At 35.6% G+C, this 72,089-nt stretch overlaps 2 pseudogenes; both read left to right on the top strand.

Moving 5' to 3' along the window:
* The first annotated feature begins 24,034 nt into the window (after window positions 1–24,034).
* On the top strand, window positions 24,035–24,950 carry LOC119520802 (annotated as a pseudogene).
* A 24,481-nt stretch (window positions 24,951–49,431) lies between these two features.
* LOC119520801 lies at window positions 49,432–50,389 on the top strand (annotated as a pseudogene).
* Window positions 50,390–72,089: the final 21,700 nt, after the last annotated feature.

Below are 72,089 nucleotides of genomic sequence, written 5' to 3'. Positions count from 1 at the left end.
GAAAAAGTAAATATAATGTTTAGATATACAGATTTAATAGACTTAAGGTCTATCTTGTGGAACACAGCTAAAGCCTTTTGACTAATAGTCCTCATCATCTATAACAACATTCAAATGAATGCTTGCCAATTGAAAAGAAAATTTTTCAGTTTCTCACATAGAAAAGGTTCTATGTATTCATTAACAATACTTGTACAGCATATTATGATAGACTAGGGATTTTCAGGGTATCAATATGTATCATAAAAAAGGTTTACTTTATATATATATATATGATGAATTTGTATAAAACTTCAAACTAAATCTTTTCAAACATGATATATGAAAATCTGAGCTTTGCTCTGTGAACATAACTATTAATGTCACTTTTTATATTTGATATGGTACTGTGGTGGCTTGGAGCTCTGTACCCCAGGAAAACATGTTCTCAAAATTATCCATTCCTATGGGTATGAATCCTTGTAAATAGGACATATTACTTCAGTTAAGGTGTGGCTCAATTCAATCATGATGGGACTCAATCCTATTACTGAAGGCCTTACAGGAAGTTCACAAAGACAGAAAGTGAAAGGGAACAGTAAGAAGTTGGAAGTCAAAGGAAACAGGAAGTGAATGAAGCCAGGACAGGCTGCCATGTGCATTGCCATGTGACAGAAAAGCAAAGGACCAAGGATCCCAGCAGCCAGGCCTAGAATGCCAGAGTCTTCAGGGAAAAAGTATCACCTTGATGATGCCTTGATTGTGGACTTCTCCTGGCTTCAAAAGTGTGAACCAATAAATTCCTGTTATTTAAGCCAACCCATTGCATGGTATTTGACTTAGCAACCAGGAAACTAAAACGATTACCCTCATTTTTCATCTCTCTATGTTGACATGATTTCAACCTTACATAAATATTGCAAGGATAGTCCAAGAAACTCCCATACCATGTTTCATTCAGATTCACCAACTGTCTATACTTTGTTCCACTTTAGTCTTTCTCTTCCTTCCTCCAACTTTTCTTTCTTTCCTTCCTTCCTTCCTTCCTTCCTTCCTGCCTGCCTTCCTGCCTTCCTTCCTTTCCTTCTTTCTTTTTCTTTCTCTCTTTCTTTCTCTCTCTTTCTTTTCTTTCTTTTTTTCTTTTCCTTTCTCTCTTTCTTTCCTTCTTTACTTGCTTTCTTTCCATTCAGAAATATAGATGTACATTTTTTTCTGAATGATTTGAAGATAAATTTGGACATCACCCTTCATACCTCTGAATTTTCCCATATGTAATTTTTAAGAATAAAATATTCTCTTGTATGGCCACTTGTAAAATTACAATTTAAAAATCCAATGGAATGTTGCATTGATAAAATATTATCTAACCCAGTAAAAATTCAAATTTCAAGGGCAGTCAAAATGATGTTCTTTTTAGCTAATTTATTTTAATGATTTCAGGCTTTAACCTAAGATTACATATTGCAATTAGTTATCATTTCTCTTCTGCCTCTTTTAATTAAAACCAACTGGGGTTTTAATTAACAAACATGGACTGCTCAATACAAGGTACAAATCCCCAACAAACAGAAGAGACTTTTAGTGATGACTGATGTTAAAGAGCTGGAGGACTTCTCTATACCAGGAGGGGGAACTGAGAGGATCAGGTGCTATGTCTGGCTGGTGGGTGAAGCTGGGAGGGCTGAGGATTGGCCCGGAAAGGGGGCTTTCTTCCCCTTTTATTCTCTCTTAACCTGGGAGTCTCATTGGAAAAAGCCTCAGCCATTTTCAATTCAAAGCTCTCTGACCCAGACAAGGGTGGAGATAGCAGAGTCAGAGAGACAAATAGCCTATTTAACTGCTGATGATCACTCCCTAGGGGATGTGTCTTCCCTAAGAGGAAGGAAGTGGTGCCCAGCCCTACTACTGGCCTCCCATTCAGAACCAGACCCCAGAGTCTTGGGGAAAACCGCCAAAACAGAAACTAAGCAGGCCATACCTCCTTACACCAGTCAGGAGTGACAGGCTCACAGGCACCACCTGCTGGGCAGGTAAGGAAAAGCACAGTGGCTGGAGGCCTCACAGGGTATGTCAATATTCTAAGACACACACCCTCAGGGAAACCTGATACTAAATATTGTCCCCTTCTGAGACCTGAGCTTGTTCTGCTGATTTGGGTAACAAAGGAAACCAGATGCTAGACAAAAGAAAACTACAACCTACATTAAGAGAAATGAAGTTATGGCCAAGTCAAAGGAACAAACTTACACTTCAACTGAAATACTGGAATTGAAACAACTAATGCTAAAATCAATTCAAAAAGTTTAGGGAAGATATGGTAAAAGAGATATAGCACATAATGAAAACACTGGGCATACATAAAGTAGAAATCAAAAGTTAGAAAAACAACTGACAGAATCTATGGAAATGAAAGGCACAACACAAGAGATAAAAAACACAATGGAGACACACAACAACAGCTCTCAAGAGGCAGAAGAAAACACTCAGGAATTGGAGAACAACACACCTGAAATCCTACACACGAAAGAACAGTCAGGGGAAAAGAATGAAAAAATATGAGCAACATCACAGGGATATTAATGACACATGAAATGTATGAATGCACATGTTCTGGGTGTCCCAGAAGGTGAAGAGAAGGGAAAAGAGGCTGAAGCAATAATAAAAGAAATAATCAATGAAAATTTCCCATCTCTTATGAAAGACATAAAAATACAGATCCAAGAAACACAGCATACCCCAAACAGAATAGATCTGAATAGACCTATGCCAAGAGACTTGATAATCAGATTATCAAATATCAAAGACAAAGAGAGAATCCTGAAAGCAGAAGAGAAAACTGATCCATCACATACAAAGGAAGTGTGATAAGACTATGTGTGGATTTCTCAGTAGAAACCATGGAGGCAAGAAGGAAGTGGTGTGATATTTTTAAGACACTGAAAGAGAAAAACCACCAACCAAAAATCCTATATCCAGCAAAACTGTCCTTCAAATATGGGGGTGAGTTTAAAATATTCTCTGACAAACAGACAATGAGAGAGTTTGTGAAGAAGATACCTGCTCTACAGGAAATACTAAAGGGAGAACTACAGACAGATAGGAAAAGACAGGAGTGAGAGTTTTGAACACAATTTTGGGTGATGGTAGCATGGCAATGTAAGTACACTGAACAAAGATGACTGTGAGTATGGTTGAAAGAGGAAGGCATGTGGGACACCAGAAGGAAAGAGGAAATATTAATACTGGGACTGCATAACTCAGGAAAACCTATTGCAAACTTTATACTACAGTTAGTATTTTAACATTCTTTCATCAACAGTAACAACAGTACTATACCAATACTATGAGTCAATAACATGGGGGGGGGGAGTTAGGTGTATGGAGGATTTGAGTTTCCCTTTTTATCTTTTTTTCTTTTCAGGCATAATGAAAATGTTCTCAAAATTCAAAAAATATTAATTGAGGTGATGGACATAGAGTGCTCAACAATTGTGATGAAGTGTACAAATATGTTTTTATGTGAGGGAGAACAAATGAATGCCAACCTTGCAAGGCATTAAAAATAGAGTGGGATTGGGGGAAAATAAAATCAATGCAAACTAGAGACTATCATTAACAGAAACATTGCATTAGGCTTCCTTTAATATAATAAAGGCAATATACCAAAGCTATATAGATATAACATGGGGACATAAGGGAGGTGTATGGGACTCTTGGCATTGGTGATGTTGTCTGACTCTTCATTCTACTTTAGTTTAATGCTATCTTTCCTTTGGTTGCTTCCTAGCTGCCATTTTTTTCTCTTTCTTTTTTCTTTTTCTTTTGTCTCTCTACCTTCCTTGACTCTTCCTCTTACTTCATGGAAGAAATGTCAAGAGGTCCTTGTATAGATAGGGTGATGGTGGTGAATACATAAATACATGACTATACAGGGAACCATCAATTGTTTACTTAGGATGGAATGTATGGCGTGTGAACAAAACCATCTTAAAGAAATGGGTTGATGAAGAAACCTTGAGGGCACTATATTGAGTGAAATAAGTCAGACACATAAGGACAGATATTTCATGGTCTCACTAGTATGAACTAATTATAATATGTAAAGTCATAGACATGAAATATAAGCTACCAGGATATAGAATGAGGCTAAAAAATGGGGAGCAGTTGCTTATCATGAGCAGAATGTTCAACTAGGTTGAACCTAAATGTTTGGAAATGGACACAGGTGATGACAGTATGTTGCTAGAATAACTAACAGTGCTGAATGGTGTATGAATGTGGTGGAAAGGGGAATCTTAGAGTCATGAATGTCACCAGAAGGAAAGTTGGAGGGTAAAAGATGGGAATGTATAAAACAGTGAATCCTGTGGTGTGCAATGTCCATGATTAACTGTACAAATATTAGAAATCTCTTTCATGAACTAGAACAAATGTGTGACATCTAACTAGAAGTTAATAATAGAGGGGCATATAGGGAAAAATATACCTACTGCAAACTATGTACTACTGTTAGTAGTATTTTAACATTCTTTCACCAACAGTAACAAATGTACCATAGCAATACTATCAGTCAATAATGGAGGGGGTGGGTGGTTAGGGGTATGGGAGTATTTAAGTTTCCTTTTTCATCTTTATTTCTTTTCTGGAGTAATGAAAATGTTCTAAAAACTGAAAAAAAAATTAACTGTGGTGATGGATGCACATCTGTAAAATGGTACCATGGGCAATTGACTGTGCACTTTGGATCTTTGGATGATTGTATGGTAAGTGAACAATCTCAATAAAAAAAGTTGGTAGGAAAAGAGATTATCTGTCATTAGAAAATTTCCTTAAGTTGTTCTAACACTCTCAAAATGTGATGTTTCAGATATGTAAAAAGAAAGAAACCCCAGGCTTTATGCTATCCAGTAATTGGCAACTACAAACTTCATCAAACTCTTTCCTAAATGATGAATGAATCCTACTTAGTGAATTATAATTATGAGTAAGTGGAACAAAAAAAAGGTTACAATTTTATTCAGAATAATCAATTTTCTCCCTTGGTTAGTCACATGAATTTTTAAAAGCTAGGAATAAGGGACCTTTCTCAAGAAGAAAATGTCATGTTTCAGGGGAAAACAACAAATAATCAAATGGCAGGGGCTTTGTAGAGTAGAAAGAGCTCCAACTGGGACACTGAAGGTATGAATTCTAGCACCTGCTTGGTATATACTTGTGTAAGTCACTTAAGCTACATGAGCCTCATTTTTTTTGCCTGTAAAGTGAGTAAAATTAGATACTATCTAAAATTGCATACAGACTTTAATTTCTGTAATTCATTGAAATTAAGACCCCAGAAGTAATAAGAAGGTAAACAGTTTCAATTTTTAATCAGGGAAATGTTATAATGTTTACATATTCACAAAACACAGCAAACAAAAAAAAAAAAAACACTATGTACTTACCAGAATAGCTAAAATAAAAAGACTAACAATACCAAATGTTGACAAGAATATCAAGCAACTGGAACTCTCATACATGGTTGGTGGGGATTTAAAATGTTTTAACTATTGCAAAAAAGATCTGGCAGTTTCTTATAACACTGTCTCAGCAATTCCAGTCCTAAGTAAATACCCAGAGAAATGAAAATACATGTCCATAAAAAGACATGTAGTGTGACAACTGTAACTCAGAGCTAGAGCTCAGCAGATATGAATGTCAGTATTAGCGCATACAGCAATTGTTTAAAAAGTTGAAAAAGAGTCCAGACTTCAATTAGAGATATAAATGAAGCAGATCTGGGTAGGACTAGGGTGAATCAGGCCAAAGGGTAAAGGATGATACTGACTGTGTTTTAAAACTTCCACTTCCATGTGAGACCAAGGGAAGAAATGTTTATTTGGTGCAGGATCTATATTTCCTAAACAATGTAACTCATACAGTGTGCTCAAATACCATAATTACATGGAACTTTGAATAGGATGTGAGACCTTGTAGGTTTGTATAGGTTAGTGTGAAATAGTGACACATCCCAAAATAATTTTGGGAGAGAGTAAACATATCTATATATGTAGCAGCTCAAAGTACCACAAACTAGGTGGCTTTAAACAACAGAAATTTGTTACCTGACACTTTTGGAGGTAGAAGCGCAAAATCAATTAGTCAGCACAGTCATTCTTCTAGGGCTGGCTATCAGGTCACTAGCTGACAAAATACCAGTAATTTGTAAAATTACTACAAAATGGACTGGCATGAGACTATATTCTGACTTTCCAGAATATAGTCACTAGTGTGCACTAACTGGCACTCAGAACTGTGAATTTGTGAATGACAGTCAAAAGGAAGTTTACCAAGAGATAGTGGCAGCAGAAGCCAATACTAGAGAAGGAGCCAAATTGGATTACACACCTCCAGAATCTGATTGGTCTGATTCTCTTTTTGGGTAGCTTTTAGTGTCATGAGGATCTTGGCTCAGAGATGCCATAATAGGGGCACTTTTTATCCTCTTAATCACAATATTGCTAATATCCCTCATTCATTGTCTGATCTCTTGACTCTTAAATGCTACTATGCAGCTACTAACATTTAACAAATTATATAATTTAGAATACAAAACCAGCACAACTGGGATGGCAAAAATCTCAAACTTAAGGTAATCTGTGAAATCAGCAATGAAAATGATAGACTTTTAGTGGTGAATGAGAGGCTTGACAAAATTATATAGAGAAAACCTCAGGGAACCCTCCAAGTGAAAAAATCTATGCCCTACTTCTTCTTTGAACTCTTTGTTGAGTTTCTTCTTCATATCTTCTGAAATTGAAATCACCCAAGGTGGCTAACCCAAATAGCCAATCAAGGCCCTAATTCTTTACCTTTGACCCCAATACAAAATAAAGCCAACCTGCCCTAAACCATCCTTTAAAATCGACAACCCCTTTGTCCATTCAAAAGGAGTTAAGCTAACTGCCTATGTCTATATGTCTATAAAAATCATTTTCTATCCCTAGAGGTTCAAAGTTGCAAATGATCTGCCTTTCTTGCTGCAGCCAAACTTTGGTGTCCTGAATAAAATGCTGTAATCTACAAACTTGATTCCAACTTGTCTTTTGACATATCCTTATTGGACAGTAAATTCTTTTTTTTTTTTCCTCTTTTCATCCTTATCTCAGATTTTCTTAGCAGCTAGCCTAATACCATTCCAGGCTATGTTATCTTTTTTTCCTTTCTTTTGGGTAGCTAGATGAGCACAGTGCTGACTGTTTCCTGAACTGCTCAGGATCCAACTACAGCATTTTGGGGCATCCAGAGAAACACTGCCTAAGCCAGCCTAATGCAAAGGCTGAAAGTAAATGCCCAAAGGTATGGGGGATAATACCATGTTTAGTGGCTTAGTATCCTTTGGTGAGGATCAATTTAGATATGACTCAGGAAAAATAATTTCTAAGGGCTTTCAAAGACATATTAATTTTTGCATCATCACATAAATTAATTGTCTCTTCTTCCAGACCTATTTTCCTTTAAACATAGGCATAAAACATGTCTGCTAGGATTTAACTACTTGTGTTAGATTTTGTGAGAAAGTCCATTTTGATTATTTCTAGTCTTGACTGGTGTGAATATATTAAATCTGCACCCAAAAGTCCTAGGTGATATCTATGGAGTAAATATCTACTACTTGCATCCCTGATTGGCTTAGTGGATATTTAAAATCCACTTCCCTTGCAAACCTGTAAAAGGTTCTAAGGCATTTTGAGATTTCCAAAACATTTTTTGGAATTAGTCCAGCTGTGTTTAAATCACTGGTTTGTATTTCTCTGCATTTGCTTCAGATTTAGATAGTGGAGAAGAATTAGCAGAATGAGTCTCTCAGGGGGAATTCTTCCTGATACAGCCTAAATCTGACCTGCAGACAACACAGTCTTGATGGTCAGTGAATTCCCAATTCCACTAAGGTTTGGAGAGGATTCCATTAAGCATGTTTTTGGATGGTTATATGCTATTTACATGTTTAACCATCTAATTTCATTCATAAGACTGTAGTTTCTCTTGCAGCATAATATAATTTGATTACTCTAAAAATGCTTTACATTCCTTAGATTTAAATGTGTGTTATTTCAAGGCAAAATCTGAGTGGAAAGAATAGAGTTAAAGTTAATGAAGTTTTCATTGTTGGCAATGAATTTCATTGAGTCCCATTCTGGCATTTCTGTGACTTCCTCCATATACCTATTAAGAAGTACCCCCATTTATATTTGCATATCAACAATAAAGAAGATTTTTCTACTTTTCAAATAATCTGCCATCTTAAAATTTAAAATAAACAATCTTTGTCATCTAAGGTAAATTTATAACATGGTACATTTGATAGCCTGGGAGAAAATTTGAATGTATTGTAACAATTGTACTTCAACCATAACAGCATGAATTCATATTATGCTAAAGAACACATAAAAAGGTGTGCAGAATATTTATTCAATCTACCAAAGAAACAAAGTAATTGTTTTCCTATATGTTTATGGTCCAAGAAAAAAAAGTCAGGTAGTGATTATTGTTAAGTCTTGTCTTAGGAAAGTCAATCTACCATCAGAATAACTTTTTTTCGCTAATGCATTGTGTAAATTAAAATTTATATGATCACCCTTTTAAATCTATATTGTGATGTTCTTGATTTATTTCATTTGACTTGAATGTATATGTGTTCCTGAGGAAGAAAACATAAAAATTCAAAATAATAATGACTGGTTTAATTCTCCTTGGTGAATATAAGGAATGACACTTTCTCTGCCATCCTCTCTCTTTTCATTTACTTTAGAAAACTTGTAAGTTGTTTTTCTTTGTCCTTTTAAAATGTACATAAATGAGCCTCTTGCAAAGTTTACCATATAAAAGGGTCTCTATTTCTTTGTAGTAATCAAGGAGCTATTTCCCCTATCTTCCAGTTTCTTGGAAAAGATTAGCATAACTTCTTGGAGCAGGGGAGGTGTTCTGATCCCAAAGTGTAAATCTACCTCTGAAATATCTTGGGAATGTGTATGTAATGGGTTGTATCCCCTTAACCATATAAAAATGGAAAGGGATCTTTCTGTCTCTGCAATATTTAGGGGATAACCCATAATACATCACATTCTGGTTTATGCTTAATCTACAATAGAATTATTTTCTTTCTCTTTTTCCTTTGTGGAAACATTTTCTGGGTTGAGAGAAAATTTCCTTTTTATTTGTGCTAAAACAAAATATTAGACAATAAATTATTTTGGTGAGTATATTTTGAGCACCTAATGATTCATGAATTGGTGTAGCTTTCAAACCACATGGCAGGGAGCTCCCCCAAGACAAAGAGGAGAGCAAGTTTATATTAGGTGAATGTAAAAATGTAAAGTAAAGATATTTGATTATTGAACAAGGACAATTGAGGGAATAAAATATTTGATTGGTTATTATAAATTCCTTTTCTCCCCCTTTACTTTTAGAAATTGGTAATTTTAGGGTTAGGTATGACATCTAGTGGACATAGGGCTTTCCTGCATATGATTTATTCTTCAAAGAATTTGTTAGGCTCTGTTTGCTATATTTATCAATTTGCACATTTTGATTGTACTCTAGATAGCTTGACCAACTGTTAGCCAATCTTGGTCACCACTGAATCTTCAATCTTTAGATTCTTTGTAGAGATCAGTAATAAGGGAGGTTGTCCTCATAGCCCTCATATCAATCTTCCCATTTCCAGCTTCACTTCCTTGTGTTATTTCAACTGCAGAGACATTTCCTGGGTTAAGGACTCCAATACTGATACTTCATTTAAGACCTCTGTGGTGACACAACAAAGCAGGGAGATCAAAGTAAAAGTTACCAGGAGAACAATGCAAATAGTTTGCAGAATGCCTTGAAGTCATGGTCCCAACTAAACAAGTCCCAAGCTCTGGGAGTTCCCAATTCATCCAATAGCTTATATTCTTTCAAAAGTTGTCACCAGTGTATCTGTAAATGTCATCTATAAATCTGTATCTAGGGCCTGTCATTTCTGGAACACTAAGTCTGCTAGGTTATTTACTTCAAATTGTAAGGCTCCACTGGCTCTGATGATATTGTTAGAGGTTCTGATACTGAACAAGTGGGCTGGTTGCCCGATGCATGTAGAAGTTAATGCTATAACACCAGAATTTTGAGATAAGAGTTTATTACAAGGCAGACCAGCAAGTAGAAAAGAGGCAAGGCTCAACTCTGTTTCCCTGAGCTGAAACGGTATGAGATTTGTATATGATTTGGAAGAGGTTGGTTTAGAGAGGTAGAATTAGGTGATGGAGGATGGGGTAAGATGACCTAGGTCTGCAGGCAGGGCTTAAATGGAGCATGCACAGCAGAAGATCATGGCTGCTCATATATTGCATGATCAAAAATGGCAGCCTTAACATGATGACGACTGAATATTTTAGTAGTATAATTAGGTATAGTTCAGAACTTTGTTGTTTTGTGCATGTGCAGGTACAGGTAGCCAGAATTTTTTAATTTTGTCCAGTTTGAACTGGCTAATAAGGCAGAAGTAAAGAAACAGGAACTAGGTGGGATAGGACATTACTAAGGTCTGGGGTTACTGTTTTGACAAAGGTGTGGCTGGGATAATTAAGGGGAGCAGTCTGGGAGGTAAGACAAGTGGGCATTTAGGAAGTTTTAGTCCCACTTCCTATTGTTAAATTCCTCAATCTTGAGGGATACGGAATGATGACCACTGTAGCTGCTTCCTGTGATTTTGGGGTATAGGTCTGGGCTTGAGGAATGAAAACTGCTCTGACTTCCTTTTTCTCAAAAAGAAAGAAGAAGCCTGTAAGGCCCAGTAGACTGGATCCAGTCTCTGAATATCTCAAAGTCTGTCAGGAGTACCATTCTTTCTGATATCTGTTACTTCAAAATTGGATCCCTAATTTTTTTTAGCATTATATTCCCCAAATATTTTAAGTCTATTGTGTTGCTTTCCTTACTTTTATTTACTTCCACTTCCATAATATTGAAAATTTTATGAAAAATTTATGAGATGACACATGTAAAATGATTTCACAGTATCATAATTACATCCAAAAAGGACAGGACAAATTATATTTTACTTAAGCCCATTTCCTTTCTTCCAATGCTGAAACTTTTTTACTAGGTCAAGGTTTTCTTGACAGCTCCTTCTTTTCTTGGAATAAGCATTATTAAAACCTCCTCCTTATTCCTTGATGCAGTTATGGCTTTCTCAGGCTCTTCTGCCATTCACTCAAATTTATAGCTATAATTGGCTTCATCCCTGGTCCCAATTTGAGAGATTTATATCCAAGAATCTTTAGGCCCATTTAAACAGATTTCTAAAATATTATACTCTCCAGAATTCCTAACCTGTCCAGTTTGGTGAGGTTCTTGTCCCATGTGCCTCATCTAATTGGAAAACACTCTGGCCTTAGTGTTTTGGGTGTCTGAGTCTGAAATGGATATGTATTCCTGCTTTAATCCCAAGGATAATTCATTGTCCTTCTTTGAACTTAATTTCCTCATCTGTTCTTTGAAATTGATTATAAGCAAGATCAGGTATCCAGAAATATGAGCCACATATGCATGTACCTTATTATTCCTGATAAGACCAAGTATACTTACATTCCTACCACTATAATTGATGATGCTTTGGTGCTGATTAAACAAAATTATGGTATTGTATATCAATATCTAGGGGCAATAGTGTTGGGTCAAAGTGTACAGTACCTTTAGTGGATATTGGCCCACAGTATTTCAAAGTTTGTTTGCAGTTTTTTTCTACAGCCAGCAATATAACAGATTTCCATTCTTTCTAATGATAACATGTTTTTTGCTCAATTGTCTTGATTGATCACACTAAATATTTCTGAATTTTGATAATCCTTTCAAGAACTAACTTTGGCCTTGTGGATATTCACTTTTTAGGACTGTAATTTAAGTCATTTTTTTTATTTCTTTATTTTTATACCCTTATCTCAGTCTTGTTTGGGTTTAATTTGCTTTTATTTTCCTAGATATTGATACCTAGGACTCATAGATCATTAATTGCCAAACTTCCTTGTATCTGGATCATAATTGCAATATCACTATACATTTATAGGTTTTAAATAACTAAGGGGAAGCTATGAACTTATTAAGGCAAATAAATTCAACTACTTATACAGAATGAAAAATATCCTTAAATAATGATCAATCTTTTAAAGATGTATCTTCTATAGTGAGTGAATTTGTTATGTGAAATCTTCCCCATGTCAAGATAGTTCCACCAGTTCATTCTCCCAACTATTAAGTAAGAAAAAAATACCAATTGTATGTAAACTCTTCCAAATCTCTTTCTATTAGACCAGTATTTCTCTGATAATTATAAGGTATAGTGAGATTTTCTACAATGATGAACATATTGTCTCTAAATACAGTTTTACTTCTTCCTATCCAGTCTGGGTGTCTTTTTTTAATTAGTAAGTTTAGCAGGGTTTATGATAAGATAACCATAAAAAGATCATTTGTAGCTTTCATATTAGAAACAAAATCTCAGAAATTGAATTTTTAAAAATTCACTCTCATAAATCCCTAGGACTACCATAGAAAAGTAACACAACTAGGTTGTTTCAAACAACAGAAAGTTATTGCCTAACACTTTTGGAAGTAGAAGTCCAAAATCAACTAGTCAGTAGGGCCACCTGTAGGGGATAACCTTTCCTTGCCTCCCATAACTTCTGATGTGTGCTGGAAATCCTTGGTGTTCATGGTGTGCTGGTTATGATATATTATATACCCCAGAAAAGCCTACGTTCTTTAATCCAATTTTGTGGGGGCAGACTGATAGTTGGTGGGAACTTTTGATTAGGTTGTTTCAATTGAGATGTGACCCCATACATTGTAGGTGGGTTTTAATCCCTTGCTGAAGTCCTCTCTGAAAGGATAAGAGGCAGAGACATTTTGGAGAGAGCTCAGAGAAGCTAAGAAAGAAAATGTCTAGGGAGAAAGCCATTTTGAAACCAGAGCCCAGCAGAGAAGGAGAAAAAGATATTTTCATGTACTTTCCCATGTGTCAGAGGTAACCCAGATGACAGCAGCCTTTCTTCCAAGAAGGTATCCTCTTGTTGATTCCTTAATTTGGTCATTTTCATGCCTTAGAGTGGTAAATTGTAACTTAATAAATCCACATTATTAAAAGCCAACCCTACTCTATTATTCCAACAGCCTCAGCAAACTGAAACACTTGGTTTGTATATGCATCAGTCTGGTCTCTGCCTCCATGTTCACATGGACTTCCCTTTTTCTGTCTCTGTGTTTGAATTTCTCTCTACTTTTAAGGAAGTCATATTATATTATGGACCTACCAAATTTAGTCTCAATTAATTACATCTTCAAAGACTATTCCCAAATAAGATTACATTCTCAAGATCAGGTGTTAGGATATGAAATTACATTTTGGGTGGCATTATTCAACACACAATGACCAGTTATAATAGGTCAAAAATATGAAATACTTAAGGATAAATGTGATAACATGGTGAAAGGCATACATTGAAAACTGTAAAATATGCTGAGAGAATAGAAGAACTTAATAATTAGAAATACAAATATGATGGATTGAATGTCTCAACTTTATTGAGATTTCAAATCTTCTCCTATTAATCTCTAGGTCAAAGCAAACATATCTAATCAGGTATTATTTTCATAAATTAACAAACTTATTTTAACATTTGTACAGAAATATAATAGATCTAAATTATCCCCCAGACTTTAAAGAGGAAACCTTGAAGAAATTACAATACCTGTTATAAAGGTTTTTTATAAAGCTAAGATGATCAAAACAGTATGGTGTTTTCATAAATAAAGACAAGTTGTCAATGGAACAGACTAGAAAGTAAAGTCATAGACATGCACATACTTCTCAGATCAATCTCAACAAAGTTAATTTGGCAATCAGTGGAAAAGGAATATTCTTTTCAACTAATGGAGATGGAACAATTGGACATCAATGTCTATATCTTACTCATTGTACAAAATTAATCCAAAGTGGATTTAGACCTATACTTAAAATATAAAAGTTCAAAATGTTTGGAAAAAGATGGGGTAGAAAAAAGCTTCTGATCTTGGATAAGGAGAAAAGTCCTTAAATATAATAATAAAAGCATGACTGTTCTAGTTTGCTAATGCTGCAGAATGCAAAACACCAGAGATGGATAGGCTTTTATAAAATGGGGGTTTATTTTGCTACACAGTTACAGTCTTAAAGCCACAAAGCACCCAAGGTAACACATCAGCAATCGGGTACCTTCACCGGAGGATGGTCAATGGTGTCCAGAAAACCTCTGCTAACTAGGAAGGCAGCCAGCATCCACTCCAAAGCTCTGGCTTCAAAATGGCTTTCTCCCAGGAAGTTCCTCTCTAGCAAGCTTGCTCCTCTTCAAAACATCACTCACAGCTGCACTGAGTTCCCTCTCTCTGAGTCAGCTCATTTATATGGCTCCACTGATCAAGGCCCACCCTGAATGGGCGGGGTCATGCCTCCATGGGAACATCTCATCAAAATCATCACCCACAGCTGGGTTGGGCACATTCCAAGCAAATCTAACCAGCATCCAAACGTCTGCCCCACAAGATTACAAAGATAATGGCATTTGGGGGACACAATACATTCAAACTGGCACAATGACTTATTAAAAACAAAACAGTGAGAGATGTATTTGACCTTAACAAAATTATTTTTTTTAAGCAACATAAGTTGATAAGACCAGAGATGACTTGAGGACTGAGTTTGCAATTTACCACATTACACATGAGGAACCTGCATACATTTCTAGGGAGTATCCAGGTATGTATCATTGTTTATAAAATATTGTTAGAGGTATGAGCAACTATCTTCTTCTGCATGTTAATACTGTTGAGCTTGACAGAAGTGTGTTGAGCATTAGGCATCATGTTGAAGTGGCAACCAAAAACTGGGTTCCAATATACTTCATTCTGAAGTGCAAGAATCCTTCATTTAATCAGGGTTCTTAAATTTTGAATCCTGGAAGCAAAAATTAGAACTAAGAAATGCCAATTTATTCCACTGAAAGAAGGCCAAGACTGATTTTTAGTAATTTGAGGTACTTTATAAACTCCAGATGTTTCAGTGTCCTTATCTGAATAATAGAACTAATATTACTTACTTCAAAATATGCATTATGGGAAGAGGACACAATGACTGACCCCACAGAAATAAAGGAGGTAATGGGAGGATGCTATGAGCTGCTATATGCTAATAAGCTAGACAACTTAGACAAAATGAACAACTTCCCAGAAAGAAATGAACAATGAATATTGACTTGAGAAGAGTAGATGACCTCAACAAACAAATCACAGGTAAAGAAACTGAATCAGTCATCACAAAGCTCCCAAAACAGAAAAGTACAGGACCATATGGCTTCACATGTGAATTCAACAAAGAATTAGGACCAATTCTGCTCAAACTCATCTAAAAATTGAAGAGGAGGGAAAGCTACCTAACTCATTCTATGAAGCCATCATCACCCTAATACCAAAGTCAGATAAAGATACTTCAAGAAAAGAAAATTATAGACCAATCTCTTTAATTAACATAGATTGAAAAATCCTCAACAAAATACTCACAAATCAAATCCAGCAGCACATTAAAAGACTTTTACACCATGACCAAGTGAGATTTATTCCAGGTATGCAAGGCTGGTTCAACACAAGAAATTCAATTAATGTAATACACCACATCAATAAATCAAAATAGAAAAAATCACATGATCATCTCAATTGATGCAGAAAAGTCATTTGACAAAACTCAGCATCCTTTCTTGATGAAATCACTGGAAAGGATAGGAATAGAAGGGAGCTTTTTCAATATGATAAAGTCAATATATGAAAAAGCCACAGCTAACATCATACTCAATGAGAAAAGACTGAAAGCTTTTGCTCTGAGATCAGAAACAAGACAAGGATGCCCACTGTAACCATTGTTATTCAACATTGTGCTGGAAGTTCTAGCTGGAGCAATTAGGCAAGAAAAGTAAATAAAAATCATCCAAATAGGAGAGGAAGAAGTAGAACTTTCACTGTTGACAGTTGCCATGATCCTATACATAGAAAACCCTGAAAAATCTCCAGCAAAGCTACTGGAGCTAATTAATGAATACAGCAAAGTGACAGGGAAAAGATGAACATGCAAAAATCAGAAGTGTTCATATACACTAGCAAGCAACATGAGGAGAATATCAAGAAAAAATTCAATTTACAATAGCAAATAAATATTAAACAAATATTTAGGAATAAATTTAACAAAACCAAAAAAGGCCTATACACAGAAAACTAAAAGAAATTGCTCAAAGAAATCACAGAGGACATAAATAAATGGAAGGATATATCATGTTGATGGATTGGAAGACTAAATATAGTTAAGATGTCAATTCCACCTAAATTGATTTATAGATTCAATGCAATACCAACTAAAATCCCAAGAACTTAATTTGCAGAAATAACCAAATTTATTTGGAAAGGAAGCATGCCATAAATAGTGAAAAATAGCTTGAGAAAGAGGCAAGGAGTGAGAGATCTCACACAAATTGACTTTAAAGCATATTACAAAGCTTCAGTGGTCAAAACATCATGGTACTGGCATAAAGAAAGATATACTGCCCAATGTGATCAAATTCAGTGCTGAGAAACAGACCCTCTCATACAGATAATAGATCTTTGATAAAGTTGTCAAGCAAATGCAACCAGGAGAGAGCAGCCTTTTCAATAAATGGTGTTTGGAGAACTGGTTAGCCATATCCAAAAGAATGAAATAGGACCACTATCTCACAACTTGTACAAAAATTAACTCAAAATGGATCAAAGACCTAAATATTAGAGCTAAGAGCATAAAATTTTTAGAATAAAATGTACAAAAATATCTTAAAGATTTTGTGATAGTAGGTGGTTTCCTAGACCTTATATCAAAAGTGTGAGCAATGAAAGAAGAAATAGATAAATGGGAGCTCCTCAAAATTGAATACTTTTGTGCATGAAAGGATTTTGTCAGAAAAACTCAAGTAAAAAAATGGGCAAAAAACATGGATAGACATTTTTCTGAAAAGTAAATACAAATGGCTCAAAACATATGAAAAGATGCTCAATTTCACTGGCTATTAGGAAAATGCAAATCAAAACCACATTGAGATGTCATCTTACACCTACTAGAATGGTCACTTTTAGAAAAAACTAACAAACAAAATTGCAAATGCTGGAGAGGATTTAGAGAAAGAGGCACACTTATTCACTGTTGGTAGGCATATAGAATGGTGCAGCCACTCTGGAAGGGAGTTTGGCTGTTCTTCAGGAAGCTAAGTATAGAATTGCTGTATGATCCAGCAATCCCATAACAACATATGTACTTGGAGGAACTGAAGGCTAGGACATGAATGGACATTTGTAAACTGATATTAATATCAGCTTTCTTCAAGGTTATGAAGAGACGGAAACAGCCCAAATGTCCATAAATGGATGAGTGGATAAACAAACTGTGGTATATACACACAATGGAATATTATACAGCTGTAAGACAGAATAAAGTCATGGAGCACATAACAATGTGGATGAAATTTGAAGATGCTATTTTGAGCAAAATTAGCCAGAAACAAAAGGACAAATACTGTATGCTGTCATTAATAAGAACTAACATTAATGAGCAAACTTTGAGAGTCAAAGCTGAGAACACAGGTTATAAGGAGAGAGAAAGAGGGTACAGATTCAGCATTTGATGCTAAAGGAATATAGACTATTCAACAGGATTGATTTTATAGATCCAGAAATGGATAACACAACACTGTGTGAAGATAGCACAACATTGTAAGTATACTGAACAAAGATGACTGTAAGTATGTTTGAAAGAGGAAAGCTAACAGCATGTATGACATGAGAAGGAAAGATAGAGGATAAAGACTGGGACTGTATAACTTAGTGAAACCTAGAGCAGTCAATGCTGGTTATTAAATGTACATAATAAAGAATGTTTTTACATGAGGAAGACCAAATGAATGTCCACTTTGCATGATGTTCAAAATGGGTTAGTATGGGGAAAAATTTAATCAATGAAAACTGAAGTGTGTAGTTTACAGTAACATTGTAATATGCTTCCATTAATTGTAATAAATGCAATATATCAAAGCTAAATGTCTGTAAGAGGGGGATATAAGGGAGGTGTATTTGATTATTGGTGGTTGTGGTGTTGTCTTACTTTTTTATTTTATTTTATTTTCTGTTTTTATTCATCATTCTTTTTCCTTTATCTTTTTCTTCTCTTCCTCTTTCTTTCAAGAAGAAATGAAAATGTCCTCATATAGATTGTGAAGGTGAACACATAACTATGTGATTATACTGAGAGCCATTGATTGTTTTCTTAGGATGGAATGTATATAGTATAAATAAAACTTTTTAAGATAAACAGATAGATGCAAGTGCTGGAGAAAATGTGGAGAGAGGGATGAACCTATTCAGTGTTGGTAGGGAAGTAGAATGGTGCAGCCCATATAGAGGGCAATGTGGTGGTTCCACAAAGAGTTAAGAATAGGGTTGCCATATGAACCTGCAATCATTAAACCATTACTGGGTATATACTTGGAAGAACTGAGAACAGGAACATGAGTGAATATTTTCACACTGGGCTTTATGGTGGCAGTATTCACAATTCACAATGGATGGAAGTGGCCTAAGGGTATGCTGATGAATGGAATGGTGAGCTGTGGTATATACATACAATAGAATATTGAGTGGCTACAAGAAGGAATGAAGTAAGGTATGCAACTAGGTGAATGGACCTGGAGGACTGTATGTTGAGTGAAGTAAACCAGAAATGAAAGACAAATATTATAATGCTTCATTAATAGGGACTAACTATAATGCGTAAACTCTTGAGAGTTGAATCGGAGAGCATAGGTTATCAGCAGAAGGTTTATGGTAAAGGATCCTAGATTGTAAGTTTTTACAGCAGTTACATCTATTCCTGAGTTATAATGGTTATTTCTAAATTCTGAGATACTGAGCTCTTTGTGTTTAACCTGGTCAAACACTGAAACTTTGGGTATCTATGTGGCACATGAGACTCAGAACCAGAGTTCAACAGCTGTGAATGTCAGCATTACCCCTACAATGAGTATTAAGGAAGCTGAAGAAGAGATCTGACTGCACTTAGAAATATGAACAAAATGGACTCTGTTAGGACTCAGGTAAATTGGACTAAATGGTAAAGGATGATATTGATGGTTTTTTTAAACTTCAACCTCTGTGTGAGATCAAAGGAAGAGATGTTTATTTGGTGCAAAATCTATATTTTCGATAGCAAGCTATGTAATTTAACTTTTATGGTCAGTTTATTCAACCACCATAACTACATGGAACCTTGAAAATGGAATGAGATCTGGTTGGTTTGTACAGGTTACTGTGAAGCCCTGATATATACCTGAGTAATTTGGGCAGAGCATAAAAAAGCATTTGCAAAGCCCCCTTGAGGGACTGGGGGAAAATATGGAAATATTAAACTTCCCCAGCTGGCAAATTCCTGATACTCTTACAAGCTTCAGGGACTACCAGTTTAGTAGGCTGAGCCCCTGATCTTTGGTTTTGTCCTAATGAAGCTTGTTGCTGCAAAGGAGAGCCTAAGACTACTTATAAATCTGCCTGTCACCCCCTGAGAACCTCTTTGTTGCTTAGATGTGGCCTCTCTCTCTAAGTCACCTCAGCAGTTGGACTCTCTGCTCTTCCCCCTACATGGGATATGACTTGCAGAGGTTTAAGTCTCCCTGGCAATGTGGGACATGATTCCTGGGGATAAGCCTGGTCCCAGCATCAAGGGATTGATAAAGACTTCTTTACCAAAAGGGGAAAGAGAAATGAAACAAAATTAAGTTTCTGTCACTGGGAGAATCCAAATGGAGTTGAGAGGTCATTCAGGAGGTTGTTCTTCTACATTATGTAGATATCCCATTTTAGTTTTTAGTTTATTAGAATAGCTAGAAGGAAATATCTGAAACTGTTAAACTGCAACCCAGCAGCTTTGACTCTGAAGAAGAGTGTATAACTATATAGTTTATACAGTGTGATTATATGACTGTGAAAACTTTGTGGCTCACAGTCCCTTTATTCATTGTATGGACAAAAAGTAAATGAATAATATTGGGGGTATGGGATGCTTTGGGTGTTCTTTTTAATTTATTTTCATTCTTATTTTTATTTTATTTTGGAGTAATGAATGTGTTCAAGGGCTGATTGTGGTGATGAATGCACAACTATATGATGATACAGTGAACAATTCATTGTACAGTTTGGATCATATTATATGTGAATTTATCTCAAAATTGAAGAGGGAAAGTAGATGTATTTTTTATATCATAATACATATGCAGTAGAGGATTAATATACTGAACTTATTGTGCTCCATAATTTCTCAATAAATTACCATCTTTCTAAGATTGTTGTTCTGAACCAGATAAGTTACACAAACTACTGATTTCCTGAAGTTTTAACTTTATGCAAAATCCTTTAATGTATGGATTTGTATATAGCAGAGAGGGAAGGCTGACAGAAATGCAGTGTGTGAATTTAGGGCTGAGAGTGTATAATCTGCATCAATGCAGTGACATAGGAGAATGAACCACATGGTAAACAGAATAAAAACGTTGATGTATTTGAGTGCTGATTTCTTTTGACATTTTCATTATTTTCTCACTTAATAACTCTTTCTATCATAATATGCATATGAAGGAAAAATTTTATTCTTTTTTTTCAATTTTCTTTACTCTTCTATTCCCCAACCATCTATGCCAGCCATGTTAGTCCCTGGTCCAACAAATAACCTGGTCCCGTCCATGATCATGTAGGTCACTGGTTTTAATGATCTTTTGACTTATGCACATCCAGGCTATTCTTGATAATGATCCATGTTTGGACTGTGACACCTGTCTTTAATACTCTTCATCCTTCCTTATGTCAGAAATTCCTGGTGGCTAATCTAATACCAATCCAGGCTACATTATCTTTTCTTCCTTTCTTTGGTAAGTGAGCTTAGCACAGAGGTTGTGGAGTTCACTGAACTGCTCTGGGCCCTGCTGTAGCATCTTGGGGCCTCCAGAGAATCAGTGCCTGAGCCAGGTCAAGCCAAAGTTGTAGAGAAAATGCCCAGGTGCACAAGGGACATTCCATGGACAAGGGGTGAGGGATATTTTGTGAGTACTGGTAGACATGCCTCTGGGAATATAATTTCTAAGGGCTTTAATTTTTACATTGCCGCAGAGGTTAATATTCTGCTCTTTCAGACTAAATTTCATGCTTAAAATAGATGACCACTAGGACTTAAATACCTGTGTTAGCTTTTGCAGATCTTTCAAATTCTTCCAGTTTATCTTAGTTTGAACTAATGTGAAGATGTTAAATCTGCATTCAAAAGTTCCAGCTTGCTTCGCCAAGGTATAAAGATCCATTTTCCTTGCAACCCTGATCAGTTACTTAAAGCCCACTCATGCCATAAAAGCTTGCAGAAGGTTCTAAGGCATTTTGAGATTTTGAAAATATTTTTGAAAATTAATATAGTTCTCTTTCAATTGCTGGTTTATAATTCTCTGCCTTTATTTCTGATTCTGACAAAGGAAAAGAACAATCAGGGTGAGTATCTAAGGGGGAATTCTTCTTAATGCATCCCAAATCTAACCTGAAGGCCACTCAGACCTCTTGGTCAGTGAATTACCCATGCCACTTTGATTTGGAGAAAATCCCACTAACCATGTTTTAGAATGGTTATGTGCTATTCACATTTATTCCATCTAATTTCATTCTTAGGACCATGACTTCTCTTAGAGTATAAGATAATTTTGTTACTCTAAAAATGCTTCAGTTATTTGCAAACAAGCCTAATTCCAGGTGAGAAGAATAGAGTTAAAGTTAAAATTTTCAGGTTTGCAGTGAATTTCACTGAGTCTTACTCTGGTGTTCATATATCTTCCTCTGTATTCCTATCAAGGAATAACTCCATTTATGTTTACTATCAAAAATAAGAAAACTGTTCTATGTTTGAACAAACTGCTTTCCTAAAAGAGACTAGATTCAACTAAGGTAAGTTTATAGATTGGTGCATTCTGATACCACTAGGAGAAAATTTGAACTTATGATGGAAATTCTATCTTAATATTAAGAACATTGGATGTATTATGCTATATCACATACAAAAGGGCTTCTATAATATTTATTCATCCTATCAAAGAAGTAAAGTAATAATTTCCTTTATTTTTATTGTGATAGGATAAAAATCAGATAGTTTTAGGGACTGTCCTAAGATAGTCAATCTACCATCAAAATAACTTTTTATTCACTCATGAATTATAGAAATTGAAGTTTACTTGGTCACACATTAATTCTAGGTTGTGCTTTACTTTTTTTCCCTACTTATTTCTTCATTTGAATTAGTTGTATATATTTGCAGGATAATTTAAGTAGTTGTTAAACTGCTCAATCAAAGGAGAAAAAAGTAAAAACAAAAAAGAAAAAAAAGGTGTGTAGCATGAACCACACTATGACACTGAGGTAAATTTCACTTTAGTTCATTTATTCCTTATACTTCTGAATTATGCAAAAATTTATTAATTGTAAAATTGAGGAGAATGAGGTTTAAGGAGATTAAGCAATGAGTTCACTGTTCACAACTGCTCAAATTATTTTACACTCCTCTACATTTCTACCTCTATCTTTGTTTCCAGTATTTTAACCACTTATATAGTGGTTTAATTTACTGCTCCTTTCAACACTGATGCCTTCAATTCTTTTATAGACAATTTGTTCTCTAACTACATGATCAAAAGTGTTTTATGTTTTAATTACAAATGTTCTTCTCACCTGAATATACTCACATTTCCTTTTAACATCTGCAAAAAGCAGTGATCATAATAGCATGTTCCTTCAGATGGCAGGATGGGATTTTAGGAGTTATTGTGGATTAAATATTTATCATGATCCTTGAGCAAGCAAGAATCTTGACCTAAGGAATCTACATTTTGGAAAAACTGAAGTACAATTATTTTTAAATGATTTAGAACCTGAGAATTCTAATTTATATTAGCTGTAAGTTATAGCTTTACATAAATATTCAGAAAAACTGACTGGGTGATCTGGTAACTTCTGGAATTCCATAATCTTTTCTAATGAAATGAGGATTCACAGCAGTTCCTTCCACTGCTGTACCCCATGATAATCTTCCCCCATCCTGCTCTGCTCTCATTCATGAGATGCAGCACCAAACTAAGTGAGAATCCAGGTATTTATCTGTTAGCGTCAACAGCATATAACATACAGATTCTGAAACATTACTGAGATTCCTGTGATCTGACTCACTTTTATTGGAAATCATGCAATTTAGGATTAATAGAGTGATGTTATTTAAATAGTTCACCAACCTACTTGTATAACAATTATCTTTAAATCAATTTGTTTAAGTAAATAAGTATATTTGACAATTAATATACCATTTCATTAACAAGCAGTTGAGGTCAGTTATAATAAATAAAAGATAGGACAATGAGCCATTCCTTAATTATTCAATATTATTTATTTATAGTTAACTGCTAACTACTCTGTGACTGATAATAATTTTCTCAGTAGCTTTACCAAATTAAAGTTTACCAATGTAAACTGGGTGCTTTAAACATTTGTATTTTCCAGTTCATGTTGGAAGAAGGAAAGTTCGCTCTATGGTTAAGGCAATACATTTAAAATATGCAAAACAGTTTTATTCTTGAAGACCAAACTAACACTTAAACTTTAACCTCTACTGGTAAAATTGTAGAAAACACATTTTTATTCCCATTATAAAATTTTTCCAGAATATTTTTTTGTAAAATGAGACATGATAAAAAAGAAAAAGTAGCATAATTCCATAAGTAAAGAATACTTAATATTCTGTGAGTCAACCCATTATTGTGGTAAATTGTATGCTATTGTGATCATACTATAAATTTTTTATCCCGATTAATTTTTTTTTATTTTCAGATTTTCAACTCATTTGTGCACAAAACATACTGAACTGAAATATATGGAAAGCCAAAGTAACATCTCAGAATTCATTCTTTTGGGACTTTCTTATGACCTGGACATACAGATATTTTGCTTTGTGCTCTTTTTATTCTGTTATGTTTCCATCTTGGTAGGAAACCTCCTGATCCTCATCTCCATTCTATGCAGCTCCCCTTTTCACCAACCCATGTACTATTTCCTCTGCCATTTATCCTCAATGGATATATGCTATAACTCTACTGTTATACCCAAATTGATTGATGACTTGTTAGGGGGGACAAAAATCATCTCATATTGTAATTGCATGTTACAAGTCTTTACCATGCACTTCTTTGGAAGTATTGAGATTTTCATTCTTACTGTCATGGCCTTTGATCTCTATGCTGCCATCTGCAAACCTCTGCACTACATGATTATCATGAACAGGACAATATGCCATCTTCTAGTCCTAGCTTCTTGGGCTGGAGGGACTGCCCATTCCTTTCCTCAATTGTCTATGAAAATCCAGTTGCCCTTTTGTGGTCTAAATGTAATTGATCACTTTTTCTGTGATATTTTCTCACTGCTAAAAGTTGCCTATACTGATACCTACATCACAGGTGTCCTTGTTGTTGTCAATTCAGGTATGGTTGCCTTAGTAACATTTGTTATCTTATTGCTTTCTTATATCATTATATTATTCAGTTTAAGAAATCATTAGCTGAGGGAATTCACAAAGCTCTCTCTATCTGTGGGTCTCATATCAGAGTGGCTGTCTTATTCTTGGGCCTTTAATCTTTGGTTACCTCAGACCAGCTAACACTTACCCTGAGGATAAAATATTTGTGCTGTTTTACACAATCATTGCCCCCATGTTCAATCCCTTAATCTATACTCTGAGAAATACAGAGATGAAAAATGCCATCAGAAAGATTTGGTGTCAAATGCTATTTTAAATGGAAGCACACAATAAATGTGTAATCAAAGGCTGGAATCTACCACAGAGATAGTTTTTATTCTTTTAGTACAATTAGATATGAATTATTCTCTTGCTATTATGAGTGCAATGGATGATGTTACTAGGCTTAGAGATTTCCTGTAATTACAAATCAAATATTAATTTTAACACACAAAAATGATTTGGAAACATAATTGATTTTGTGGGGTAGTGAGATGGTGTTGTAAAAAAGGCATCTGGGTCAAAATAATTTAAGGCAATAATATACTGAGGAGGGAATTTTAATGAAAACATTTTACTGATAATTTTATTTAAAAGTTCAGGCTTCCAAGAAGACCACATGGTGACACTTTGACACACTCTTTTTAATGGAGAAATTAAATCTATAATTTAAGAAATTTATATTTTAATAATTTTTAATTTATATTTGGTTTTCATCCTCTAGTGGAATTCCAAATTGAGTAATAAGGAAACCAGTAAACACTTTATCTGACATAAAGTGTTTTCATGGAGTAAACTGTACTAAATTCCCACTAAAAATAATAAATAAGATTGAAAATCAACAATTCAGAATGCTGATTTCAAAATTACTTGTGTCTCCCCTATTGACAAGAATTGAAAATTATGTCTCACATAGCTTAGGGAACTGAATTATATAATGTGTTTACACACCCCTACCTACCAAAAATTGGCAAGTAATTGTCAGTCATTGGTTCCAGAAACAAAGACATTTCATATTAACTTGAAAAACGTCAGCTTTTTTTTTAAAAAATAAAAGTTGTGATCTAAAAACAGAAACCTGTGGGCAGAATGCATTATGATACAATAAATAAAGCAAATAGATGTCTACCCTGTAGATGAGACTTCAGGGAAAGATTTCCTGAAGAAACCAAAAGAAAATTTGACAGCATACCATTCCTAAAAATAATATCTCTTAGGTCACAGAACATGTAGTCATAAGAGAGAAGGGCATCATCGTAGCTTGAAACTGTTATGTACCCCAGAAAAGACCAAGTTCTTTTAATCCATTCCTGTGGGTGCAAATCTATTGTAGGTGGGACATTTTGATTAGGTTATTTCAATTGAGATGTGACCCAATTAATTCAAAATGGGTCTTAAACTCCTTACTTGATTCTTTTGTAAGTGGATAAAGGACCAACAGTAAAAGCCCAAAGAGCTAAGAGAAGCTCCAGAGAATTTGTGGGGCAAGGACATGCCCACAGAAGCTGAGAGAGGAAACCACTGAAGCCAGAAGCTGAAAGCTATGCAACTGGGAGAGAAGGATCATCCATGTGCTTTCCCATGTGACAGAGTTGTCCCAGATGCCAGCACCCTTTCTTCAGAGAAGATATAGTCCTTCTAACCTATTCCTAGTGTATTGTGATCTGGAAGCTTTAGCAAACCAAAACTGGCATAGATAAAAGGATGAAATGAAAAGGAAATTAATTAAATACAGAAAGTGTTTCAGAATATGTACATGCAGTACAAGAGTTGCACTCATTCTTGAGGTATTGCACAAAGAAGGATAAATGATCAGAAAAAATAATGATGGGGATAAAATTAAATAGAGCTCTTATACTAGAAAGGAGCTAGGCAAATTTTTATTTTGTCATGTTACTAATAAAGCAGAAAAACTATTGCCAGATTTAACTTCTCTTTGGAAAAACCATCAGAAGAAAATATGGCAGTATCTAAAGTTTTGAGGAAAGGTTTGGATCATGAGACATTTTATTACCAGACTACTTGTATTTCATTATTTAGGAAAGAGAAAAATAAAACTATTACATTTAATAAACTCTGTTGTAACAACATGTAGCTTCATTAAAAATTATTTTCTAACAAGTATTCAAATGTTCCAACTGCTCTCTTTATTTGAGTGCATAACCTTTCTCATATGTGCATATGTTTCCTCTGTGACTGACAATTAGGTATTGATGATGAAATAAGTGATGTCTTGAAGGACAACACTTAAACATATATCCCCAAGTAGAAATCAAGACAGGAATAAAATCTAGCAAACTATCATTCTCCTATAACATCCTTTTAGTTATTTATTTTCTATATCAAAGAAACACCACTTTCCAAATTAATCCTGACCTCCACATTTTATAAAGCTCACAAACCAATCTCATTCTTTGCCTTGGTTCCCATTTTTCCATAGTTTTCTCCCTGTCCAAGAACTTATCATTTATCAAAGAATGTTTGCATGACTTCCACACAGCACATTCCAGATTGAGTTTCTCCTGCCCACTGCCACTGGGGGATCCAGGAAAAGCCACATTGGCAGGAATGTTTGTCTTTAATGATGTTTTAATTCTATTCCAAAGGATATTACCTCTGACTAGTTAGTTATTCATAGTTATGTTTGATTTGGTTTAATGTATCATTTATCCAAAGAATATATGGATTATTTAAAAAAAGAAAAGAGTCTATGTGTATGCTTGGACTTTTCCTGAGTGTGTCTGAGTGTGGATGGCATGGTGGGCTAGCATTTCTTGATGAGGGGTCAGAGGGAAGATCCCTGACATCAAAGAGAATGCTGTTCAGAAGATGTTTGGTGTCTGAACCTGAAATGGATGTGAAATCTCACTTTAAGTCCCAGGGTAATTTATTTTTCCCTCTTTGAGATTAATTTGCTTATCATCTGTTTGAAATCAATTTTAAGAAAGTGTAGACATACTAGAAGTATGTCCATATGCTCATGAAACTCATTTTCCCTGCTAAGACCACATATGAACTTCTAACTACTTCTTATTGATGAGGCATTGCTGATAGTCTTGCAAATTTATAGTACTGCAAATAAATACCCAAAATAGAATAGTTGGATCATGATTTATGATAGATTTAGTAGATGTCCTTAAAGAGTACTTCAATGTATTTTTGCAATATTGAACTATTAACAGCAACATGTAAGAATTCCTTCATATTAGAAACTTGCATTTTTCTATCTTTTGACTGATCATGCTAAAGATTTCTGAATTTTATTAGCCCTTTCCTTGAAAGAATTTTAACTGTTGATATTCTATATTTAGAACTGTTAGTTATGTCATTGAATACTTTCCTTAGTTTTGTTATATTTTTGTAAGTTGTTTGAATTTAATTTGTTTTTATTTTCATACATCTTGATACACAAGACATTTAGATCACTGATTTCCAAACATTTTATTTCTTAATGACAGAAGTACTGTCATTACACATTGTACAGATTTAAAAGGAATATAAGGGTATATTATAAACACATTAAGTCCAATAAATTAAAAAAAAAACAGATTTGGAGAATTGCTTAATGATATAAACTTCAAAGCACATTAAAAATAAGTAGTAGATAATTTCAATAGTCCTATATCTCTTAAAGAAATTAACTGTGTTTTTTTGAAATATTCCCACAAGGAAGTTCCAAGTCCATGTAGCTACATTCTAAATTCTATCAAACATTAGAGCAGAAATAATACCAATTCTATACAAACAGTTCCAGCAAAAGGAACAGAAGCAAATATACCTTAACTCATTCTTTTAGGCCAACATTTCTCTGATACTCATAAAATTTAATGGCTTTTCTTTACATCAGTTAAGATTTACTTCTTAGACAATGATAACCCCAGTAAAAACAGACAGCTTTACTTCTCCCACACAATCTGGATGATACTTTTTAAAAAACAAGTGACATTAGAAGGTTTTGGAAATATGAGATCAATATACAAAAACTGATTGTAAAGGTTTTACTTTTAGCAAATTATCAGAAATTGATTTTTAAATGCTACTATAAAAGCATCACAAAACAATACTTTAATATTAATATTTAATAGAAATTATTTAAATATGGCAAAAAATGTGCAAAGCATCTATACTGAGAACTATACGACTTTGGAAAGGAAAATTAAAGAATGCCATAATAATTGGAGCAACACTGTATATTCAAAATGAGGTGATTCAACACTTTAAAAATACCTTTGCACAACCCAAAAAATAATCTGTAGATTCCATGCTATTCTCTCAAAGAAATCCAAACTGGCTTTCCTTTTAGAATGTTAAAATCTAATTCCAAATTTTTATGGAAATATAATGCATCTAGATTAGCCTATACAAATTTATGAAATAATAAATTTGGAGAAATTACACTTACACTTCCTGATTTCAAGGCATATTATAAAGCTATGGTAATCAAAACAGTGTGTAATTTGATATAGACAGTCAGAACAATTGAACAGTTTAGAAAATCCAGAATTAGATCCATGCATACATGGTCAACAAAATCTGAAAAAGGACTGTAGGCAATTCTTTGGAAAAAGGAATGTTTTCAGCAAATGTTGATGGAACAATTGGACATGCATACACAGAAAATAAACCTTGACCTGTATCTCACACATTATAAATACATTAATTAAAAATGCATCATAGATGTCTACACAAAATAAAAATATACAAAATACTTAGAATGAGACATAGAAGAAAATCTTTGCATCCTTGGATTGGGCAAAGAGTTGTTAGATAACACAACTTTTTCTTTTTTTTAAATGTAATTTTATTGAGATATAATCAGATAACGTGCAATCATTCAAAGTTTACAATCAGTTGTTAACAGTATTATAGTATAGTTGTGCTTTCATCACCACAATCAAACTCTGAACATTTTCAATATTCAGAAAAATAAAATTAAAATTAAAATAAAAAAGAACATCCAAAACATCCCATTCCCCACTTCCCCCATTGTTCATTTACTTTTTAGTTCAGTTTAATAGAGATATATTGACACACCATACAGTCATCCACAGTGTACAATCAATTATTCACAGCATCATCATACAGTTTTTGTTCATCACCAGAATCAAGTTTTGAAACTTTTCCTTACTCAAAACAAAAATAAAATAAAAAAAGAACACCTAAATCTTCCTATCCCCTCCATCCCATGCTATTCTTCATCTAATTTTTGTCCCCATTTTTCCACACATCTGCCTATACACTGGATAAAGGGAGTGTGAGCCACAATGTTTTCACAGTCATGCAGTCACACTATGCAGTCTAGATAGTTATACAATCATTTTCAAGAATCAAGGTCACTTGGTTGCAGTTTGACAGCTTCAGGTATTTCTCTCTAGCCATTCCAACATCCTAAAGACTAAAAGGTGATATCTGTATAGCACATAGGAATACCCTCCAGAGTGACCTCTCAACTCCATTTGAAATCTCTCAACAACTGGAACCCTACTTTGCTTAATCTCTCCTTCTCCCTTTTGGTCAAGTAGATCCTCTCAATACCACAGTGTTGGTTCCAGACTCATCTCCAGGAATCATTTCTCACATTGCCAGGGGGATTCACACCCCTAGGAGTCAAGTCCCACATAGAGGGGAGGGTAGTGAGTTCACTTGCTGAGTGAACTTAGAGAGAGATTGGGCCACATCTGAGCAACAAAGAGGCTCTCTGGGAAGGGGTACCCCTAGGCACAATTGTAAGTGGGCTTAGCCTCTCCCTTGCAGCAACTAGCCTCACAGGGGAAGGCCCCCAGATCAAGGGCTCAGCCTACTACATTGGCAGTCTTCAGTGTTTGTGGGAAAATCAGCAATAGCCCAGGTAGGGAAGTCCAACACTTCTGCATTTCTCCTACAGCTTCTGGGGTGGGGGTGGCCAGGGGAGAGGCCTGAAAACACACTTATACTCTCTGCCCATATCACTCTGGAATGTGTCAGGGTTTCACGCAAGTCTATAAACTAACCAAATCCCACTTCCCATTCACCATTTCCTGCACCTATGGTATTCAAACAAACTGCTCATACAAGTTAGATTATCTAGTGTGTTACACAAAAGTTAAACCCTGCACCAGATAAACATATCCTCCCTTGGCCTCACACATAAGTTGTAGTATGAAAACCCAATCAGTATCATCCTTTACCCTTGGGCCTGATTTGCCTTAGTCCTAAACCGATCTTCTTCATTTATATCTCTAATTAAAGAGATAAGACACCTTTTGAAACCATTGCTATCCAGCTCATTTTCAGGGACACCTCCCTTGCCCACTTTCAGAGAACTCTTCCCTTAATTGCTTGCAATAATTTCCACATCTTCTTTCTTAGAAAACCCACCTCCCTATATTTAATAATGAGAGACTTGCTTCACTTACAGATAAGTTCCCATTTTCTTTTTCCCCTACAGAATCAGCTAAGACCAGTCTTAGCCACTGGGGCATGCTCAGATAGAAGAAACCCTGATCTAATATTACCTATATTTAATTATAATAGTAAAAATTATGCCCACCCATCATATTAAGCTGCCAATTTTGAACATGCAATGTATGCACTAACATGATTTGTAACAGTACATGTTCCCCTTAACCCTCTCTCCTGACCTGCATCCTCTCACCCCATCCTCTCTCATTTCCCTAAGCCTACTCCCTGAAAACTACACAAAAAATCCCAAGCCTCTTTAGCTCAGGGAGACAGATTTGGGCTTGGTCCTGTCTCCTTGCTTGGTTGCCTCACACTAAACTCTTTCTTTTCTCAAAATCCTGGTGTCACAACATAGAATTCTGTGCATACTGGGCAACAAGTCCACTTGGACAGTAACAATCTGACAACCACTTAGGGACCATAAAGGTCTTAGGACCCCATGCCTGATAACCTGTAGCTCCAGTGGGATGGAGTTTTCTAGTTGCCAACTCTGAGTGGCTGCCTAGACTGATTAGTCTAGAGGCTCACAATTGGGACTCTCCCCTATTCATACCATCATCATAGACCCCACAGTTCAGTTTCATTTTGAGAGGAAAAATGGTGTCATGAACACACACACGCACATACACACACATATATGAGAACAGATATGTATACAGATATATAGCTCTCTATATATCTTTAAAAATTTAATTTGTAGTTTCAAATCTTCCTAACCAAAAAACCCCATCTGTATAGCTTCACCCATGAATTACACTAAATATTAAAGAAGAAATAATGTCAATTCTACACAAATACTTCCAGACAAAGATCAGAAAATAATACATCTGAACTCACTGTATTAGGTCAAAATTTCTCTGATATTTATTAAATATTGTATCCTTTCCTTACAGTTTAGGATTTTCTATAGAGAATCATATCACCTATAAAAACAGACAGGGTTTTATTTCTTCCTATCCAATCAGGATTGCTTTTTTTTTTTTTTTAATATAAGGAACTGCAGCAGAGATTTGGACAGAAGACCAATATAAAAAAGTATAATTTTTACACTAGCAATTTTTACAAAATCAGAAATTGAATTTTTAAATGTCATTCATTAAGACATAAAAATATGAAACACTTAAAGATAAATGCAATAAAATACATGCACCACAAATATTCTTAAAAACTACAGAACATTGGCAAGAGAAATTAAAGAACATCTTAATATATAGAGTGAAACTGTGTTCAAAAATCAAAAGCATCAACCATTTTGAGATGGTAACCCTCCCTCCAAATTAATCCCTAGATTCAGTGCAATCACTCCAAAATCTGAGTAGATTTTTTTTCAAAAATTTAAACATAATTCAAATATTAATATGGAAATGCAGAAGGCTTCTGCCAACGCGCGGTAGTGGAGACGCTTGGAGGTTCCAGAGGCTGAGGCGGTTTCTTTCTGAGTTTCTTCCTGGCCTCAGGTCCCGGGCTGACGTTGGGCCCGACTTTAGCGGCTGGTGTTGCTGAAGAACCCTGATTCCCGGCGGGGAGCTCCCGGAATTCTCACGCTTTGGAAGAGGGTGGTGGAAGAAAAGTCGCAGCTGAGACACGCCGAAGAGACCCTGGAACTTTACTCCTCCAGGAAAGTAGGTAAAAAGCCAGGAACTGCGTGGACTGGACACCACAGAGCAATCTGTCTTTGGGCATAATTCATACAACACTCATGAAAACGTGGAACTGCTGAGATCAGCGAAATCTGTAAGTTTTTGCGGCCAGGGGACCCGCGCCCCTCCCTGCCAGGCTCAGTCCCGGGGGAGGAGGGGCTGTCAGCTCCAGGAAGGAGAAGGGAGAATTGCAGTGGCTGCTCTTATGGTAAACTCATTCTACTGATTCAAACTCCAACCATAGATAGACTGAGACCAGACACCAGAGACTCTGAGAGCAGCCAGCCCACCAGAGAGGAGACAGGCATAGAAAAAAAACAACACGAAAAACTCCAAAATAAAAGCAGAGGATTTTTGGAGTTCTGCTGAACACAGAAAGGGAAAGGGCGGAGATCAGGCCTTGAGGCGCATATGCAAATCCCGAAGCAAGGCTGATCTCTCTGCCCTGTGCACCTTTCCTTAATGGCCCTGGTTGCTTTGTCTATTAGCATTTCAATAACCCATTAGATCTCTGAGGAGGGCCGTTTTTTTTTTTTTTTTTTTTTAAATCCTTTTTGCTTTTTCTAAAACAATTACTCTAAGAAGCTCAATACAGAAAGCTTCAAAGAATTGAAATTTGGGCACGTCAAGTCAAGAGCAGAACTAAGAGAGCTCTGAGACAAAAGGCAATAATCCAGTGGCTGAGAAAATTCACTAAACAACACAACTTCCCAGAAAAGGGGGTGTCCGCTCACAGCCACCATCCTGGTGGACAGGAAACACTCCTGCCCATCGCCAGCCCCATAGCCCAGAGCTGCCCCAGACAACCCAGTGTGACGGAAGTGCTTCAAATAACAGGCACACACCACAAAACTGGGCGTGGACATTAGCCTTCCCTGCAACCTCAGCTGAATGTCCCAGAGCTGGGAAGGGGGAGCAGTGTGAATTAACAGAGCCCCATTCAGCCATCATTTGAGCAGACTGGGAGCCTCCCAACACAGCCCAGCAGCCCAGAACTGCCCTGGGGGGACGGCACTCACCTGTGACATAGCACAGTCATCCCTCAACAGAGGACCCGGGGTGCACAGCCTGGAAGAGGGGCACACTTGCAAGTCTCAGGAGCCATACGCCAATACCAAAGACTTGTGGGTCAGTGGCAGAGACAAACAGTAGCAGGACTGAACTGAAGGATTAGACTATTGCAGTAGCTTTAAAACTCTAGGATCATCAGGGAGATTTGACTGTTAGGGCCACCCCCCCTCCCTGACTGCCCAGAAACATGCCCCACATACAGGGCAGGCAACACCAACTACACACGCAAGCTTGGTACACCAATTGGGCCCCACAAGACTCACTCCCCCACTCACCAAAAAGGCTAAGCAGGGGAGATCTGGCTTGTGGAGAACAGGTGGCTCGTGGACGCCACCTGCTGGTTAGTTAGAGAAAGTGTACTCCACGAAGCTGTAGATCTGATAAATTAGAGATAAGGACTTCAACCGGTCTACAAACCCTAAAAGAACCCTATCAAGTTCAGCAAATGCCACGAGGCCAAAAACAACAGAAAATTATAAAGCATATGAAAAAACCAGACGATATGGATAACCCAAGCCCAAGCACCCAAATCAAAAGACCAGAAGAGACACAACTAGAGCAGCTACTCAAAGAACTAAAGATGAACAATGAGACCATAGTACGGGATATGAAGGAAATCAAGAAGACCCTAGAAGAGCATAAAGAAGACATTGCAAGACTAAATAAAAAAATGGATGATCTTATGGAAATTAAAGAAACTGTTGACCAAATTAAAAAGATTCTGGACACTCATAGTACAAGACTAGAGGAAGTTGAACAATGAATCAGTGACCTGGAAGATGACAGAATGGAAAATGAAAGCATAAAAGAAAGAATGGGGAAAAAAATTGAAAAACTCGAAATGGACCTCAGGGATATGATAGATAATATGAAACGTCCGAATATAAGACTCATTGGTGTCCCAGAAGGGGAAGAAAAGGGTAAAGGTCTACGAAGAGTATTCAAAGAAATTGTTGGGGAAAACTTCCCAAATCTTCTAAACAACATAAATACACAAATCATAAATGCTCAGCGAACTCCAAATAGAATAAATCCAAAAAAAACCCACTCCGAGACATATACTGATCACACTGTCAAACATAGAAGAGAAGGAGCAAGTTCTGAAAGCAGCAAGAGAAAAGCAATTCACCACATACAAAGGAAACAGCATAAGACAAAGTAGTGACTACTCAGCAGCCACCATGGAGGCGAGAAGGCAGTGGCACGATATATTTAAAATTCTGAGTGAGAGGAATTTCCAGCCAAGAATACTTTATCCAGCAAAGCTCTCCTTCAAATTTGAGGGAGAGCTTAAATTTTTCACAGACAAACAAATGCTGAGAGAATTTGCTAACAAGAGACCTGCCCTACTGGAGATACTAAAGGGAGCCCTACAGACAGAGAAACAAAGACAGGACAGAGAGACTTGGAGAAAGGTTCAGTACTAAAGAGATTCGGTATGGGTACAATAAAGGATATTAATAGAGAGAGGGAAAAATATGGCAAACATAATCCAAAGGATAAGATGGCCGATTCAAGAAATGCCTTCACGGTTTTAATGTTGAATGTAAATGGATTAAACTCCCCAATTAAAAGATATAGATTCGCAGAATGGATCAAAAAAAATGAACCATCAATATGTTGCATACAAGAGACTCATCTTAGACACAGGGACACAAAGAAACTGAAAGTGAAAGGATGGAAAAAAATATTTCATGCAAGCTACAGCCAAAAGAAAGCAGGTGTAGCAATATTAATCTGAGATAAAATAGACTTCAAATGCAGGGATGTTTTGAGAGACAAAGAAGGCCACTACATACTAATAAAAGGGGCAATTCAGCAAGAAGAAATAACAATCGTAAATGTCTATGCACCCAATCAAGGTGCCACAAAATACATGAGAGAAACATTGGCAAAACTAAAGGAAGCAATTGATGTTTCCACAATAATTGTGGGAGACTTCAACACATCACTCTCTCCTATAGATAGATCAACCAGACAGAAGACCAATAAGGAAATTGAAAACCTAAACAATCTGATAAATGAATTAGATTTAACAGACATCTACAGGACATTACATCCCAAATCACCAGGATACACATACTTTTCTAGTGCTCACGGAACTTTCTCCAGAATAGATCATATGCTGGGACATAAAACAAGCCTCAATAAATTTAAAAAGATTGAAATTATTCAAAGCACATTCTCTGACCACAATGGAATACAATTAGAAGTCAATAACCATCAGAGACTTAGAAAATTCACAAATACCTGGAGGTTAAACAACACACTCCTAAACAATCAGTGCGTTAAAGAAGAAATAGCAAGAGAAATTGCTAAATATATAGAGACAAATGAAAATGAGAACACAACATACCAAAACCTATGGGATGCAGCAAAAGCAGTGCTAAGGGGGAAATTTATAGCACTAAACGCATATATTAAAAAGGAAGAAAGAGCCAAAATCAAAGAACTAATGGATCAACTAAACAAGCTAGAAAATGAACAGCAAACCAATCCTAAACCAACTACAAGAAAAGAAATAACAAGGATTAAAGCAGAAATAAATGACATAGAGAACAAAAAAACAATAGAAAGGATAAATATCACCAAAAGTTGGTTCTTTGAGAAGATCAACAAGATTGACAAGCCCCTAGCTAGACTGACAAAATCAAAAAGAGAGAAGACCCATATAAACAAAATAATGAATGAAAAAGGTGACATAACTGCAGATCCTGAAGAAATTAAAAAAATTATAAGAGGATATTCTGAACAACTGTATGGCAACAAACTGGATAATGTAGAAGAAATGGACAATTTCCTGGAAACATATGAACAACCTAGACTGACCAGAGAAGAAATAGAAGACCTCAACCAACCCATCACAAGCAAAGAGATCCAATCAGTCATCAAAAATCTTCCCACAAATAAATGCCCAGGGCCAGATGGCTTCACAGGGGAATTCTACCAAACTTTCCAGAAAGAACTGACACCAATCTTACTCAAACTCTTTCAAAACATTGAAAAAAATGGAACACTACCTAACTCATTTTATGAAGCTAACATCAATCTAATACCAAAACCAGGCAAAGATGCTACAAAAAAGGAAAACTACCGGCCAATCTCCCTAATGAATATAGATGCAAAAATCCTCAACAATATGCTTGCAAATCGAATCCAAAGACACATTAAAAAAATCATACACCATGACCAAGTGGGGTTCATTCCAGGCATGCAAGGATGGTTCAACATAAGAAAAACAATCAATGTATTACAACACATTAAAAACTCGAAAGGGAAAAATCAATTGATCATCTCAATAGATGCTGAAAAAGCATTTGACAAAATCCAACATCCCTTTTTGATAAAAACACTTCAAAAGGTAGGAATTGAAGGAAACTTCCTCAACATGATAAAGAGCATATATGAAAAACCCACAGCCAGCATAGTACTCAATGGTGAGAGACTGAAAGCCTTCCCTCTAAGATCAGGAACAAGACAAGGATGCCCGCTGTCACCACTGTTATTCAACATTGTGCTGGAAGTGCTAGCCAGGGCAATCCGGCAAGACAAAGAAATAAAAGGCATCCAAATTGGAAAAGAAGAAGTAAAACTGTCATTGTTTGCAGATGATATGATCTTATATCTAGAAAACCCTGAGAAATCAACGATACACCTACTAGAGCTAATAAACAAATTTAGCAAAGTAGCGGGATACAAGATTAATGCACATAAGTCAGTAATGTTTCTATATGCTAGAAATGAACAAACTGAAGAGACACTCAAGAAAAAGATACCATTTTCAATAGCAACTAAAAAAATCAAGTACCTAGGAATAAACTTAACCAAAGATGTAAAAGACCTATACAAAGAAAACTACATAACTCTACTAAAAGAAATAGAAGGGGACCTTAAAAGATGGAAAAATATTCCATGTTCATGGATAGGAAGGCTAAATGTCATTAAGATGTCAATTCTACCCAAACTCATCTACAGATTCAATGCAATTCCAATCAAATTCCAACAACCTACTTTGCAGACTTGGAAAAGCTAGTTATCAAATTTATTTGGAAAGGGAAGATGCCTCGAATTGCTAAAGACACTCTAAAAAAGAAAAACGAAGTGGGAGGACTTACACTCCCTGACTTTGAAGCTTATTATAAAGCCACAGTTGCCAAAACAGCATGGTACTGGCACAAAGATAGACATATAGATCAATGGAATCGAATTGAGAATTCAGAGATAGACCCTCAGATCTATGGCCGACTGATCTTTGATAAGGCCCCTAAAGTCACTGAACTGAGCCATAATGGTCTTTTCAACAAATGGGGCTGGGAGAGTTGGATATCCATATCCAAAAGAATGAAAGAGGACCCCTACCTCACCCCCTACACAAAAATTAACTCAAAATGGACCAAAGATCTCAATATAAAAGAAAGTACCATAAAACTCCTAGAAGATAATGTAGGAAAACATCTTCAAGACCTTGTATTAGTAGGCCACTTCCTAGACTTTACACCCAAAGCACAAGCAACAAAAGAGAAAATAGATAAATGGGAACTCCTCAAGCTTAGAAGTTTCTGCACCTCAAAGGAATTTCTCAAAAAGGTAAAGAGGCAGCCAACTCAATGGGAAAAAATTTTTGGAAACCATGTATCTGACAAAAGACTGATATCTTGCATATACAAAGAAATCCTACAACTCAATGACAATAGTACAGACAGCCCAATTATAAAATGGGCAAAAGATATGAAAAGACAGTTCTCTGAAGAGGAAATACAAATGGCCAAGAAACACATGAAAAAATGTTCAGCTTCACTAGCTATTAGAGAGATGCAAATTAAGACCACAATGAGATACCATCTAACACCGGTTAGAATGGCTGCCATTAAACAAACAGGAAACTACAAATGCTGGAGGGGATGTGGAGAAATTGGAACTCTTATTCATTGTTGGTGGGACTGTATAATGGTTCAGCCACTCTGGATGTCAGTCTGGCAGTTCCTTAGAAAACTAGATATAGAGCTACCATTCGATCCAGCGATTGCACTTCTCGGTATATACCCGGAAGATCGGAAAGCAGTGACACGAACAGATCTCTGCACGCCAATGTTCATAGCAGCATTATTCACAATTGCCAAGAGATGGAAACAACCCAAATGTCCTTCAACAGATGAGTGGATAAATAAAATGTGGTATATGCACACGATGGAATACTACGCGGCAGTAAGAAGGAACGATCTGGTGAAACTTATGACAACATGGATGAACCTTGAAGACATAATGCTGAGCGAAATAAGCCAGGCACAAAAAGAGAAATATTATCTGCTACCACTAATGTGAACTTTGAAAAATGTAAAACAAATGGTTTATAATGTAGAATGTAGGGGAACTAGCAGTAGAGAGCAATTAAGGAAGGGGGAACAATAATCCAAGAAGAACAGATAAGCTATTTAACGTTCTGGGGATGCCCAGAAATGACTATGGTCTGTTAATTTCTGATGGATGTAGTAGGAACAAGTTCACTGAAATGTTGCTATATTATGTAACTTTCTTGGGGTAAAGTAGGAACACGTTGGAAGTTAAGCAGTTATCTTAGGTTAGTTGTCTTTTTCTTACTCCCTTGCTATGGTCTCTTTGAAATGTTTTTTTATTGTATGTTTGTTTTCTTTTTAACTTTTTTTTTCATACAGTTGATTTGAAAAAAGAAGGGAAAGTTAAAAAAAAAAAAAGAAAAGAAAAAAGACAAACAAGAAAAAAAAAAAAAAAAAAGATGTAGTGCCCCCTTGAGGAGCCTGTGGAGAATGCAGGGGTATTCGCCTACCCCACCTCCATGGTTGCTAACATGACCACAGACATAGGGGACTGGTGGTTTGATGGGTTGAGCCCTCTACCATAAGTTTTACCCTTGGGAAGACGGCTGCTGCAAAGGAGAGGCTAGGCCTCCCTGTATTTGTGCCTAAGAGTCTCCTCCTGAATGCCTCTTTGTTACTCAGATGTGGCCCTCTCTCTCTGGCTAAGCCAACTTGAAAGGTGAAATCACTGCCCTCCCCCCTACGTGGGATCAGACACCCAGGGAAGTGAATCTCCCTGGCAACGTGGAATATGACTCCCGGGGAGGAATGTAGACCCGGCATCGTGGGATGGAGAACATCTTCTTGACCAAAAGGGAGATGTGAAAGGAAATGAAATAAGCTTCAGTGGCAGAGAGATTCCAAAACGAGCCGAGAGATCACTCTGGTGGGCACTCTTGCACACACTTTAGACAACCTTTTTTAGATTCTAAAGAATTGGGGTAGCTGGTGGTGGATACCTGAAACTATTAAACTACAACCCAGAACCCATGAATCTCGAAGACAGTTGTATAAAAATGTAGCTTATGAGGGGTGACAGTGGGATTGGGAACGCCATAAGGACCAAACTCCACTTTGTCTAGTTTATGGATGGATGTGTAGAAAAGTAGGGGAAGCAAACAAACAGACAAAGGTACCTAGTGTTCTTTTTTACTTCAATTGCTCTTTTTCACTCTAATTATTATTCTTGTTATTTTTGTGTGTGTGCTAATGAAGGTGTCAGGGATTGATTTAGGTGATGAATGTACAACTATGTAATGGTACTGTAAACAATCGAAAGTACAATTTGTTTTGTATGACTGCGTGGTATGTGAATATATCTCAATAAAATGATGATTAAAAAAAAAAATATGGAAATGCAAAGGACCTAGATCAGCCCACACAAATTTATAAAAGAACTAATTTGGTGAAATTATACTGTCTGATTTCAAGGTGTGTTATAAAGCTACATTAGTCAAATCAGTGTGGTATTTTAATAAAGATGAACAATTAGATAAATGGTAGAACCTGGAAAGTCCAGAATTACATACAAAGTGATGTAGGCAATTCAATGCAGAAAGAATAGTCTTTTCAACAAATGGTTTTGGAACAATTGGACATCCAAATGCACAGAAAATGTTGATACTTCACACCTTATACAAAAATTCATTGAAAAAGGATCATAGATTTTCATGCAAAATAAAAATAAATTATTTAGAATAAAACATAGGGAAAAATCTCCATGGCCCTGGAATAACACAGAGTTGTTAGCTATGATATGAATTTCTGTTCCTTAAATAAATAAAATAAAATGGTAAATTAGACTTCATCAAAATGAAAACTTTTGCTCTAAGAGTGAGATTGTTAATATATTGAATGAACAAGTTACACTCAAAAAGAAAATATTTAAAACTCATATAGTTATTTAAAAACCACTATTCAGAGTACAAAATCCTCCCAAAGAACAAAATGAACAACCCAATAAAAAATGAACAAATACTTTATCAAGTATGATGCACACATTGACAAAAAGTATATGAGCAAAAATGCTAGATACCATTAATTATTAGATGAATGCAAATGAATCTCACAATGGTATTGTTACATATTCACTAGAATGGTTAAACTTACAGACTGACCATATCAAGTGTTGGTGTGTATGTAGAGCAACCAAACTCTCATATATTGCTAGTGGGCATGTAAAATGGCAAAACCACTCTTGAAAAACTTTTGGAAATTTCTTTAAAACATTAAATCAATACTTATGGTATGACCAGACATTCCACTGTTGTGCATATACCCAAAAGAATGAAAGCATTTTTCCATATAAAGATTTGTGCATGAATGATTAGAGCAGCTTTATTAGTAATAGCCAAAATATGGACACAAGAAAATGTCCATCATTCATTGGGGAATGGGTAAAAAAATGTGGAGTTTTCATATGTTAGAATATTCCTCAGAACAAAAAGAAGTATTGATATATGCAAAGTATAAATGAACCTCAGAATATATAATTTGAGTGGAAGGATACTTGTCCCTCCCCCATGTAGTAGTTCATACTTTATGCTTCCATTTTACAAAATTCTAGAAAATTAAAATTAATCCATACTACCAAAAAGCAGACCAGGATTTTCTTGGGCATTGGCAGAGGGGCAGTATTGGGAATCACATCCCTTAAAAAAGGCATTTTCAGATACCAACCCCAGGTCCTGTGGGTGTGAACCCATTTATAAATAGGAACTTTGAAGATGTTATTAGTTAAGCTGTGCCCAAACTGAATGAAGGCACACCTTAATGTAATATGGCTGAAGTCCTTGTAAGCAAAGGAAATTGTCCACAGAAAGAGAAGCCACAGGAGATGCCAGAAGCTGGAAGTCAACAGAAGGAGGAAGAGAAAGAAGATGCTGCCATGTGCATTGCTGTGTGACTGAAAAGCCAAGGAACCTCCAAGATTGCCAGCCAGAAGATACCCACCACTTGGAGAAGCAAGCCTACTGGGTTCTGAATCCATAAGCCAATAAATTCCTGTTGTTAATCCAACCCATTGTATGGTATTCATTTTAGTAGCTAGGAAATTAAAGCAGGCAGAAAGATAGAATTACGAGGGCAGAGTCAGGAAACTTTGAGGGGGTGATGGATATACTTATTTTCTTCATTGTGATAATGGTTTTATATGTATATATAGGTCAAAACTTTTCACAATATATTAATGATGTACATTTTTTCTATTTGAATGACACTTCAAAACAGCTGTTAAAAATAAGTTATTTGATACTGATCCTGTTATTGCTTCTCAGGTCAATCTGGGGCTTCCAGATTTGGAAAAAAATCTAATGCCCATCTTCAAGTTTATTTGTTCAGGAATACATTTAAACTTCCCAGATATGTGCCAACTTGCTATCTTCTCTCATTTAGAAAACCTGCAAGGTAATCTCATTTCTGGAAATAAGTTCATGAAATACATGAAAAAAAGATATTGGAAGGGGATTCTGGAAAAGAAGAGTGACAAAATGAACTCTCAGTAGAACATGGTAAGAACAGATATGAATTGGATCTGTTTGTGGGGGGAGAGTGGTTAAAGGTATGACCTCCTTTTCTGTATTAACACAGGGAAGCATGAGTGAAGTGTGCTCAGCATCAGCCATTATTTTGAAGTGCAAGACCAGCCAGATACTGAGTTGTGATATCCTTCATTCTGAAGTGCTAGAATCCTTCATTTACTTCATTTTAACTTTCAAAGTCTAGAAGCAAGTATTAAACTTAGAAATAACTTTTTTTTTTTTCAGGTACAGAACACAGGAGCATGCTCCTGTGTTTGTTAGCTGTTTGAGATAGCTTCTAACCTCTAGAAGCTTCAATGTTCTTATCTGCATAATAAAACTAGTAACATATTTCAAAATATGCATTATGGTCATGCCAAATGATGTAATGAACTTTGAGCACTTAATCTCTCAATAAATTAGTATTATTGTTATTTTGAACCAGATAAGATACTATAATAAATTGATTTCCTGAAGGTTTACCTGTGTGAAGAAAAGTTTTACATGTACAGATTTGTGTATAGTAGAGAGATATTGGTAAAGTGGACTTAAGGATATGCATTTTGAGCTGAGGCTATATAACTGTGACAGTACAGTGGTGGGCAGAAAGAACCTGATAGCAAAGAGAATAAAAGCTTTGCTATAATTTGAGTGTTGATTTCCTCTGAGACTTCCCTTATTTTTCAATTAACCATATATTGTTTTCTACCCTAATATGCATATGGGGGGAATGTTTATTCTTTTTTTCTTTTCTTTTCTTTTCTTTCCCATTTCATGATAGTAATACTAGTCCCTAGAAATAAATAATCATGTTCCAGTTTATTTTGCAGTTCACTGATTTTATTAGTCTATCTACTACACATCTAGCTAATTCTTGAAAATGATCCTTATTAGACAATAAACCTTGCCTTTGTTCCCTTGTCCTTCATCATCCCAGATTTTTCTGATAGCTTTCCTAATACTACTCCAGTCCACATTATCTGTTTTGCCATTCCTCAGGAAGTTAGATAAGCTCAGGGCCTGCAGGGTTTCCTGAACTGGGTCTGAAGATTACTTTTTGGGTTACCCAGAGAAACAGTGCCTGAGTCGGCCTAACTGAAAGTTATAAAATAAACACACAAAGGCATGAGGGACACTGCTGTGGCCAGTTGCTTTGGGGCATTTGATGAGGTTATGTATAGGAACGTCTCAGGAAATATACTTCTAAGAACTTCCAAAGACATTAATTTTTGTGGTATCACATAAGTTTGTATTCTGTTTGACCAAACCAAATTTACTTTAGGCATATGCCTAAAAAAGATGACTTCTAGGATTTAAAACAGTGTTAACTTTTGCAGGAATTTCAAAATCTTTTTAATTTACTTTCAGTCTGAGCTAGTGTGAAGATATTAAATCTGCATTCAAAAGTCCCAGCTTACTTTTCCATGAAATAAAAATCCACTTCTTGCAACCCTGATGGGTTTAGTGACTATGTAAAGTCCACTCTCCTTGCAAACCTGTAGAAAGTTCTAAGATATTTTGAGATTTTGTAAATATTTTTGAAAATTAATCTACTTGTCTTGGAGTTACTGCTTTGTATTCTTTGCATTTATTTCTTTTCACTTTCCTTTCACTGGTGTTAGATTGTATTTAATTTCATGTTCTTTCATTTCTGACATATTTGTGTCTTTATACTTAAAATAGATTTTCTGTAGGATGTTTATACTTGGATTGTGCTTTTTGTATATGTTGTGACAGTCTGTCTTTTAACTGGAATGTTTATATCATTTCCATAGAATATGTTTACTGCTATTATTGGGTTTATGTTTATCTTCTTTCTCTTTATCTATGTATACTATGTCTTCTTATATTTTTTTGTCTGCCTTGTCTGGGGTCAATTGAATATTTTTATGATTCTGTAAGAGCAAATGCAAATTAAAAATATAATGATAATAAAGGTCTGAAGTCTCCCAGTGGAAAATAATATCAGAGACTTCTTCCCTTCCATCTCTCTACATTAGTTTAGAAAACACATAATTTTATTTTCTCTTTTTCTTTATCCATTTAAAATGGACATAAATTTAAAGCTATGTAGAAAGTTGAAAAGCCTCTGGTAAATTTCACTACAAAATAAGGTCTCTACAATGAAGGAATTCTCTCCTTTGAAATGTAATAAAGGAAGGCTTAGCCTTCTCTTTTGTCACAGATTCATAGGAAGAAATTCACTTAACTTCTATGGGAGTCCTGACTCCAAGTTGCAAACTTACATTCAAAATATCTTGAGAATGTATATGCAGTGTGTTGCATCTGCTCAGTCACATAAAAAATGTGAGCTTCCTTCTGCTGTTGCAATATCTTTGTAGATCACCTGTGATGCATCACATTCTGATTTAATGCTTGTTCATAATAAAATGGTTTTTCTTTCTCTTCTAGGTATGTGAAGAGGTACTCTGGGTAATGGGATTTTGTTTTTAATTATACTTTCCCAGTGATTCCATCCTATCTTCCTTGTTGGCTTAGGAGCTATAACTTTGTTTTTCTACTTAGGGGTTGTTTTATTGTTTATAGCCTTAAATTATCACAGCTACCTTCAAGTGATTTTAAACCACTTCAGGTATAGTATACTCTTACTCTTACAATAGTGTGTGTGTGTGTGTGTGTGTGTGTGTGTATGAAATTTAGGGCAGATAATTCTGAATTTATACACTTTTTGGTTCTATAACACTGGGAAATGACTGATAGTAATTGGAATAGAGGACTGCCTTTGTTTATTTCTTGACTTCCTTTAACTCTCTAACACCTTTTCAACAAAAGGCATTGATTCCATTCTACCTAACAATAGGAGCAGGAAATTTGTTTTAATTTCCATATGTTTTGCTTATTCTGTTTAACTATGCCTCCCACAGTCTAACACTCCATTTTGGCAAAGACAGTTCGTTGCTGTTGGGTATGGCTAATGGTCCAAGAGACAGTGCAGAAGCAGGTCATGGATTTAATTATTACTTGACCCTCTCTTCCTGTTGGATTTTTTTTCCATTTTGTTCTTTAGAGGAAAATATCTCTAGCTGACAGAATTTCCTGAGCTTCTCTGTGTCTGAATAACAGTACTCCTCTCTAGAGACATAGTGTCCAGAGCCTGACTAATGCAAAATGGGAAAGCAAATTTACAGTCTAAAAATTCCCAGGAAGGATGAGGAATATAACCTTGGACAACTGGTTAAGATTGTTTGGTAAGGTTCTTTTAAGAAATGCTTCTGGATAAAAAAGTTATGATAAATTTCAGAGTCATAAAAAATTCTTATGCTCTCCTCTGAGTTTATATCTGGCAGTTCCAGAGCATTTTTTTTAAAGCATAGACTTAAAAGAGATGACTCCTATATATGTACATATTGTACTAACAGATAATTCTAAATTTTCTTGTTTTCTTTTGAATATGAGCAGATGCTGAGTTGTATCAGCATTTAAAATCCTAGACCACTCTTCTATGGAATGAATACACACTTCTCTGTAAATCCAGGAAATGTCAGGTGTAACTACATTTTCACTCTCCTTTGAAAACATTGGGTTTTTGTCCTGGAAGTGGACAGAAAGCAATGCTGAAGATATTTTCAGAGAATTGACCTAGATTTGCTTGAACTCCTGGTTTATAGGCTTACATTTTATGTAAATGAGGGGCCAATCTGCACCAAATCATTTTCTTGAGCAACTTCAAACTAACTTGATGGCCACCCTCAATTGAAATGCAGGTATACACCCTTATATCCTTGTTTATAATTTATTCTATTAATTTAAGGCAATGAATTATGAAATATGACATATGACATTTTAGAAAAAATAAAAAACATTATTTCAAAATGTTCAGTTTTGATTGTATATTATCAGCAGTGTTTAATCTTTTGGATTATGCATTTAAAATAATGAAATCTTCAAATTGTAGTACCATTGCAGCCTCCACTCTTTGAAGAAATTCCTACCTTTCAAAAAACCATTCTTTTGAAATTGTCTACATACTCAGAATCATGTAAGGTACATTTATAGTGAGTACATCCTGATACCACCAAATGTTCATATTTTGTTTCAATAATTGTTGACCTACAGGAAAATACAGTTATACAGAGCTGAGAGTTCATTATAAGGAGCAAACAAAATTGCTAGTAATACTACAGAAGTGTAATTGACATTTTTATTTAATGGTAACACATTTGAATTTAATTAATAGCACTGAATTATATAAATGAATGTGGTTAAAGGGGAATTTTTAGGTTGTATGCATGTTATTGGAATAAAAATTTAAAAATAAAACAGGATTGTTCCACCCAAACAGTGAACTCTAATGTAAACTATGGACTGCAGTTAATAATATGATAATAGTAATATTTTCTCATCAATTGTAACAAAGGTACCACACTATGCAAGGTGTTGGTAATAGGGGTTTCATAAGATTTCTGCATTTTCTGCATGATTTCTCTGCAAAATTACAAATCATCTAATAAAAAATTAAAATTAAATCACAATGCAAAGTACAATTCAGAAAACCAAAAAAAGAGAAGCAAACAAACCCACCAGGATACTGATATAATATAGTCAATGATTATGAAACACCCAACCTAACAGGAGATTTCTTATAATCTCATGTTTCCCTGAATAATGTATCTATATGCACTTTAATAGATGTTGAAACTCAAATTTAGAGAGTGCTAATATCTTGCCTGAGTAAGTACTGCTAGCATGAATGGAGGAATTCAAAGTAATCTTATTTACTCCTGCTAAAATGTAAATTATACAAAACAGTTGTTGGAAATAAGGTATGGAGTTTGTCTAAGTGAATTTAGGATGATTATCATCTCCTACTAATCTGGAACAGATTTTTAGACATGAAGACAACTTCTATGTAAATTTTAAACAGCAAAGATGAGAAAGAACAAAAAATTAGCTGCACTTCTGTCCCATTTCACCAGATGTCAAACATCTGAATATTGGAAATATCTAAATTGCCCATGTCAATCAGAAGTGTTCTAATGTATAGGCTAAGCTTGAATGATAGTAGTTTATCATCCACATTATTTAATTATCCTCAACATTTCTTTCTATATTGTGTTTGTAACCATTTATATAATTCATAATTATTTCCTTTCTGTATTTATGAGTTAAATGCTTTGAAAGTTTCAAAGAAGCTCATGTTTAAAGTCATATACATTTATGATCTAAAATCTACTCAAGTATTACCAGTAATATAACTACACAATTTGGAAATACTGGATTTGTTAAGATGTGCATACTGTTACTTTGAAAAGGTCTGCATTGTTAAAATTTTGTCTGTGTGATCCAGATTTGGCAGTCACACCAGATCTAGGAGAAAGGTGGAAAACCCACCTGATTCTACCTAAGTCCTAACCACTGGAAGAGAAAAGCACTCAGAAGAGCAGCTCCTCTGAAGAACATTCCATCATTGCCTTTGTGGCAGTCCTGTTCTAGTCATAAGGAAAATAATATATGTTTCATGTTGCATAATTCATGCAATTATTATTATTGCATGTGATATTATAACAGTGATATAGTTCTTGACCACAATATTTACAGTTAAATTATATGACATGATCTTTTTTTTTGCCTTGGTTATTTTTTTATTCAGTTTTATTGTAATATATTCACATACCATATAATCACCCACAGTGTACAATCAGTTGTTCAACAGTACTATCATATAGTTGTGCATTCATCACCAAAATCAATTTTTCAACATTTTCATACTTAAATACCTCTTCTTCTACAATTCAATATCTGTCTGGTCCTTCTCTGATCCATACCCACCTCCAGAGTTCTGAACAGCTCAATGTTATCCCCCTTTTTTGTTGAATATCTGGGGAGAAGTTTTCAGCAGCTGTTTATTTTGCCATGTTGGTTGACATCATCTTTTATTTTTTAATTTTTGGTGTCTATAATTTTTTCTAACAGAACCCATAAATTGTACTGAATTCAACCTACTTGTGCATTTCAATTAGTATTTTCTTTCCTTATTTGCATCACTAATTGTATCCATAAAAACTCTTTCTCACTAAAATTCAAAGAAGAGAGATAAATAATTTTTATAATTTGTCTCAATTATCAGTCATTGGCAAAAATTCTAATATTTACTGTATGTATTTCAACAATATTTTGTCTTGTAACACAGCCAGCAAGATTCATTTTCCAAGTCCAATTTGCAGTTCTTCTCAATTCAAGGATCATAACCCCAATGCAAATCATGCAGATCACAGATTAGTCTTTTTTATTTTTTAAATGCAACCACAATTCTTAATTATATGCATGCAGAAAATTCAGGGTGGTGATCCATATCATGCTTGGGTAAGGGAACATGACATAAAAGAAAACTGCCATGAATAAAGAATGCAGCTGAAAATTAACCATAAAATGAATTCCTGCATTTTTAAATCAATGTCCCTTGCTATGTAAGTATTATTAATGACAGTAATAGAGTATTTTTCTGTGTGGAAGTATCAATACTGGTCATTACATTTTCAAAACTGAATAATATGTATCTTTAGTATCTTCAGTATAAAAAGAGGGTATTTGAAATAGTAAAAACTATTAGGGAACTCAGCTATGTTTCCAAGAGCAAATATATTCAATAATAATAATTCATGATTAAATTTGTGTGATTTGTTGAGAATTTTTAGATGATTAGGATTACACTGTAAATATTTTCATCCAAAAGCATGTTTTCTTTTTTTCCAGGGTCTCAACTATTTGTATATTACATAGAATTAATGTTATATATGGAAATTCAGAGAAACATTTCAGAATTTATTCTTTTAGGGATGTCTTATAATAAGAATATACAAATATTTTGCTTTGTGCTCTTCTTATTTTATGTTGCCCTCCTGGTGGGAAACCTTCTGATTCTTATCTCCATTAGATGCAGCCCTCTTTTTCACAACCCATGTACTATTTCCTCATCCATTTATCCTCTATGGACATCTGCTATACTTCCAGTGTTACACCCAAACTGATAAGTGACTTGTTGTTAGTGGGGACAAAAAATGTCTCCTACAGTTATTGCACATAACAGGTCTTTTCCATGTACTTCTTTGGAATTATTGAAATCTTCATTCTTGTAGTCACAGCCTTTGATCATTATGTTGCCATCCACAAACCTCTCCACTACATGACTATCATGAATAAGACAAGATGCCATTTGCTGGGGCTGGTGGGGCTGTCCACTCTTTCTCACAGTTTTCTATGATAACATGGTTGCCTTTTTGTGGCCCCAATGAAATTGACAACTACTATTGTGATAATTTCCCTTTACTGAAAGTTACCTGTACTGATACCTACATCACTGGTGTCCTTGTGGTTGCCAATTCTGGAATGGTTGCTTTAATAACCTTTGTCCTATTATTTGAATCTTATTTCATTATATTATTCACCTTAAGAAACCACTCAGCTGATGGATGATGCAAAGCTCTAGCTACTTTTGGGTCTCACATCATTGTGGTAGTCTTATTTTTTGGGCCTTCAATCTTTGCCTACCTCAGACCACCTACAACTTACCCTGAAGATAAAATATTTGCTCTTTTTTACACCATCATTGCCCCTATGTTCATTCTCTTGATCTACACTGTGAGAAATGCAGAGATGAAAAACACCATGAAAAAGGTTTGGTGTCAAAACATAGAATCAGAAGAAAAATATAATCAATTTATCCTGCTCAATATGCTAAACAGCTTTATGTAGGAGTAAATGTGGACTTATAATTAGAGAGCTCTATTAGCTGTTAGATCACTGTAGTCAGCTCCTTCATTTTATAAATATCAGAATGGCTGAGGTGGAGAATTATGACTCAAGTAACTAGTGGGACTGAGTTTGCATAGGGGTATATCTGTATTAAAAATATTCTGGCCTAAAGAAAGGGTTGTTTCATATTGAACAGTCATTTCTAAGGCTGAAGTTGAATTTTAATCATAATTTGCATGCATTTATTTTACATGGCAGTCAGAAAACTTATTGACCTTCTGTAGAAATGGAGGAGATAAAACATGGTTTTAAGAATATATCTATAAAATTGAGGTTTATTTGCTGAAAGAATATTCAATTAAATTTTATATGAAGGTGCTCTGCAATAAATATGTAATGAAGGCATCTGCATAGTAGAATATGGTGTAAAGTACGAAGAAAAAGAGAATGGCCATACTTGTCCTCTGAGAGCTCCAGACCCCCACACTCTCTCCCCCTTCCTAATGAAAAGTGTTATAGGCAGGGGGAAATAAGTGTATGAAGGGCCTGATGGCAGTTGATGCTTCTGCTATAGTGTTAATCACATTACATGTATTCAGAATGTGGAAAGGCAGGATGAAAAAATTAATGAATTTTATTCCCTTCCAGTGGAACTCCATTAGGTGAATGGCTATAAGACTGCATTTGGTGAAAAGACTGCTACTTTCAACTTATCCTGATATATTGATATGATAAATTAATTCAATAACTTTAAGTGGGCAAAGAATATGGCCAAGAGAAAGGATGTTAAAAAAAAAGGATTTCTTCTTTAGCATATTTATTTTTGTATATATTCTCTTTCATTTAGAGAGAAAGGAAAAAATTGTATGTGGTATTAAAATATTTTAAAACAGTGCCACATGTGTTGATATTGTGAAGGATAAATTTCTGGGTGACTTTTCCTAGGAGAACCAGAAGAAAATGTAAAATTTAAATAAATAAATAGAATGCATCTAAATAGGCTATGAAATAGGAATAGAAAACCATAAGATGGGTAACTGTGTAATGTTAACATGGGAGGTATTGAAAAAAATAAATATTATGAAAAAAATAATTGTAACAACCATAGTAAATGAAGGAGAATGAAAAGGAGAGGAAATGATATGGGATCAAATTATAGCAGATTTATATAAAAGAGGAATTACATAAATTACCTTATGGATGCATTACTAATAAATAAATGGATATTGTATTGGGCTAGACCACTTCTCTAATATATCAAGTATTAGTTGACAATGCAGAAATTCTACAGGTTTGAAGAGGAAGAAATTTTGAATTTAAGTATTATTCCTAGTTGAATTTCAAATATGCAGGAAAGAAAAAGACATTTCACATTTGTTTTGCTTCATAATATGTTCTACCCATAGACTAAAATAAATAAAAAACTTAGGGGGAATTCAGAATATAAATTATTGATGTATTTTGTTTGCATGATCAAAGGCCATGCTGGGGCAAAAGTATGAGCATCAAAGCAAAAATCAATAAACCTTGATTTGAATTCCATTCTGCAATTTGTTTACTGTATGTCTCTGGCCAAACCAAAACAGTTCTGAGACTTGTATTTTTTCAATTGTTTACATAATCTGAGAAGCAAAGTTATGAATATCACTTAAATATAAGATAAAAATTGAGATCACCTGTGAACAAAAATTGACTTGTGGTTAAGATAGATGGGCTAATTATTAATTAGGTCATTAAACAATTACATCAGAAAGAATACAATGATGTCCATATTTTTCTTGGATATAGCTCTGTGCTGATGGGAATTTCTTTTCCAACATCTTCTTGAAGAAAGAATCCACACTTAAGATACCTTGTTATTCAGGTTAACATGAATCATAAGAGATCTTCCCAAACTATGAAAATTGAGGTTTAACTATGTAACACAACACCTCTACTATGAAAATCACACTAAATTATCATCAGAATTGCTAACATTTTATCCATATCCAACCTACCCAAAAAATGTTTCATGTATACACCCAGCTGTGCTTTTTTACTGAAACATCACAGCAGCCTTTACACAGAGAATGTTCTTCTCCTTTCAACACCATTGCACCTATGGGTTTCTGCTCTACATTAACTAACCCACTCCTCATTTTTGACTCATAACTTACTTATCTTTACATTGACTTCTCAAATTTGACTACACCTATTTAGAGACATTCCTAATGAAGCCACATCAGCTGAAGGGATCCTCTTTTAATTGATGGAATGAACAAGAAAGTGGGATTCTTTATTATATAATTTGATTTTTCACTGATGCCAATTTAATATTGACATAGCATTTTTTATTGTTTTTGTATCAAATCATAAAAAAATGAAGTTTGGGGTGGCAATATAATTTACATTAATAATTAATGGAAATTAATAATCTAATGTGTGAAGTAAAGTATAAAATTAGGAAAATGGAGGTATAAAATATTCATAGCATGAAGTTCCAAAGCACATACATTGTTCAAATATGTAAAGAAGTCAGAATAAAATATTATAAAATGCAATTTTATCACTGACCAGAGGAGTGCAATTACATTTTTATCTTCTGTTTTTCTGTCTTTTTCATGATTTAGTGACAACATGAATAAAAACTTGTTTTATTGATAGGTATAAAAGTAATATGCAGAAAAAATTTTATAGCTCCTTAGAAGGATAATATATTTTAACACGCATTTTATAAATTGATAGCTTTTAGAAGCCAGAACCAAAAGACATGTGGGGAAATTTTCACCTTGGGGAGTGGGGAATCCATGGGAGCAAAAGTTGTTACTGCATGAAGAATTAAGGCTAGAAAGATCCAGAGTCAGGGGCCACAAACCAGAGCTCAGGAATATCTGCAAGGGGTATAGAAGGAAAGCTGGGAGGGGATCCAAGGAAAACATTCTCTGTTAAGAGGAGGAGAAAATGTGAAAACACAGTCTAAACTGGAAGAAGAATTTAGAAGGAAAGTAAAATTGAAAATAAAGATAAATGTCTAAAAATTGTTTTCTAGAATTTTAGGGTATAGATTGCACAAAAATAAAATACCTAGAATTGCTTTCAAGTTCAGTCTTTAGATGCAAATCAAATCTCACATTCTGGTTAGCTTTAGTGCTTTGGATTATAGTTTTAGGTTTCTGTATTATTATTTTTCACCCCTTTAAATTAAGAAATATAATACATATAGTTAAGTGAAATAAATTACAAGACATATCTCTGTAACCTCCACATTAATCAGGAAGTAGAGCACTGCCATGATCTCCAAAGCCCATAACACATTTGCCTTTACTGATCTTAATCTTTCCCCTTCACTGGAATTAGCTATTTTCCTTTCTAATTAGGTTGTTATGAGTATTAAATGAGAGCACTTGTTATATGGACCACAGTAAGTGCACAATGCAAATTTGTTTTATTCTGCTCACACTCTGAAAGCAGCTTTAACTTTGGATACAGATGTGAAAGAATAAATGAAGGAAAGAAAAGGAATTGGGGAAAATTAAAATATATTTAAAATATGTTCTGCTGTGCCATTTTTATCTTCCCTGAATTATTCTAACGGGAGTTCACAGACTCCCTACAGAGTAAGTTTTGTGTTTATATGTTTTCAAAAAATCAGCCCAAATTATATTTGAAAATAAACATGAAAAACAAAACAAAACAAAATTCCAATATTCTTAGAGAACCTGATAGAAGCATATTTGAAGAGATTAAGACCATCATCTAAAATAAGTATCAAAGATGCTCTTTCCTCCTAAGAAAAGAATATAGAATGGAAAAGGTCTTCAAAGCCAAAGCTCTTCAAATTTGTTTTCATCAAAAACTCTGCATAGCCAGAGAATTCAGTCACTGTGTCCCAGGAGGATGCATAATGACAAAGATGCCTAAGTCACATGTACCTGGGTTAATTGTGATTCACATACTAATTGATATCTGGATTCTATCCTAGTTTTGCATTTGGACTGATAAATTGATCTAAATGAAACTCACATAGGAGTTGGCTATGTGGGAAGTTAATTCCAGACAATATGCAAGGAATAGCCAAATCCCTAGGATAAAAGGAATGTAGATATAGAATTGTTAATTCATTCAGTGTCTCAGTGAATCATGTGACCTTGGACACCTTTAGGAATAATTTTAGTGATCATGATTTGACTCTCAAAATACAAATTATCCTACTTCTCTTCAAACCTTTGCTCTAAGTGTATTACCTTCCATTATTTGTGTGAACACTGGTTAAATCACTGCTAACAGTTGCACCTTTAATTTTACAAGGTTTTCTTCTATGACTATTAGGATAAATTAGTGCATATTATTATTAAGTGCATATTGTTAGGAATTAGTGCATATTGTTAATAGCACTAATGTTGAGTGAAATATAAATTCACAAAGATGAAATAATAATATGAGCAGTAGGAGAATGACTAGCACTTCAATGAGGATAGATGGACAATATTGAGAAGGAAAGCATGTGAATGGACTCAGCAATTGAAGTGGAAGCCAGAGAACATGTGTGGTGAATTGCATCTCCTCCCTTCCCATATCCTGCCTGAATGTGTGATATATACTGAATTTATTTTTCACTCCATTGTATAAATAGGTTTTGAAATAGATAAGTTTTAATACAGACATACTTTCTGATTTTCATAGACTTACTTGTTTTGAAATTAAGATAGGAATAAATTCCAGGAGTTGCTCATTTACTGTTTGATGAGATGTTCTAAAAGAACATGCACAATGGTCAGTGATAGGGAAATGATATTTAGCAAGGTGGCAGATTTAAAATAAGAAGAAACCCTAAGGTTTTAGGTAGAAAATCAAGAATTGATCAAGAATAAAAAAGGTAATATACAGGTTTTTAAAGAAGTGAGAAGACCAAAATTGCAAGGCAGGCCTAAGAATTAATTTAATCAAAGTTCCCATGCAAGTCATTAAAAATCAAATGGAAGTATCTCAAAACTGGACTCTATATTTACCTTATTTCTATTGGCAGTTTTCCAGTTTCTAGTTCTTCCACAATATGACTGTTTTCTAGATTACAGTGAAATTTGGCCTTAAGTAAAGGTGTCCCATATAACATTTCATGAGGCCTCAGTTGGAGCTTGCTACCAGGGGCTACTCTTATCTAAGCAATGCAAATTGGCAATGCTCTGTTGCATGTCAAATTAGTTTCTTGGCAGATTTGTGCTAGAATATGGCTCATTTTTCTGTTTTCCCTGGGGATTGTGACCACCATGAAGTGTGCAGCTTCCAGTGTACTCCTGTAGCCTTGGATACCTCTTCAGTTACCATGGCAATGAAAGCTCCACCCAGGCCACTTTTTCTCGAGTATGGCATTCCAAACTGAGGGATGATTTTCTTTAGCAGAGCCCTAGTTACATCCAAGGCTTTTTCTGTTCTGCAAGGACAGGCTTCTACTCATGCCAAGAATGTATCAACAAACTCTATCAGGTATTTATAATTTCCTTTGGCTTTTGGAATGACAATAAAATCTATTTGCCAGTCCTCTCCTGGTTCTGTTCCTCTTGTTTGAACTCCTTTAACAGAAGGAGGAGATCCTGTTTGGGGGTAGTTTTTAGCACAGTTTAAGCACTTCTGGAATAGCTTCTGAATTATTTTCTGCATATTTGAGCCAACTGTAACTTCCATAGCCACTGGCACGTGGTGTCCCTTCCATAGTGAGATCCATGATGTAAATGTGTGATGATCTTTTCTATTAAACACTTAGGTATCAGTACAACCCCTTTTTAATGATAAATCCACACTTCTTTCTTGGTTTCATAGGGGCTCATCCAAATCCCCATTCATACCCTCTTCTAAATCCATTGATGAATATTGGGACTTAAATGAGTCCATCTCTATATTAGGTACCAGGGACAGGATATTATTATTTGGGTCTTGTATTTTTGAATGATGGCTATGTGCTGTTCTATTACTATTCTAATTTACTGCTAGGGGTAGTTATCATTACTATCCCCCATTTATAGGTGAGAAGACTGAGGGTCAGGGGTTGAGAACTTCCCAAGGTTACAAAGGTAACAAGTGTGGGTCTGGGATATAACACAGATAATCTGATTTCAGAGAACACACTCTCACTACACTCTACTGATTCCACAAGAATCTATGACAGACTTAAAGAAATAAATTGGTTTTAGATCATAGTAAAATATCATAAAACCCTATAGTGTTTAGGTGTTTCTTACAAATGTCTTACCTCCATCATTTTACTGTACTTTCCTCAACATCCGCTCCTTATTTATAATGCAAATCTAATGAACTTTACCCTCTGCCTACCTCTGAGTCTACTTTTGCTCCACTATATTAATTTTTTTTGACAATGAGAAGTGCAATTTTTATTATCCTGGTGTAGGAATCCTTATTCACCATAGCTATTAAAAAAAAAAAAAAAACAAACAAACAAACAAAATAGTCTCTTCATTTATGTAAGCAACTTCTGTCTCTATGCCTGAATTCTATTTATATTCAGTCAGAGCAAAGTATTCTCAGCATTATTTACCTTCTCAAATATTACAGAATGTTATGTGGCCTTTAAGTTGGGGTCATATCCATCCACAGCCAAGACTTCATCCCAAACACAGGAGTAGCAGATGTACCAAGTTTCCCAAAACTCCTTCTCAAACAACTTTGTATATAGGAACCATAAAGACTGGAAAGTTGAGAATTAGGGGATACAGAATGGTGGGAAGGGAATAAAAATTCTTCCATTCTGGCTTCTTGTCAACCAAGATAGCAGTGTAAGTTGCTCCAGGGTGTTATTTCCCCAAGCATCTTTGAACAACTAACAAAAACTGGCAGAGCCATCATTCTCAAAACTCTGGAAAACAGTTAAAAGGTTGCAGTAACTGGATGAGTGCCAAATCAAGAAAGCACAGCTTTTAAAAAGTATAAGAAGGTCATGGCAGCCTTTCTGGCCCCTCCCCTATCCTCCCCGTAGCATGGTGGAGTCAACCTACACCACAATTATGTGACTCTGGACCTGTACCACGGGGAGAAGAGTAACCTCTATGAGCATAACGGAGTGCCCGTGTGAAGGTACCAATCTATCTGGTGGCAGCCTTAAAGACTGAAGCAGGAAACTTTTCTCTGCTTTGTCCCTCCACAACTTGCCCTGCAGGCAGAAGCAACTCGAAAATAGCTAAAGAAGTGTGAGAAACAATTAGGTGAAGCAGCCTCCAGCAAAGAATTATCAGCTTTAGGACATACAATACAGCTCCTAGGAAAGGCTGAAAATCTATTTCATAGGGAACAGAGGATAGACATTCATATTCTTGTAAACAGTAGAATTCCTTAGGCCACAAGCAAGCAAAAGGCATGGACAAGATGCAGACTTAGAAAAATGGAGAGGAGACTACACTTCACTTTTGTCTTCAGCTGATCTTCTTAATGGGATGGCTCAATTCTGAAGTACAGTACCAGCCAATGGAGAGCTCATTTGGAAAGACTGTGAAAGGCATCTGTCCATTGGTTTGTTTGTTTCTACTAGCTCATGACACTCAAGGAAATCTCTGTCATATTACCTCCTGGATACAACTTAAGGCACAGAAAGCTTGGGGACTATGTTCCAGAGTTAACACATTAAAACATTTATATGGGCAGTGTACAATAAAAGACTATAAAGCAAGCAAAGAAACAGGAAATGATGGCCCATATGAAGGATAAAGATAAAAATTAGAAACCATCAAAGAACAAAACCAGACTTTGGACACATCAGACAAAAACTTCTAAAATATGGCCTTCAGTATGCACAAGGAAATAAAGGAAAACATGGAGAAGAACTAAAGGATATCAGGAAAACAATGAAGGAGCAATATGAGACTCTCAATAAAGAGATGGAAATTTTAAAAAGGAACCAAAGAGAAATACTGGAGTTGGAGATCACAATACTGAAATGAAAAACTCCAAGGAGGGTTTCAATAGCAGATTGGAACTTCCAGGACAAAGAATCAGTGAACTCAAAGACAAGACAATCAAAATGATTAAGGCTGAGGAGCAGAAAGGAAAAAGAATGGAGAAAAGAAAAAAAGGGAATGGAGGCTAAGACTTTGTGGAATACTATCAAGCATAACAACACACTCATTATGGGGTCCCAGAAGGAAAAGAAAGAAAAAGGGACAAAAGGAATACTCCAAGGAAAAATGGCAGAAAATTTCCAAATTTAATGGAAGACATGAATATACACATTCAAAAGCCCAACAAACCCCATAAAGGATAAACTCGAAGAGAACCATGCCCAGTAACATAGTAATCAAACTGTCAAATGCCAAGGACAAGGGGACAATTGTAAAAGCTGCAATAGAAAAGCAATGTATTAAGTACAAAAGAGCCCCAATAAGATTAAGTGCCAATTTCTCACCAGCAACCACAGAGGCAAGAAGGCAGTGGAATGAGATATTTAAAGTGCTGAAAGAACTGTCAGTGAAGAATTTTAAATCCAACAAGACTGTCTTTCAAAAATGATGGAGAGATTAAGACATTCTGAGATAAACAAAAGCTAATGTAGTACAGCACAATTAGACCTGCCCAACATTCAATGCTAAAGGCAGTTCTTCAGACTGAAAGGAAAGGATGTTATACAGTAGATCAAAGTGGCATAAAGAGATAAAGACCCCCAGTAAAGGTAACCATAGTGGTAATTATACATACCAGTACTATTATATTGTATTTTTTGGTATGTAACTCCACTTTTTACTTCTTACATGTTCTAAAATGCAAATGCATAAAAAGTAATGATAAATCTACACTTAGAGTCTATAATAAATAAAGACATAATTTGTTACATGTACAACACAAAGGTGAAGGGTCAGAGGGGTACAGGAACAAACTTTGTGCATGCTATTGCAATTAAGCTGGTATCAGATTAAACTTGACTGTTACAGGTTAAATGTTAAATTTAAGCCCTAAAGTAATTACAAATAAAATATCTGAAAAATAAATGCAGAAAGAAATGAGAAGGGACTCAAAATGGCACACTACAAAAAATCAAATAAATAAAAAGTAGGCATTAATGGAAGAATTAGGGAGCAAAAAAATTTAAGGCTTACCAAAGACCAAATAGCAAAATAGCCAATGAACTTCCTACATTATTAGTAGCTAATTTAAATGTAAATGGATTAAACTCTCCAGTGAAAAGGTAGAGATTGGCAGAATGGATAAAATGGCATGACCCAACTATACGCTGTTTACAAGAGACTCACCTTCAATTCAATGACACAATTAGGTTGAAAGTGACAAAGAAAAAATGTATACCATGCAAGCAGTAACAAAAGAGAGCTGGCATAGATATACTAAAATCAGATAAAATAGACTTAAGTCCAAAGCAGTTACAAAGGACAAAGGATATTACTATGCACTGATAAACGGTTAATGTATGAAGCAATGATAGATTTGAAGTGAAAAATCAGAAGATTAATAATAGGAAATATCAATATACCACTTTTAATAATGGATAGAACATGTATACAGAAGACCAATAATGAAATAGAAGACTTGAACAATATGATAAACCAACTAGAGCTAACAGACATATAGAGAATACCCAACAGCAGCAAAATATACATTCTTCTCTAATGCATATAAGTTATCCCCCAGGATAGACTATATGTTAGGTGGCAAAATTTGTTAATAAATTCAAACTTTTGAAATCATGCAATGTATCTTTTCCACTCTCAATGGAATGAAGCTAAAAATAACAGAGGGAAAACTGGAAAACTCAGAAATATGAGGAAATTAAAGAATACACCATGAAAAAAACAACAACAATGGGACAAGGAAGAAAAATCCAGGGAAATTAAGAAATATCTTGAGGGGAAAGAAATTAAAAACACAACATACCAAAACTTATGAGATGTAGCAAAGGCAGAACTGAGAGAGAAATTTATAGTTCTAAATGCTTATATTAAAAAAGAAGAATTATTTCAAATCAGAGAATCTATGGGGAATCTAGAAAGAGAAGAGTAAACTAATCCCAGAGTGAGCAGAAAGAAAGAAGTATAACAAAGATTAGAGTGGAGATGAATAAATGAGAGAAGAAAAAAACAATACAGAATATCAATGAAACTAAAAGCTGGTCATTTTAAAAGAACAATAAATTGGACAGACCTTTAGTTAAACTGACAGAAAGAAAGAGGGCACATAACTGAAATTCACCATTGCAAATTCAATGGTGGAAGATGGAAAGCTTTTTCTCTAAGATGAGGAACAAGGTAAGGATGCTTACTGCCACCACAGTTATTCAACATGTATTGGAAGTTCTAGCCAGAGCAATTAGGTAAGAAAAAGAAATAAAAGGCAAACAAAGAAGTAAAATTTTCCCTATTTACAGATGACATGATCTTATATACAGAAAATCCCAAAAAATTCACAAGGCTATTAGAGCTAAGACATACATTCAGCAAAGTGACAAGGTACATAATCAACATGTGAAACTCAGCAGTGTTTCTGTATACTAGTAATGAACTATCTCAAGAGGAAATTAAGAAAAATTCCATTTACAATAGCAACTAAAATAATCAAATCTCTAGGAATAAATTCCACCACTGTTGTAAAGGACTTGTACATAGAAAACTACAAAACATTGCTAAAAGAAACCAAGGAAGACATAAATACATGGAAGGAACTTCATTTTCATGGATTGGAAGAATAAATATTGTCAAGATGTCAATTTTTTTTTTAGTTTAAATTCTCCTTTCTTTAATGATAAGGTGTTTATATTCCCTGATTTGTTTTCATTGCACAAACAGGGCAGCGCTGCACAATGACCTCACTATAGGACCAGAAAAATGCAACTCATGTTAAATGAGAGCATTATTTCAAGATTGAGAAGAGAAAGAGGATATAAGCATAATTGGCATATTACACCAATTTAAATGTATATTGGCTCCAAGATTCTGAGTCTGCCCATTTAATTCTTGTCCATATGCATTGCCTTTTACACAGCCTGGGCCTGCATTTGTGAAGGGCTGCTACTCACACTGTTCGTGGGGAGATGAAGGACTTCTGCAGCTTGCTGCTGCTTCATTTTCTCAAGGAGTCACCACTTTCTTCTCCTCCCCAGTTTCCCCTTGTCTTCTTTTTTTTATTATTCATTTTATTGAGATATATTCACATACCATGCAGTCATACAAAACAAATCATACATTTGATTGTTCACAGTACCATTATGTAGTTGTACATTCATTACCAAAATTAATCCCCGACACCCTCATTACCACACACACAAACATAATCAGAATAATAATTAAAGTGAAAAGGAGCAACTAAAGTAAAAGAAACACTGGGCACCCTTGTCTGTTTGTTTCCTTCCCCCACCTTTCCACTCATCCATCCACAAACTAGACAAATGGGAGTGTGATCCCTATGCCCCCCCCAATCCAACTGTCCCCCCTCATAAGCCACATTTTTATACAATTGTGTTCAAGATTCATGGGTTCTAAGTTGTAGTTTAATAGTTTCAGGTATCCACCATCAGCTACCCCAATTCATTAGAACCTGAAAAGGGTTGTCTATATTGTGCGTAAGAGTGCCCACCAGAGTGACCTCTCGGCTCATTTTGGAATCTCTCTGCCACTGAAACTTATTTCATTTCCTTTTACATCCCCCTTTTGGTCAAGAAGATGTTCTCCATCCCATGATGCCAGGTCTACATTCCTCCCTGGGAGTCATATTCCACATTGCCAGGGAGATTCACTACCCTGGGTGTGGGGAACTGAGTCTTCCATGTTGCCTGAGGCATATCTGGGGTGGTGGCTTAGAACGCTGAGCTTCAGGCCTGCATAGAATGCCATGCAGGCCTGCCCTGTAAAGATGTGTGTCTTGTGACTACCATTGTCTTAAACCTAGATTGTATGCACCTGATGAAAACATAAGTATCTGGTGGGCTCTCCCCCACCTGAGCACCTTCAGCATATACACCTGATCTTCTGAAATAAATAGCTGGAGCAAGGCTGCATTGTCATCCACTTAGCATGAGATGCAAGTGGGCCCCTGCTCCCTTAATTCTTAGCTTTGTGTCCGTGTCTCATTCCTGCATCACCCTGTCAGCAATACCTGGGTGTCTGATCCCAGGTAGAGGGGAGGGCAGTGATTTCACCTTTCAAGTTGGCTTAGCTAGAGAGAGAGGGCCACATCTGAGCAACAAAGAGGCATTTGGGAGGAGGCTCTTAGGCACAATTATAGGGAGGCCTAGCCTCTCCTTTGCAGCAACAGTCTTCCCAAGGGCAAATTCCGTGGTAGAGGGCTCAATCCATCAAACCACCAGTCCCCTATTTCTGTGGGCATGTTAGCAACCATCGAGGTAGGGCAGGCCAATACCCCTGCATTCTCCACCAGCTCCTCAAGGGGGATCTGCATAATTTTTCCTTGTTTTTATTTTTTTAAATTTTTTTTCCTAAATCAACTGTATGAAAAATAAAAAAAAATTAAAGAGAAATAAAATAAAATAAAATAACATACAATAAAAGAAGATTTCAAAGAGATCATAACAAGGGAGTAAGAAAAAGACAACTAACCTAAGATAACTACTTTACTTCCAATGTTTTCTTACTCTACCCCAAGAAAGTAACCTAATATAGCAACATTTCTGTGAACTTGGTCCTACTATACCCATCAGAAATTAACAGACCATAGTCATTCCTGGGCATTCCCAGAACATTAAATTTACCCATGATAGCTTATCTGTTCTTCTTGGATTATTGTTCCCAATTCCTTAATTGCTCTCTATTGCTAGTTCCCCTACAATCTACATTATAAACCATTCATTTTACATGTTTCAAAGTTCATATTAGTGGTAGCATATAATATTTGTATTTTTGTGCCTGGCTTATTTCGCTCAGCATTATGTCTTCACGGTTCATCCATGTTGTCATATGTTTCACAACATCATTCCTTCTTACTGCCGTGTGGTATTCCATTGTGTGTATATACCACATTTTATTTATCCACTCATCTGTTGAAGGACATTTAGGTTGTTTCCATCTCTTGGCAATAGTGAATAATGCTGCTATGAACATTGGTGTGCAGATATCTGTTCGTGTCACTGCTCTCCGATCTTTCAGGTATATACTGAGAAGTGCAATCGCTGGATCAAAGGGTATCTGTTTATCTAGTTTTCTAAGGAACTGCCAGACTGACTTCCAGAGTGGCTGAACTGAATAAGAGTTCCAATTTCTCCACATCCCCTCCAGCAGTTGTAGTTTCCTGTTTGTTTAATGGTAGCCATTCTAATTGGTGTGAGATGGTATCTCATTGTGGTCTTAATTTGCATCTCTCTAACAGCTAGTGAAGCTGAACATTTTTTCAAGTGTTTCTTGGTCATTTGTATTTCCTCTTCAGATAACTGTCTTTTCGTATCTTTTGCCCATTTTATAATTGGGCTGTCTGAACTATGGTCATTGAGTTGTAGGATTTCTTTATATATGCAAGATATCAGTCTTTTGTCAGATACATGGTTTCCAAAAATTTTTCCCATTGAGTTGGCTGCCTCTTTACCTTTTTGAGAAATTCCTTTGAGGTACAGAAACTTCTAAGCTTGAGGAGTTCCCATTTATCTATTTTTTCTTTTGTTGCTTGTGTTTGGGTGTAAAGTCTAGGAAGTGTCCACCTAATACAAGGTCTTGAAGATGTTTTCCTACATTATCTTCTAGGAGTTTTATGGCACTTTCTTTTATATTGAGATCTTTGGTCCATTTTGATTTAATTTTTGTGTAGGGTGTGAGGTAGGAGTCCTCTTTCATTCTTTTGGATATGGATATCCAACTCTCCCAGCCCCATTTGTTGAAAAGACCTTTATGACCCAGGTCAGTGACTTTGGGGGCCTTATCAAAGATCAGTCAGCCATAGATCTGGGGGTCTATTTCTGAATTTTCAATTCGAATCCATTGATCTATATGTCTATCTTTGTGCCAGTACCATGCTGTTTTGACAACTGTGGCTTTATAATAAGCTTCAAAGTCAGAGTGTAAGTCCTCCCACTTGGTTTTTCTTTTTTAGAGTGTCTTTAGCAATTTGAGGCATCTTCCCTTTCCAAATAAATTTGCTAACTAGCTTTTCCAAGTCTGCAAAGTAGGTTGATGAAATTTTGATTGGGATTGCATTGACTCTGTAGATGAGCTTGTGTAGAATTGACATCTTAATGACATTCAGCCTTCCTATCCATGAACATGGAATGTTTTTCCATCTTTTAAGGTCCCCTTCTATTTCTTTTAATAGAGTTATATAGTTTTCTTTGTATAGGTCTTTTGCATCTTTGGTTAAGTTTATTCTTAGGTACTTGATTTTTTTAGTTGCTATTGAAAATGGTATCTTTTTCTTGAGTGTCTCTTCAGTTTGTTCATTTCTAGGATATAGAAACATTACTGACTTATGTGCATTAATCTTGTATCCTGCTAGTTTGCTAAATTTGTTTATTAGCTCTAGTAGCTGTATCATTGATTTCTCAGGGTTTTCCAGATATAAGATCATATCTTCTGCAAACAATGACAGTTTTACTTCTTTCTTTCCAATTTGGATGCCTTTTATTTCTTTGTCTTGCCAGATTGCCTTGGCTAACACTTCCAGCACAATGTTGAACAACAGTGGTGATAGCGGGCATCTTTGTCTTGTTCCTGATCTTAGGGGGAAGGCTTTCAGTCTCTCACCATTGAGTACTATGCTGGGTGTGGGTTTTTCATATATGCTCTTTATCATATTCAGGAAGTTTCCTTCAATTCCTACCTTCTGAAGTGTTTTTATCAAAAACGGATGTTGGATTTTGTCAAATACTTTTTCAACATCTATTGAGATGATCATTTGATTTTTCTCTTTTGATTTGTTAATGTGTTGTAATACATTGATTTTCTTATGTTGAACCATCCTTGCATGCCTAGAATGAAGCCCACTTGGTCATGGTGTATGATTTTTTAAATGTGTCTTTGGATTCAATTTGCAAGTATTTTGTTGAGGATTTTTGCATCTATATTCATTAGGGAGATTGGCTGGTAGTTTTCCTTTTTTGTAGCATCTTTGCCTGGTTTTGGTATTAGATTGATGTTAGCTTCATAAAATGAGTTAGGTAGTGTTCCATTTTCTTCAATGTTTTGAAAGAGTTTAAGTAAGGTTGTTGTCAGTTCTCTCTGGAAAGTTTGGTAGAATTCTCCTGTGAAGCCACCTGGCCCTGGGCATTTATTTGTGGGAAGCTTTCTGATGACTGATTGGATCTCTTTGATTGTGATTGGTTGGTTGAGGTCTTCTGTTTCTTCTCTGGTCAGTCTAGGTTACTCATATGTTTCCAGGAAATTGTCTATTTCATCTACATTATCCAGTTTGTTGCCATACAGTTGTTCATAGTACCCTCTTATAATTTTTTAATTTCCTCAGGATCTGCAGTAATGTCACCTTTCTCATTCATTGTTTTGTTTATATGGGTCTTCTCTCTTTTTGATTTTGTCAGTCTAGCTAGGGGCTTGTCAATCTTGTTGATCTTCTCAAAGAACCAACTTTTGGTGTTATTTATCCTCTGTATTATTTTCTTGTTCTCTATGTCATTTATTTTGGCTTTAATCCTTGTTATTTCTTTTCTTCTAGTTGGCTTAGGATTGGTTTGCTGTTCATTTTCTAGCTTTCTCAGTTGATCCATTAGTTCTTTGATTTTGGCTCTTTCTTCCTTTTTAATATATGCTTTTAGTGCTATAAATTTCCCTCTGAGTACCTCTTTTGCTGAATCTCATAGGTTTTGGTATGTTGTGTTGTCATTTTCGTTCATCTCTATATATGTAGCCATTTTTCTTGCTATTTCTTCTTTAACCCACTGATTGTTTAGCAGTGTGTTGTTTAACCTCCAGTTATTTGTGAATTTTCTAAGTCTCTTAGGGTTATTGACTTCTAATTGTATTCCATTGTGCTCAGAGAATGTGCTTTGAATAATTTCAATCTTTTTAAATTTATTGAGGCTTGTTTTATGTCCCAGCATATGATCTGTTCTGGAGAAAGTCCCGTGAGCACTAGAGAAGTATGTGTATCCAGGTGATTTGGGATGTAATGTTCCATATATGTTTGTTAAATCCAATTCATTTATCAGATTTTTCAGGTTTTCAATTTCCTTATTGGTCTTCTGTCTGGTTGATCTAGCTATAGGAGAGAGTGATGTGTTGAAGTCTCCCACAATTATTGTAGAAACATCAATTACTTTAGTTTTGCTTGTTTGTCTGACGTATTTTGTGGCACCTTGATTGGGTGCATAAACATTTATGACTGTTATTTCTTCTTGTTGAATTGCCCCTTTTATTAGTATGTAGTGACTTTCTTTGTCTCTCAAAACATGCCTGCATTTAAAGCCTATTTTATCTGAGATTAATATTGCTACACCTGCTTTCTTTTGGCTGTAGTTTGCATGAAATATTTTTTTCCATCCTTTCACTTTAAATTTCTTTGTGTCCCTGTGTCTAAGATGAGTCTCTTGTAGGCAGCATATTAATGGTTCATTTTTTTTATCCATTCTGCAAATCTATACCTTTTAATTGGTGAGTTTAATCCATTTACATTCAACATTATAACCATGAAGGTGTTTCTTGAATCAGCCATCTTATCCTTTGGTTTATCTTTGTCATATATATTTTTCCCTCTCTCTATTAATATCCTTTAATGTACCCATACTGAATCTCTTTACTACTGAACCTTTCTCCATCTCTCTCTCTCCTTTCTTTGTTTCTCTGTCTGTAGGGCTTCCTTTACTATCTCCAGAAGGGCAGGCCTCTTTTTAGCAATTTGTGTCAGCATTTGTTTGTGAAAAATTTAAGCTCTCCATCAAATTTGAAGGAGAGTTTTGCTGGATAAAGAATTCTTGGTTGGAAATTTTTCTCACTCAGAATTTTAAATATGTCATGCCACTGCCTTCTCACCACCATGGTGGCTGCTGAGTAGTCACTACTTAGTCTTATGCTGTTTCCTTCGTATATGCTGAATTGCTTTTCTCTTGCTGTTTTCAGAACTTGCTCCTTCTCTTCCGTATTTGACAGTGTGATCAGAATATGTCTCAGAGTGGGTTTATTTGGATTTATTCTATTTGGAGTTCCCTGGGCATTAAAGATTTGTATATTTATGGTGTTTAGAAGATTTGGGAAGTTTTCCCCAACAATTTCTTTGAATACTCTTCCTAGACCTTTACCCTTTTCTTCTCCTTCTGGAACACCAATGAGTCTTGTATTTGGATGTTTTATATTATCTATCAAATCCCTGAGGTCCATTTTGATTTTTTCTATTTTTTCCCCATTCTTTCTTTTGTGCTTTCATTTTCCATTCTGTCATCTTTCAGGTCACTGATTCATTGTTCAACTTCCTCTAGTCTTGTACTATGAGTATCCAGAATCTTTTTAATTTGGTCAACAGTTTCTTTAATTTCCATAAGATCATCTATTTTTTTATTTAGTCTTGCAATGTCTTCTTTATGCTCTTCTAGGGTCTTCTTGATGTCCTTTATATCCTGTTCCATGCTCTTCTTGATGCCCTTTATATCCCATGCCATGGTCTCATCAGTCCTCTTTAGTTATTTAATTAGTTGCTCTAAGTACTGTATTTCTTCCGATCTTTTGATTTGGGTGCTTGGGCTTGGGTTATCCATATCTTGCGTTTTTTTCATATGCTTTAAAATTTTCTGTTGTTTTTGGCCTCTTGGCATTTGTTTAACTTGGTAGGGTACTTTTAGGATTTGTAGACCAATTGAAATCCTTATCTCTAATTTGTCAGGTCTACAGCTCAATGGAGTACACTTTCTGTGACTAACAAGCAGGTGGCATCCGTCAGCCACCTGTTCCCCTCAAGACAGTTCTCCCCAGCTTTGCCTCTGTGGTGAGTTGGGGAGTCAGTCTTGTGGGGTCCAGTTGGTGTACCAAGCTTGTGTGTGTAGTTGGTGTTGCCCGCCCTGTATAAGGGGCATGTGTCTGGGTGGTCAGGGAGGAAGGCGGCTCTAACAACCAAATCTGCCTGGTATTCCTGGAGTTTTAAAGCTGCTGCAATAGTCTAATCCTTCAGTTCAGTCCTGCCACAGTTTGTCTCTGCCACTGACCCACAAGTCCTTGGTATTGGTGTGTGGCCCCTGAGACTTGTGAGTGGGTCCCTCTTCCAGGCCTTGCACCGCCTGATCCTCTGTTGAGGGATGACTGTGCTATGTCACAGGTGAGTGCCATCCCCCCAGGGTGGTTCTGGGCTGCTGGTCTGTGTAGGGAGGCTCCCAGTCTGCTGAAATGATGTCTGAATGGGGTTTTTAATTCCCATTGCTCCACCTTCCCAAGTCTGGGACAACCAGCTTAAGGTGCAGGGAAGGTTAATGGCCATGCCCAATTTTGTGGTTTATGCATGTTATTTGAAGCACTTCTGTCACACTGGGTTGTCTGGAACAGCTCTGAGCTATGGGGCTTGTGACAGGCAGGAGTGTTTCCTGTCCACCAGGATGATGGCTGTGAGAGGATGCCCCCCCTTTTCTTGGGAAATTGTGGTGTTTAGTGAATTTTCTCAGCCACTGGATTATTGTCTTTTGTCTCAGAGCTCTCAGTTCTGCTGTTGTCTTGACCCGCCCAAATTGCATGTCTTTGAGGCTTTCTGTATTGGGCTTCTTAGAGTAATTGTTTTAGAAAATGAAAAAAAAGATTTAAAAAAAAAGAAAAATCAAAAGGGCCCTCCAGGCAGATCTAATGCATTATTGAAATGCTGAGAGACAAAGCAATTAGAGCCATTAAGGAAAGATACAGGGGGCAGAGAGATCAGTTTTTCTTTGGGTTTTGCAAATGAGCCTGCAGGGCCTGAGCTCTGCCCTTCCCCTTTCTATTTTCACCAGAACTCCAAAAACCATCTGATTTTATTTTTGAGTTTGTCTTGCTGTTTTTTTGCTATGCCTGTCTCCTCTCTGCTGGGCTGGCTGCTCTCAGATTCTCTGGTCTCTGGTCTCAGTCTATCTATGGTTGGAGTTTGGATCAGTAGAATGAGTTTCCGATAAGAGCTGCCACTGCAGTTCTCCCTTCTCATTCCCGGTGCTGAGAGCCCCTCCTCCCATGGGACTGAGCCTGGCAGGGAGGGATGTGGGTCCCCTGGCCACAAAAACTTACAGATTTCACTGATCTCAGCAGTTCCATGTGTTCATGAGTGTTTTATGAAGTATGCCCAAAGTCAGATTGCTCTGCGGTGTCCAGTCCATGCAGTTTCTGGCTTTCTACTTACTTCCCTGGAGGAGTAACTAAAACATACACCTCACCAACGCACCATCTTTCCCTGCCTCTCCACTATACTAATTTTCAACAATTCTCAGCTTCTCTATTCAGAATATTTAAAAATTGGAAAATTTTAAACTTGTCTTCTATTACTTTTGCAAGAGAGAAGCAACTTCAATCTGTTTGTTTTAAATATTTTTTTGCTTTTTTATATTTTATGAAATAGTGAATAGTTCAGAGATATCCTACAGATGTTGTTAAGCATATTCTTCCTTATTTGAGACCCCTTTCTTCAGTCCTTATTTATAGCATTAAATTTTCAGTTTCTTCAAGTTTAGCTTAATGCCCTAACTCTACCATATGCTACATTGTTAAAACTCCTTCTTTTTCCTAATTTAGCATGTAATTTCTTACCTTAAAGCTGAAATTTTCCTGGTGAACTTTTACTTATGCACATATGGTCCACAACTAAACAATCTATTTAATACAGTCACCGTATTATGTGTTTGACCTTGAAACAGTTCACTTCAGATGTAATCTTTATCAAATCAACCAATGGCCCCTGTGGTTTGGTGGAACATGCACTGAGTTGGGAGTTAGGAGGAAAATTTTCTGCCATTAACTAAATGAGGAAGACTCTAAAATTCTGTGAGATAATTTCATCTATATAAGGGGAAAAATTGTAAACCTATAAAATATTTACAAATATGATTTTAAAATGTCTAGAATTAATATGAAAATTGGCATGGCAGCTAAATCTAAGACATGTATACAAAATAAGCAGATTGTATATCATATAGGCAGAAAAATGTTATAAAAGGAGAGAAGAGGTTCCACCCACAACAGAAAAAGAAACTGTAAATCAATTATAAATAAATTTTAATGAGAGAAACTTTGGGCCAAAGGTTAGAAAACCATATGACCTTGTTTAAAGTCATAAAATAAGTACCAACAAATAAAGAAACATATGACAGTTTTGGATGAGGAAATGTTTCAGTTTTCTAATGCTGCAGGAATGCAATAAACCAGAAATGGGTTGACTTTTACAATGGGGATTTATGAACTTACAATTTACGGTTCTTAGGCCATGAAAATGTCCAACTCAAGGCATCAACTGGATGATACCTGGACTCTGAAGACAGACTGCTGGCATCCAGGACACTCCTGTCATATGAGAAGGCACAAGGCCAGCTTCTGCTGATCCTCTGCTTCTGGGTTTCATTACTTTCACCTTCTGGTTGCAGTGGCTTCCTCTCTGAGCTTCTTGGGTTCTTGCCTAGTTTCTTCAGGGCTTTTCTCTATGTGTTGCTCTTAAATTCGTCTCTTCACTTCTGTATGTTTTATCCTCTCATAAAGGACTCCAATAATTGGAATAAAGCACACATTGAATGAAGTGGGTCACATCTCAACTGAAATAACCTAATCAATCGGTCTATACCCACAGGTATGGATTAAAAAACATGACCTTGCCTGGGGTACATAAGAGCTTCAAACTACCACAGGATATAGTACAATAAAAAACAAAATTTCATGAATTAATATATAAATACAATGCACTTACAGTTAAAATTTTGGGTTTTCTTCTTTTTTAATAATATTAACCTAAAATTTATGTCAAAGAATAAATGTCCAAGAAGAGGTGATAAGAATACCTTTTTTAGTTGAGACAGAGACAGTTGTATTTGTTAAAAAAAATTTAGAAACTTTGCAGATAAGTAATTTTTAAATAAAAATAAATTCAGAAAAATATAATCTTGGGCAAATATTGACATACCCAGTCTCCTTCTAGAAATTGCTACACCATGTTTTTCATGAAGGGTTTGTCCTTGTGATTAAAAAATGGCTGCTCTACTTCTAGCCTCACGTCTTTGTTTCAGGAAGGAAGAAATAAAAAGAAAAAGTAAAGAAAAAGAAAATGCTTATCCAGAATAAGACTTTTCCAGAGTTCACCAGCAGACTCCCATTAGGTTTCATTGGTATTAACAAACTGCAGAGGCATGTTATGGGTTGAATTGTGTCCCCCAAATGACATGTTCAAGTCATAATCCTTAGTCCTATGAAAGTGAACCTATTTGGAAATAAAATTTTTGAAGATGTGATTAGTTGAGTCTACACTGGATTAGAGTGGGTCCTAATCCAATATGACTGGTGTCCTTGAAAGAAGAGGAGAAGTGGACACATTCAGAGAGACACAGGGAAGAAGGACCTGTGAACAGTGAGGTGGATGACTGGGGTTATGCTGCCACATGCCAAGGAACACCAGGGATGGCTGGTAACTCCAGAAGCTGGGAGGAGGTGAGGAAGGGTTCTCATCTACAGATTTCAGATGGAGCCTGGCTGTGCTGACACCTTGATTTCAGACTTTCAGCCTCCAGAAATGTGAGACAGTATGTTTCCATTTTTTTATACCACCCATCTATTGGCTAGTATTATATCAATAACAAGGAATTATTTTGATATGAACAGATTCTGAAGAGAATAGGAGAGAGGGTTCC

The sequence above is a fragment of the Choloepus didactylus genome, chromosome 26 (genome assembly GCF_015220235.1).
Source record: "Choloepus didactylus isolate mChoDid1 chromosome 26, mChoDid1.pri, whole genome shotgun sequence".
NCBI classification, from domain to species: domain Eukaryota; kingdom Metazoa; phylum Chordata; class Mammalia; order Pilosa; family Megalonychidae; genus Choloepus; species Choloepus didactylus.
Note: the sequence above shows the minus strand (reverse complement) of the source record. Positions and strands in the feature narration are given on the sequence as shown.